The 69,171-nt window shown below is 48.1% G+C and overlaps 4 protein-coding genes across 7 annotated transcripts in view; 3 read left to right on the top strand and 1 right to left on the bottom strand.

Annotated features, from left to right (window-relative positions):
* The window catches only part of IMPDH1 (inosine monophosphate dehydrogenase 1), a 16,736-nt gene extending 13,802 nt beyond the window's left edge, over positions 1-2,934 (top strand). For both annotated transcript variants that reach the window (XM_037512798.2, XM_037512792.2), the window contains exons 11-15: positions 2-145; positions 257-401; positions 727-870; positions 988-1,071; positions 2,237-2,934. In XM_037512798.2, coding sequence (XP_037368695.1) covers positions 2-145; positions 257-401; positions 727-870; positions 988-1,071; positions 2,237-2,258 — 539 coding nt within the window. In that variant the 3' untranslated portion in view covers positions 2,259-2,934. The remainder of the gene's footprint in view (position 1; positions 146-256; positions 402-726; positions 871-987; positions 1,072-2,236) is intronic.
* On the bottom strand, positions 2,731-5,781 carry LOC119246446 (uncharacterized). 2 transcript variants are annotated; one of them, XM_054692639.1, is made up of 3 exons: positions 5,526-5,781; positions 5,099-5,210; positions 2,731-3,368 (listed from the first exon to the last, which is right to left on the bottom strand). In XM_054692639.1, the coding sequence occupies exons 1-3, from the start codon at positions 5,667-5,669 to the stop codon at positions 3,004-3,006; spliced, it is 621 nt and encodes a 206-aa protein (XP_054548614.1). In that variant the 5' UTR covers positions 5,670-5,781; the 3' UTR covers positions 2,731-3,003. The 2 variants fall into 2 exon arrangements, with proteins under 2 accessions (XP_054548614.1, XP_037368703.1); XM_037512806.1 differs by having other exon boundaries at positions 5,099-5,781.
* A 20,848-nt stretch (positions 5,782-26,629) lies between these two features.
* Positions 26,630-32,852, top strand: PRRT4 (proline rich transmembrane protein 4). 2 transcript variants are annotated; one of them, XM_037520164.1, is made up of 4 exons: positions 26,630-27,272; positions 27,358-27,468; positions 27,816-27,935; positions 30,971-32,852. In XM_037520164.1, exons 1-4 carry the CDS (start codon positions 26,630-26,632, stop codon positions 32,785-32,787), a joined length of 2,691 nt encoding a protein of 896 aa, XP_037376061.1. In that variant the 3' UTR covers positions 32,788-32,852. The 2 variants fall into 2 exon arrangements, with proteins under 2 accessions (XP_037376061.1, XP_054547880.1); XM_054691905.1 differs by having other exon boundaries at positions 32,229-32,780.
* Positions 32,853-38,190: 5,338 nt separating this feature from the next.
* Positions 38,191-67,504, top strand: RBM28 (RNA binding motif protein 28). Its single transcript, XM_037512783.2, has 19 exons — positions 38,191-38,686; positions 42,382-42,540; positions 42,834-42,928; positions 43,344-43,419; positions 43,821-43,913; positions 44,969-45,040; positions 45,788-45,977; positions 46,122-46,258; positions 48,380-48,452; positions 50,557-50,666; positions 53,435-53,508; positions 54,352-54,487; positions 55,458-55,522; positions 57,180-57,338; positions 59,077-59,226; positions 59,549-59,623; positions 62,175-62,425; positions 63,054-63,153; positions 66,091-67,504. Exons 1-19 carry the CDS (start codon positions 38,569-38,571, stop codon positions 66,223-66,225), a joined length of 2,268 nt encoding a protein of 755 aa, XP_037368680.1. The 5' UTR covers positions 38,191-38,568; the 3' UTR covers positions 66,226-67,504.
* Positions 67,505-69,171: the final 1,667 nt, after the last annotated feature.

The following is a 69,171-nucleotide window of genomic DNA, read 5'->3' as shown; positions in this document are numbered from 1 at the left end:
GTGATGGCCTGTGGTCGGCCCCAGGGTACTGCTGTATACAAGGTGGCTGAGTATGCCCGGCGCTTTGGGGTGCCGGTCATAGCAGATGGTGGCATCCAGACCGTGGGGCACGTGGTCAAGGCTCTGGCCCTTGGAGCCTCCACAGGTGAGGGGGGGTGGCTGGAAGGGGTCACTGGACTGGCTGGTGGAGCTGGGAGCTGGGCTCAGGCAGTAGGGGTCTCGGGACCAGAGGCATTGACCCCCTCAACCCCCACAGTGATGATGGGCTCCCTGCTGGCTGCCACCACGGAGGCCCCTGGCGAGTATTTCTTCTCGGATGGGGTGAGGCTCAAGAAGTACCGGGGCATGGGCTCGTTGGATGCTATGGAGAAGAGCAGCAGCAGCCAGAAGCGATACTTCAGGTGCCTTCCTGGGAACCCCAGCCCCAGGCACATCTGTCCTCAACCCTACAAGATCCACTCACACCACTGACTTATCCAGTTGGTGCCCAGTCTCCATATTAGAGTTCTGGAAACTGAGGCACAGGCCACAAGTGGCAGGCCTGGGCCAGTTCCTCGGCCACCGTACTCAGAATCTGCTTTTTTTATGCTGTAGCCTGGGGGGTGGCTGCTTTGAGAGTCCATCTGGGTGGTATCCTCTCTGCCAGTGTCCTTGAGAAGCAGGGTGGGGGGGCCCCCTGAACTGAGGGTGGCTTGGCTTGGCTCAGCGTCCCGGCTTTCCACACAGTGAGGGGGATAAAGTGAAGATTGCACAGGGTGTCTCAGGCTCCATCCAGGACAAAGGCTCCATTCAGAAGTTCGTGCCCTACCTCATTGCGGGCATCCAGCATGGCTGCCAGGATATCGGTGCCCGGAGCCTCTCTGTCCTGCGGTGAGTGCCATGACGTCAGGTGGGGACACCTGGGAGGCTCCTGGCTTCCCCCTGCTTCCTTTCTCTCCCCCTTCTCTGCCTTTGGTGCCCCTGACTGCTCTGCCTACCTGCCCGCAGGTCCATGATGTACTCAGGGGAGCTCAAGTTTGAGAAGCGGACCATGTCAGCTCAGATTGAGGGTGGTGTCCACGGCCTACACTCGTAAGTGTGGTGGCCTCCTTGCCCTGGCTGGCTGGCACTGGGTCAGGCAGAGGTGGCCATGATTCAGAGGCCAGGCTGAGGTTTCAGGGACCACCGCACAAGGATGGGTGCTGCTGCAGGGAGACCCCGTCACCCTGCCCTGAAGTGCCCAGCCTGCCCTTCAACCCTGGCAATTAGCCGCCCCGTGCAGGCAGGCCCCTCCCCTCCCCTCGGGCCTCTCCCCCGAGCAGGGCACGGGAGATGTGGCCACTGGCTTGCTCAGAAGCTTGGTGACTGGTGGCAGGGGCTGGTGGTGCTGGGATCTTGCTGGTGGCAACACCAGGCAGGCAGGTGGAGGCTGAGGGCTCGGGCCCTCTGGCGGGAGAAGGGCAGAGAGAGATGCCAGGGCCCGCGCTGGGTGACCGTGGGTGGGGGCAGTGCTCGTTGGCAGCAGTAGTTGCAGGCATGCGGCACCCCCTGGTCGAGAGGCCCATCTCCCCAGGCCTAGGTGGGCATCTAACCTGTGTCTCTTTCCGCCCCATCTCCCATAGCTATACCTTTCTGCCGTGTAAGTAACTGCGCTGCCCGGGCCAAGCGTAGAGTAGAGCAGGGGCAGTCTGGGTGGGATCTGGGCTGGGGTGGGGGCTACAGGGCTGGGGTTATAATCATGGGACTTGGACCCTGGCATCAGCACCATGGCGGGGACAGCCAGCCATGGCCCTTCCAGCAAAAACAAAGATCCCCTTCCGGGGTGCAGAGACTGCCCTGTCTGGGACTGGACTGATGGCCACCGGGGGCCTAGGCCACTGTGTGTGCAGGGGTGGAGTGGAGACACGGCTGTGCAGGTTCAGCTTCTTGACCTGAGCTTGCTCTGTGAGGCTGCGCCATGCCTTCCTGAGTTTCTTCACCCCGGGTGCTGATGACACTCTACCAGCTGCCGCAGTGGCCACAAGGGGCCTGGCTGTCCCTGGACCTGGCATGGGCCTTCCAGGAGTCTTGGCCTAAGGAGGGCAGGGGCACGGACTTGCTTCCATGCCCTCCTGCCCCCAGGGCCGAGGGCTCCAGCAGCTCGTTGTCTCTCCTGCTTCTGGAGCTGCTGCAGCCCAGGGGCCTGGGCAAGGGGCTCTGGGAAGGAATCAGGGTGCACACACCCACTCTCAGTTCCCCTCTTGCCTTGTCCCCACAGTTACGAGAAGCGGCTGTACTGAGGACACTGGTGGAGGCCGAGGCAGCGGAGGGGGCACCTCCCAGGCTCCCCCTTTGGGCACAACTCCCCTCCATAACTAAGCAGTCCAAGATTTGCACTACGGGTTCCCCAGTTCCCTTCCAGGGAGAGAGGAAAGGAGGCCCTCCCGGGGCATCCCCTGCGAGTCAGGACTGCTCCCTGGGCCCAGCTGCCCCGGGAGCCCCTGGGTGGCTCCTTCAGTTCCCCCGAGCCCAGCCAGCCTGGGCTCTCAGGCCCTGTGCCTGCCTCAGGTCTTTCTTGCTGCAGCCTGCTCGGGCCGGCTCCCACCCTGGGGCCCCTTCTGGCTTCTCCTGTAGGGCACCTCCCTACCCCCCACCCCGGAAATGGTGCTGTCCTGGCCCCGCCTCCGGCCCCTTCCTGGGCTGCTGCCCCCTCAGCCATGTGGCACCTCTGGGCTCCTGACCTAGGTCGGAGGGAGGCCTCTGCCCCCTTCCCCTGGCCCTGGGCACCTGGCCCTGTTCCTCAGGCCACTCCCCTGTCACCGTCCCTGCAGAGGAGGCTGCCATTCATTCCTGACACCGCTGCCCCCAGGTGTACCATTCCTGCCCTCTTCTCTCAGCTACAGTTGAAGGCTTTAATTACACACTTGGGGGGGTCACAGTTGCGTCATTGTATATTAAATAATCAGAATAAATCAAGAGATCTCAAGGCCTCTGCCATCCAGTTGATGTTGCTTGTCCTCTGGGCAGCTGGAGCCTACAGCCTTATCAGAGACGGGCAGTGGGGGCCACCAGGCCCAGCCTCCCCAGGAAGGTGATGAGGGCATGGCGGTATTCGAGGGGGTGCTGGCGCAGGTGGGCTGCATGGCGGGAGGTCTCCCAGGCCTGTGCCCACACGGGCATGCCCGCCTGCTGCCAGCTGGCTAACAGCTCCTGCAGGTGGGCAGTGTCACAGAGGGGGTCATCGTAGCTGTAGAAGACAAGCGTTGGGGGCTTCACGGGTGGCCGCCAGAAAGTGTCCAGGGCAGCCTCGTAATGCTGAACGGTGCATCGTGGGCACAGGTGGAAGTAGAGCATGGCCGTGGCCCTGATCACAGGGCCCAGGGCCTGCGGTCTCATCAGTTGAGACACACCTGTGGGTACCAGGCAGTGGGTTAGCGCCAAGCCTTCTGGTGCAACTCACGACCCACCTCCCAGCCTCCAGTCCCTCCTGACACTGGCTGCTGCGTGTCCTGAGCTGAGGGTCTTGGGACACTCCTGCACTTCTCATGTAGTTGGGCAGGGCAGACAGCTGTCCCACTGAGGTATAGATACCGTTGCGGGCACAAGAAGGTGCTGGGAATGCTCAGGGCCAGCAATGAGCAGAGGGAGAATGCCTAGTTTGTGGGCAATGAAGAACTGGGCACATTCCGTGACCTCCAGGGAGGGGCTGCCATAGCTCACTGTTGGCACAGCCTGCTGGTGCCTGCCCTCTCTCAGGCCCCTCTTGATGGGAGCCACTTGGTCTGGGGCCAGCCTTCATTGGGGCATTTTCCAGCCCTGTGGTATCTTCAGGGATGAGGAGGGAAGAGCGGCCTGTTGAGTGGGCTCATGGCTGGTCCAACAGTATACCCGCAGCTGTTGCAAGGTGTCCTTGAGAGTCCCCAAGGCATTGTACCCTGGAGTCTGTCGCCTTGGTGAGCACTTAGGAGTGTAAAGTCACCAGCTGGGTGGAAGGAGCATGCTCGGATTCCGAGGACGGGAAGAGATGAGGGGTGAACCACAACGAGGCCATATTTTATGGTTTGCCTTGCGCGTGGGTTTAAAAAACCATCAAGGAAGCAGCTTGACCAGCCGTGGAGATAGAGAAATCTAAGGGTTTTTAGACAAATGCATCAAGGTGGGAGTGGTTCAAAGAGGGATTTTCCTTTTGAACTAGATCTGATTAGGGCTGACCTTGTCACAGAGAACTTCCCATTAAGTGCAGTACATTGGGATTAGTCTGGCCCTTCTGAGGAAAGTTAAGAGTTCAGGGCCTCCCTGGTGGTATAAGGGGTTAAATCTTAGCACTATCAAGCTAGAGCCGGCTACTGCAGCGTGAGCTTGATCCCGGCCAGGGAGCTACCCACATGGTACAGCAGACTCTCCTGTCTTGCTCACTGCCCCCTCAGTAGTGTATTTCAGTGGATCCGCCTGTTCTGCTCCCCACTCTGTCTTTGGTGAATCCTCTCACACACACTCCCCCCACCACATGTATGGCCTACACCCCAGTTCTTGTGTGCATAAAGAAAAATAAATCTTTTTTAAAAAATAAGAAAGCTCAGCACTCCCCAAATTTTGGTGTGTATCAGAATCCCCTGGAGAGCTGAAAGTGAGCGCAGAGGCCCAGGGCACCCAGGCAGCAAGGGCCTGGGCCTCTGGTTGGGCACTCAGCCCATGGTGACTGACACATTCTGCAGTTTGAGAATCACTGTTGCAGAGGAAATCCATGCCTCCCGTCTCACGATTTCAGAGACTTTCCACAGCATGTGCCCCGAGAAAAGCATTTCTGATGATCCAGCACCCACTTGTGGCCTCATTGCAGGGACTGTGCTGGAGACTGTAAGTTAGGTTTTTAGGTGTTCAGTAAATGAGGTCTTATCTCCTCCCTTTCCCCAGAGCAATAGATGGGGACTAGGGGATAAACACAGGCCAGGCTGGACCCAGACAACAGCTCCTGCTGGGCTGTAAATGCAGTCACAGTGGGGGAGGCCCAGGTGGATGTTCAGAGGCAGTGAAGAGCCACATTTGGGATGCAGAGCCCAGACCCCTTGGTCAGCAGAACCATGTCCACCTGGAGTCCAGCCTGGTTTGTGGACCCAGGTGTCCCCCCACTCACACTCACCCAATGCCATGCGTTCTAGGCTCCCCACGACCAGACTGTCGAAGATGTGGCCCCACAGGCGCCGGGTCACGGTGCTGTAGCGCCCAGGGTCCCGGCTCATGAGCAGCAGCATCTGTGCAAAAGTATAGCCCCCCAGAGAGAGGGCATGCACCACCAGTGGCCGGCTGGCCAGCACCCCAGGTCCCCGTAGCAAGGCCAGCACGCGGGCTGCGCGCCTCAGGCCCAGGCGCGGGCACAGGAAGTGCCTCAGGGCGCTCTCCACAGCCAGCACATCGAAGCCACAGGCCAGGTAGAGTTGCAGGTACTTGGCTTGGGCAGCCAGACGAGCCCCTAGCCAGGGCAGAAGCAGGAGCAGCGGGCGCGGCCCAGGGGACCCTGGGAGGCCTGACTGGCAGTACAGATGAATGGAGTGTGAGAGTCGGGTCACCTTCACGTCAGAGGGCAGCAGCTGGGCCATTGCTGGTGAATTCTGGGGCGCAGAGTGGAGAGTGGTGGGTGGTCCTCCACTCGACTCTGGCCCCACCTTTCCCTCCACATCCGCATGCCCAGAACAGGGGCTCTCAGAAGGCATGATGGGGTAGTTCGGGAGGGCTGGACTAGCCCTCTGATGGCCCTTTCAGCTTCTGCAGTTCTGCAAATCAGGAAGTGGGCAGCCAGCCCGGAAAGGAGGGTCAGCAGCTGTGCATGACCAGCTTTGGCCGGTGAGGGGGCGGTGCAGAGGCAGCTCCTCCTACCAACCATCCGTGGGCTTTTTGTTCTTCCAGGATCCCTCCAGGCTTGAGAGGGTCAGACCCCAGCCCCAGCCTCTCTGGGATCCCCCTCCATTTCCTCTCCATTCCCTTTCCCCCCCACCCCAGCCCTGGGACTTTACACACTCAGCCCCCCACTTCTTAGGGGGTTGGGGGAGTAATTCTATCCACCATACCCCCCCCTCTCACAGGCCTGAAGCCTGCAGCTGAGCAGAGTTTGGAGGCAGGGAATCTGGTGAGAAGAGAGCAGGGCCAAAGTATGTCACCCCTGCTACATCCACCCCTAGCCCCAAACTCCACTTCTCAGACAGATCCTCAGGTAGGAGCCCTCACCTGCCGGGTATGCGGGTGTGGGTGTGCGTGTGCGAGCCACCTGCACCAGCTTCCTCCTTTATCTTCTTTCCACCTCAACTCAGGAGGGAAGATGGGCGGGGTCAGGGACCCAGGGGACCTTGGTCCCCAACCTCCCGCTCCACCCCCTTTAAGCCTGTTGACAACATCAGTTTCTGGGCTGAGAGCCAAGGTGTCTGGTTTCCAAGTCAGCTACACCCCCAACCCAGCAAGAGTTGGGGAGGAGGCCTGTGGATAACAAGGGGCAGGTAGAGACTTGTGAGACAGGTAGAGACCCCTTGCCATGTGCCTCAGTTTCTCTACTTGTGATCTTAACCCAAGAAAGAGGTCATACCTCCAAGGCGCAACAACAGCTTCCTGTCTTTTGACCTCAAGTATCAGCAGCTCCACTTCACCCTTCGCCTGATTTCAGTGCACAGGGGCTGCCTCAGACAGAAGCCCAACTCTGCATAGAGGGCTTTGTGCTTCTCCCTCTTCTGCCTGCTCCCCAGGGCTCCCTTTGAAGCAGAATGATCTGAGGCTCCCAGGGACTCTCAAGCTGACAAGGTGGGTGGAAATGTTCTCCCCAGAGAAGAGGAAAGTGGGGACTAGAGGCTCACTGGGGGCTGAGCAACTGGGAAGGAGGAGGGAGCAGGAGGGGGCTTATGTGAGGACCTCCCTGTGACCCCACACATCACTCTCCCACCCTCAACTTTAACCTCTTCCTCCTCACTGCTCCCTGCCTGTGGAAAGGGACTAGCTGGAAACAAAATGTGTGTCTGCGCTGTGGTCTCCAAGCTTCAGGAAATGAAGGGGCTTCCTTCGGACCTCACACGGGAAGGATGGTGCTCTCATCCCACCCCATGGTCCACAGTGACTCAAACTGCTTCTGGTCACTGGGAGAATCTAGGAACATAAAAGGAGAGTGGACCTTTCATAGCAGAGAAGTTGGGGACAGGAGGGGAGCTGGGGCAGAGGGTGTTCCTGTTGGGGCATGTAGGACTGAGTACTTTATTTTTTTTTAAAGATTTACTTATGTATGCAAGAGCTGGGGTATAGGCCAGCGGGAGGTGAGAGGATTCACCAGAGACAGAGTGGGGAGCAGAACAGGTAGATTGACTGAAATACACTGCTGAGGGGAGCAGCGGGCGAGTCAGGAGAGGTCTGCTGCGCCATGTGGGTTGCTCTCTGGCCGGCCAGGGATGGAACTTGTTCTGCAGAGGCTGTGGTTTGCTTCATAGTGAGGTGCTTAACACCATGTGCCACCAGGGAGGCCCAGGACTGAGTGCTTTAGTTGCAGTGTGACACTCATCCAGCAGGTGACACCAGACGCCATCTCCCGTGGCACCCCAGGGAACCTGGAGTGGGGCAGTTTCCTAGGCAACAGCAGCCTTTCTGAAAACTTGCCCTAGGCAACCATTTCCTGGTTGCCCTGGTCCATAGTAAAAAGTGACTTCAGAAGGACAGGAGGGGCACATGGGAGAAAAACCCAATCTCTCAGAAAGGAGAGAAGCTGGCTGCTGTGGGAAGAGGAGTCTAAAAGACTTGCTTTCTGCTGCCATTACTGTTAAGTCCCGGTCATTGTGGGAGATGCATCTCAGCCTCAGAACCCTTAGAAGGTTCTAAGACAGTAGCAGACACAGCTTTATTATGGATGGGAGGGGGAGGCTCAGGAAAACTGACTTGCCTAAGGCACCAGCTGATAAGAGGTGCCTCTGGTTAGGAGGCCTCCCTGCCTGAACTCCCCCTTCAGAGCCCCTTCCAGCCTGGGAGGGCCCCTTCCGCTCAACTCTTTTTTGGCCTTGCCAGGGGGCTCCCCAGAATCACGGGATTTATGGATCCAAGGACAGGAGGGTGCTCCAAGCAGGGCACAAGCTGAAGCCCAGGACAATTTTGGGGAGAAGCAGCAGGAAGGGATCCCGTTTCAGTGCAGAGAAAGCCAGCTTCAACTGGGTCAAGAGACAGATTTGGAGGATTCAAATTCAGTTCAGTGATCTAATCTGCTCTCACTCGTGATTTCATCTCGCCTGCTCCACATCTCTCCAGAGGATCCAGCAGGAGACCATGCTGGACACAACCAACATGGAGCTTCTTAACACTCAGCCTGGGTTCTCTAGTGAAAAAGAACCAATAGGAAATAAATATTGCATATTACATGGAATATATATAAAATACTATAGGCAACATGTAACAAGTATTAAGATAGAATATTTATTTACACCTGAGAACCAAGAGAATCCAAGTCTAAGTTCAAAAGCAGGAGAAGACCAATGTCCATCTCAGACAGGCAGGCAGAGAGAGCAAGTTTTGTCTCACTCAGTCTTTTTGTTCTATTTAAACCTTCTACAGATTGGGTGAGGCTCACCCACGCTGGGAAGGGCAATCTGCTTTACTCAGTCTACCAGTGCAGTGTCTCATCTAGAAACACCATCACAGAAATGCCCAGAATAATGCTTGACCAATAACTGGGTACCCCATGAGCCTGTCAAATTGACATATACAATTAACCATGTCATTGTCCCACCAGACCCTGGGCCTGGTCCTCTTTAAATCTACCTCTTCTCAAAAGACTGCGGTCTCATTCTGGTTGCTCAGATAAAGCTGACGAAACCAAAATCCTTGGAGCATTCTTCATTCCTTTCTCTTACACTCATTTTTTAAAAAAGATTTATTTATTTTGCATAGAAGAGCTAGGGTGCAGGCCAGAGGTGCAGGGGGTGAGAGGATGCACCAGAGACAGCAGGGAGCAGAACAGGCGGATCTACTGAAATACATTGCTGAGGGGAGCAGCGGGCAAGACAGGAGACTTCTGCTGTGTCATGTGTGTCGGCTCCCTGGCCAGGGATCGAACTTGTGCTGCAGTGGCTGCGATAGCTTCATAGTGCTGAGATTTAACCCCTTGCGCCTTCATGGAGGCCCTCACACTCATTTTTAATCCATCAGCTGACCCTATTGGCACTGCCTTCAGAATAGACGCTCCCAACCCCTTTCCCCTGGCTCTTCTACAGGCTTCTCTTGACCAGGTTACAGCAATGAGTGCCATTTTCCCACCCCCCCACTGTCACCTCCCTACAGAATCATCTCAACACTGCACCAGGGCAATTCTTTTAAAACATAAGGCAGAGCATGGCATGGCTTCCCTGCAGTCAAGGTAAAATCCACAGTGTTTATGTGGCCTACAAGGCCCTTCATGAGTAGGCCCCACTAGGTCAGAACTTGTTTTTCATCCTGTCCCCACATCCATTCTGTCCTCAACACACAGGACTTGCTGTCCTCCAGGGCTCCCACCAAGCCAGTCCCCTCCACTTGCCCCAGATAGCCCTGTTTTCCTTGTATGCCTTCATCATCAAACGGTGTCACTCATGAATACTTGAATGAATGAGTTCGTGAAACAGGTTCATCGCCTTGTACACCAGTGTGGTGATCTTGAGAATGTGAAGCAGACAGAAGGCGTATTCCCGGAGGAACTCAGCATCTATCAGGGGAGAGAAGCTGGGTGTATTACCCATCCATGGTAGAGCTTATACACAGCAATGGCACAAAAGCCAGCTGCCCTCCAAGGGCTGGCTCTCCACTGGGCATCCTACTTACATGAATTTTTTCATTTAACACAGCCCCGTGAAGTGAAGACAATTATCAGCCGCATTTCTAGAGGAGAAAACAGGTTCAGAGAGGCAAGTGATTGATCCGAGGTCACCCAGTTTCTCAGCCTCCAGATTGAGACCCATCACTGGCTCTCTAGCCCCAAAGTCCCTGCTCCTCCCACTCTCCCAGGGGAGCCTAGGAGACCCCAAAGTGGAAAGGGCAAAGGAAGAGAGGAAGGGGTGCTTCATGGCCAGCGATAGAGAGGGTGAGCAGTACTGAGCTGGCAGGGGACACTGGGGCACCTCGCCTGGCCCTTCGGCCTCCTCCCTCCACTTGTGGCCTCTGCCAACCTCGGGGCTGATTGGGCTCCTTCCCTGGCACCAGATTTCTTTGCCACACCCCCACCCATCCTTGGGCCTGGCTATACTGTGATCCCTTTCTGGCCCAGTGGGGCATATAACCTCGAGCGGACAGGCATCCGGATGCCAGTGCAGCTGTGGCTGGCCAAGGTTGAGGTCACAGGCTGAGTACTTGATGCCCTGGCCCACTTGTCTCATCACAGGCTCTCTCCTCATCTTGCCCTGCCAGGCTGCAAAAATCCCTCCTACCTCCCTCCTGTACCTTGGCTTGGTGCCAGCAGCCTCTTCTGGCAAGGACCAGTGTATTAGTTTGCTGTTGCTGCTGTAACAAATTATCTCAAACCTAGCAGCTTAAAAGGACACAGATTTATTATCTTATAGTTCTGGAGGTCAGAAGTCAAAAATAGATGCCCCAGGGGCCTCCCCGGTGGTGCAGCGGTTGAGCGCTGGGTTGCGAAGCTGCCCGCAGCCTCTGCAGCGCTGGTTCGATCCCCTGCTGCTCCCCTGCCTCTGGGTAAGGGTCCCACATGGCGCGCAGACCTCTCCTGCCGCCCGCTGCTCCCCTCAGCAGTGTACTTCGGTCCTTCTGCCTGCTCTGCTCCCCGCTCTGGCTCTGGTGAATTCTCTCACCCTCCCGCGCTTCTGACTGTACCCAGTGCTTGTATAAATAAATAAAATAAATAAATAAAAGTAAATCTTAAAAAAAAAAAATAGATGCCCCAGCTTGTGTTCTTTCCTGAGATTCTAGAGGAGATGCCACTGTCTTGACTTTTCCAGCTTCTAGAATCTCCTGAATTCTTTGGCTCGTGGTCCCTTCCTCCATTTTCAAGGTCAGCCATGCAGCATCTTCATCTGTTGTTCTGACCATGGCTGCCATTTTCACATCTGCTCTCACGCTGACCCCCCACCTCCCTTTTGAGACTCGTGCTCACTGGGCTCAGTTAGATAATCTACCATCATGTCTCTACCTCAAAACCCTTAACATAGTCACCTCTGCAAAGTCCCTTTTGCCATGTAAGGTAACCTATTCATGGGTTCCGGAGATGAGGACATGGGTATTTTGGGAGCGCCATTGTTCAACTTCCCACGCCTAGTTAGGATGCTGGTCTCCAGGATGAAAGGGAGTATTTATGGCATCTTTGCCATCGTCCTTGCTCCATGCTCAGCACCTACGGCCTCATGACCTTATCTCATACCATCCCCGGAGGCAGTCATGGAGCCCCATGGAATGGGCAAAGAGCCTGGCCAGCCCCTGTGCCTGTGGGTTTGCTGTGATCCCAAGGCTGAGCTCTCCCTCCTGGGAACTCACACGAGACCCCCTGCTTTGGCTTCGGTCCTTTGGCTTTGCATCTTGGTCTGGCCGGTCAGTTTCCAGAGGCCAGAGATGTGTCTTAGTCCCCAGGGCCTTGGGATGGATCATGGAGGATTGGGGACTTGGGTAAGGTTGGGAAGGAAGTTGGGGTTCATGGATGGGCTGGAGGACCTATGCCCCTGCCATGTGTGCAAGATGATGTGTCTGTCCATTTCTCTAGACAGAGGGAACAGCGCTTCCAGCAGATTCTTCCCTGAAAAGGCACTTGACGGCCAAGGATCAAGAAACCTTTGAGGGTATGCTCAGCACCAGGAGCCAGGGTGTACCCCACATAGCCCCCACTCTCCACTTTTTTTAAAAAATAGATTTATTTATTTATGCATACAAGAACTGGGAACTGGGCTATAGGCGAGAGATATGGGGCCGGTGGTGGGGGGTGTGTGCAAGGATTCACCAGAGAGAGTGGGGAGCAGAACAGGCAGATCTAATGAAATACACTGCTGAGGGGAGCAGCGGGCGAGACAGGAGAGGTCTGCTATGCCATGTGGGTCAGCTCCTTGGCCCCTGGCTGGATCTCTGACTGCAGTGGCTGGTGATAACTTGATACACTGAGACATTAACCCCTGCACCACCTGGAGCTCCCCCAACCCCACTCTCCGTTTATTATTTCACATTCCAGAAGGATACTTCCAGACTTGGCCACAGGCAGAGGAACTTGCAGGCCAGGTCACCTGGCCCATGAGAAGACACAATCGGGGTGGCCTTGCCCTGCTGCTCCCCTTCCCCCCCAAGCTCGCCCTGTAGATGCACTGCTCACACTGGGGCACCTGGGGATCTAGGGGGCCACAGGTTGCAGTTCAGTAGTTTTTGGGCTGGGGCCTGAGACTCGGTTTTTCTAGCAGGCTCGGGGCAATGCTGAGGCAGCAGGACCGTGGCCACACCTGCCATAGCTGCATCTAGAGCCTGTACCTGGGTCCTGGCTCCCCTGCTTTCCACTCAGTGGTTTTCTATTTTTTGGCTCTCATGGGGTATCCTGAGAGCTCATTCTGTCCCCCCCTTCCCATGTCGCCCAGGTGCTTTTCCTCCCCTGGCAGAGTCCAGGGCGCCTGGATGAAGGGAACTCTCCCAGGCTCCCCCCTGCCCGGAATCTCCTGATGGGTCCCACCTTCCGAGCTTTTCGTTCCTGGCCGTCTAGGTCATGAAGTCACCCTCTAGCAGGAGTGGCACAGCCCTGGGAGGGTGACAAGGGTTGGAGCCTCTTTCCCTAGGCAGGACTGGGACACGGTCCCGGTCAGACACATCATTGGGATTTCAGAACTGGGGATGAACACCTTGTTTCCCCTGGTACACAAGAAGTGTTTTAAGCGATTGATAGGCCCCAATACTATTTCTGGGTTGCCCCTGTTGCCCCCACCCTTCTTAGAAAGGTTTTACAAAGTTCCTTCAGCCTCCCTTCTATAGGCAATGATATTGGGGAGGGGGCACAGGGGCTACACCTACGGGGTGGGGGGAGGGGAGCAGGCCACAGAGTGAGAACTCTGGCTGCGTGGCCCCCCAGCCTACTTCCCAAGCCTGGGCAGGAGAGAGCACGAGGGGGTGTGAGGGAGAAAGGAACTGAGAGCATCCAAAAGCCTTCTCTCCACTACCCCTTCACCCTTAAGCGCCCCCCTCCCCAGCCCAGGCATGGAGCACACCCCCTCCCCGATTCTCAGCCACAACTCCCTGGCCCTCTCCAGGCACCCCTCTCCAGGCACCCTCTCCAGGTGAGTGCCAGCATCCATTTGCCATCTGCACTGAAGGCAGTAGAGCTCAGGAAAGCGGGGGCAGACAGACTAGAGATGCCAGGAGGTCCCTCCCCTCTTGGCTGGAGGGAGGAGGGAATGAGTTTGCCCACTGAGCTGGGGGGAGGGTGCCACCCCCTACCATCACCCTGACCTGGCCTCTGGGGGTGTCCTCCCTCAGCCCTGCAACCTCAGCTGCTCCTCTCCATCCTCCCAGCACCTGAGGGAGGGGGTCAAGCACAAGCAGCTCAGCTCAGGGGAAGGGGTCTCCTCTCCCCTGCTGAGGGAAGCAGCTGAGTCCTCTGGGCACTGCAGGGCTGGGGAGGGGGGTGTAGGGGGTGTGGAGCTGTCAGGCTATTAAAAGTCAAAACCCAGCTGAGGTTTGCTGCCTTTGTGTGGGGGAGGGGCTTGGTCAGATGCTGCAGTTGACCTATGGCTCCCCCCACACCTTGATCCTATGCCTGGGTGGGCCAGGGGGTCGGGCAGGGGCTGGAGTAGGGGATTGCTGCCCTAAGCAGGGCATGTGCCTTTCACAGGGATGTGAGAACCAGGACACTTTCCCCTGGGGCCTTCTCTGCCCTATAAAACTTACACAGATCAGCCTTGCAGATGGTATCACAGGCCCTAGCAGCCAGCACCTCGCCTCCTCCGTTATCTCTCCCTGCAGGTGAGAGGTGCCTTGCAGCCCAGGCCCTGCTAGCAAGCCTCCTCCCCTAGCCTTCTCTCACTGTCCCCACCCTCCACCCAGTTCTTCTGCCCACTGCCCACAACGTCTGTCATTATTCTCAAATGAGGACACTGACACCCCAGAAAACTAAGGCTGAGTTAAGTCTAAGGAGCTAGAGACCCACAAAGCAGACATTTGGGAACAGCTGTCCTTGTTGAGAGATGAAAGCACTGTTTTTTCATTTTTTTTTTTTAATTATAAAGTAATGTGTCCAGCAGGCCTCCCTGACCCTTGACCTCTCTACCCTCATCCCCAAGGGACAAGACACAAGAGATGAAACACTGGGACTCACTGGAGGGACCCTCTGCCACTCTGCCCCTCGCCTCTACCCCACCCCCACCTTGCCCTGGAGCCAGTGGCAGGAGGGAAAAGGGACAGGGGCCAGAGCAGGCCAAGGACACCTGTTCTCCTCTCTGTTCCTCAAGCCTCTTCCCCTTAGCACTCTGCTGCTCCTTCACCACCATCTCTGTTTCCCTTGGAGAGAGCAGGCAGCCACCTGTGGTCTCTGCCTTCTGGGTGCCTGGGACAGCTGACCTCCTGGGAGGGGGAAGCCCCACAGTGCTGGGCTGGGGAGCCCTCATTCCAGACCTGTCTCTTGTGGATTTCTGCCCTGTACCTTCCATCCTCTCAGCCCCTCTCTCTCCTGTCAGGACCAAGCCAGATGGCACTCTCAGGTGGCTAGTGCCTGAGTCTCATGACATTTCTGGGGTATCCCTGGAATGTGACCTTAACTTCTAACCTGTGAGAAAAGTCAGGTACCTCCGAACTAGAACTAACCGTGGTTGCAGAGGGAGTGAGAGAGAGCAGCCGCTGAGCCTGAAGGCTAGACAGGAGAGTGGTGGTAGGGAGGGGCAGTAGGGAGGTGCGGTAGGGAGGGAAGGTGTTTGCCAGGCCAAGGGGAAGAGGTGAGAGGGATCCTTCCTGGGGACCAGGGAGACCTCAGGAGCCTTAGAGGGTAGAGGTGTTCATGCTCTTGAGACACTCATCTGGGTGATATTTTGAATCTGAACAACACTTGTTTTGTTTTGTTTTGTTTCTGATTATAAAGTAACCCTGTGGACAAACCACACACAGGCCAAACATTTTTGCAAAAGACATATCTGTAAAGGACTGTTATCTAATATATACAAAGAGCTCTTAAAACTCAACAATAAGAAAATGAACAATCTGATTTAAAAATAGGCAGATCTGAAGCCTCACCAAAGAAGGTTTACAGATGGTAAATAAGCATTAAATAAGCATTTGAGAAGATGCTCTACTAGATGTTATTAGGGAACTGCAAATTAATACAACTATGAGCCACCAACACACACTTACTAGAATGGCAAATAGCCAAAACACTGACACCATGTAATGCTGGCGAGGCTGGGAAGCTATAGGCTCTCTCATTTACCTGCTGGTGGGAATGCAAAATGTCATAGCCACTTTGGAAGACAGTCTGGCAGTTTCTTACAAAACTAAACATATTCTTACCCTATGACCTGGCAATCATACTCCTTGGCATTTGACCAAATGAGCTGAAAATTTATGGCCACACAAAAACCTGCACACAGCTGCTTTATTCACAAAAGCCAAAACTGTGGAGCAACCAAGTTATCCTTTGGTAGGTGAATGGATAAATAGACTGTGGTTCATCCAGATAATGGAATATAATTCAGGCTTAAAAGAAATGATCAAGACATGGAAAGAATGTTATCACATCTCACTAAGTCAATCTGAAAATGCTACTTATTCTATAATTCCAGTCAAATAACATTCTGGAAAAGGCAAAACTATGGAGACAGTAAAAGGATCAATAATTAGTCAGGGTTTTGGGCCTCCCTGGTGGTGCAAGGGGTTAAGATGCAACCTATGAAGCTATCCGCAGCCACTGCAGCATGAGTTCAATCCCCAGCCAGGAAGATAGACACATGGTACAGCAGACCTCTCCAATCTCATCTGCTGCTCCCCTCAGCCATGTATTTCAGTAGATCCACCTATTGTGCTCCATCCTCTGCCTCTGGTGAATCCTCTCACCCCCCACACCTCTGGCCTGTACCCCAGTTCTTGTATGCATAAATAAATAACTCTTTTAAAAAAATAGTTGCCAGGGTTTGGGGGAGGAAGGGAAGAATAAGGAGAGAACAGAGGGTTTTTAGGTAGCAAAAACTATTGTGTGCGATACTATAATGGATATATGTCATCACACATTAGTAAAAATTCATAGAATATACAGCACCAAGAATGAGCCTAATGTAAACTATGAACTCTGGTGATTTATTGGTGGTAACAAATGTATCACTCAGGGCCTGCTATGTGGAAGCAGAGGTATATGGGAAATCATTCTACTTTCAGCCAAATATTTCTGTGAACCTAAAACTACTCCACAAAATAAAATCTTTAAATTCTTTTTTTTTAAAGTATTGATTGAAAAACAAGAGAAACAGAATGAGGCCAGTTGCCAAGTGCCATTTATGTAAATGAAAATTACAAATACAAATAAAGTAGCATTTCATGTCTTAAAATTTAAAAAAGGAATCTATGCTCACATCAGAAAATTAGGAATACATTGAAAAATGTAAAAAAAATAAAACCATCTGTGATCTTAGTAACCTCAAATAATCCTTAAAATATTGTTATTTCTTGGGCCTCCCTGGTGGCACAGTGGGTTGAGTGCAGTGCTGTGAAGCTGTCTGTAGCCTCTGCAGCGCCAGTTCGATTCCTGGCTGGCCAGGGAGATTCCCACATTGATTGGCAGACCTCTCCTGTCATGCCCGCTGCTCCCCTCAGCAGCAGTGTATTTCGGTCCTTCTGCCTGTTCTGCTCCCTGCTCTGCCTTTGGTGAATCCTCTCACCCTCCTGCGCCTCTGGCCTGTACCTCAGCTCTTGTATAAAAATAAATAAATCTTAAAAAAATAAATATTGTTATTTCTTTTCTGTCCTTTTCCAGGAATATAGGTCTAAAAAATGTAGAAATGTAACATCCTTGTGATGTTATTATTTATATGTGTTTATGTCCTGCTTTCCTTTCTTTTTTATTAATAGTTTACTTCCACCTAATTTGAAAAATTTAACATTGGAACATCAGTTTCTCTGTTTCTGTACAGTCTTTTAAACTTTATTGCACTATGAATGCATCATAACTTATTTGGCTATTTCTCAATTGTTAGACCATATGAAAGTGGCTGGTATTTGTGATGCTAAATAGTGGTATCATGAACATCTTTATCCATAAATTTACCTGAATATCTGATTTTTGACATGGGATTAATGTCTAGAAGAGGAATTATTACATCAAAAAATATGGACTTATTAAAGTTTTCTGGCGCCTGTTGTGAAATTGCATTCAAAACATTTGAACCATTTTAAACTACCAAGCCATATACAGAAAGGCTCATTTCATCATCCATTTGCTAGAATTGAGTACTGTTCAAGGGGAAAATATAACAGGGGAAATGGTGTCTAGTATAATGTCCCTCCTTTGACTACCAAGGAAGTTGTCTTTTCATTTATGTATCGGCCTCACAAGTCTCTAATATCCTCCCATGTCTACGACATCCTGAACTGCACTGCCTGGACTCTGCCAATTCCTAGCTATGAGACCTTGGACAAGTCACCTTATTCTTCAGCCTCAGTTTCCACATATAGTAGTGGAGCAGGGATGATGTTGTGAAGATTAAATGAGTTAATACATGGAAAGTACTTAAAACAGTGTTTGACATAGGCTGAGCACCTCTCCCCTGCACCTCTGGCCTACACTCCAGCTCTTACGTGCATAAATAATTTTTTAAAAAAAAGATGTCAATGTTTTAACTTGTCAGACCTTTTTATGTATTAAGGATGTGTCTTGGAGGACCTGTTGGTGGATTGGGTATGGGGTAAAGGAGAAGAGTCAAGGCTGACTCTAATTGACTGGTGTGGTAGGTGGATGGTGGCGCCACATACTTGAAAAGAACAGAAGGCAGGAGAGATGGAAACAAATAAATCCATCTCAGTGGGTCAGTTTGAGATGACTATTTGATCTCCACGTGGAGCTATAAGTAGGAAGATATAAGGAAGTGGGGGCCTCTGTGGTGGCATAGGCGTTAAGTCTAGGTACTGTCACTGAGTTTGATCCCTGGCCAGGGAGCTACCCACACAGGGCACAGCAGATCTCCCCTGTCTCACCTGCTGCCCCCCTCAGCAGTGTATTTCAGTAGATCCACCTGTTCTGCTCCCCACTCTGTCTCTGGTGAATCCTTTCACCCCTGCACCTCTAGCCTGCACCCCAGTTCTTGTATGCATAAATAAAAATAAATCTTTTAAAAATATAATATATAAAGGAGTCACTGAGAAATCTGGCTTCAGCCCATGGATTGCTCCTTGAGTGTCCAGAGCTGGTATTTTAAGTCGTGTTTCCAGATGAAATGATGGAGGCAGGGCCCTAAGTGGAAGAGGCAGTGTGCAGAGAGGGGGACCAGTCAGGTCAGGATCACAGGAGCCAAGAGGAGTGAACGTTCAAGGAGTGGGTGACCAACAGTGTCTACCATTTCAGGAAGATCAAGGAGAAGTTCAGGTCCACTGGACTTGGCAACGGAAAGTTCATTGTTACTTGACAAAAGTCTTTTCGGTAAAGCAGTGAGGTTGGAATAGAAGCTTGATGGGGAGGCAGACAACTCTAGAGAAATCCTGCCAGGGGCAGTAACTGCAGCTTCTTATCCCCTTGACTTTCTGTTGTTTCTTGTGCCAGAGTCACAGTTTTTAAAAATCATTGTTGCTATGTAATTATGATGTAATATTTATGTAAATGATTTTTTAAATTATTGTAGCTTTGTAATCTAGTTTAGGATGGATGTGAATTAATTTAGTAGTTTTGTAATGTAGTTTAAAATTTATGCAATTGATGGATGCTACCCCAAAGAGCACATTTTGTGCATGCGTCCTATTGTACTCTTTTTTTTTTTAAGATTTATTTTTTATTTATACAACAGCTGGGGTACAGGCCAGAACCGCAGGAGGGTGAGAGGATTTACCAGACACAGAGCGGGGAGCAGAACAGGCAGACTGACCGAAAGCACTGATGAGGGGAGCAGCAGACACGACAGGAGAGGTCTGTCGCATCATGTGGGAATCTCCCTGACTGGCCAGGAATCGAACCCGCGCTGCAGAGGCTGCAGAGAGCTTCACAGCACTGTGCTCAACCCGCTCCGCCACCAGGGAGGCCCTATTGCAGTTTTCTTTGCCTGTTATTCTTACTTGAGTTTAGAATAATTTATTTCAAATTTTAAAATATCTTAATAGTAATTGGAATAGCACACGACATGTAAATCAAGTTGCAAAGAATGAATAACCTTATTAAATATTGAGGGGTTCTTCCAGAAACAAGGTTTGTTTTGCCATTTGTCAAGGTCTCTTTCATTTTATTCTTTTTGGCTTTATTTTGGTATATTTGACAAAATTGTAAGATATATAAAATGGACAGCACAGCAATTTGTGTCCTGTAGAGGGACTTATCAGGCCTCTTTTCTATCTCTCAGTAAAGTTTTGTAATTTTCTTCACATTTCTTTGTCTTTCTTTAATGCATTTTTAAAAAAGATTTATTTATTTATGCATACAAGAATTGGGGTACAGGCCAGAGATGTGGGGGGTGAGAGGATTCACCAGACAGAGTAGGGAACAGAACAGGAGGATTGACTGAAATACACTGCTAAGGGGAGCAGAGGGTGAGTCAGGAGAGGTCTGCAATGCCATGTGGGTTAGCTCCGTGGCCGGCTGGGAATCAAACTTATGCTGCAGAGGTTGCAGACAGCTTCATAGGCTGTGTCTTAACCCCTTGCACCACCAGGGAGGCCCTCTTTAATGCATTTTACTTATATTGAGTGGGATTTTTCTCACGCTTCTTTTTTTTTTTTCTTGAATCCTGTATTTTCTCTATATTATATTAGCAAAAACAGAGCAGAGCAACCAAAAAACGAATAGACTTCAAACTCACAGACACATACACACCCACAGACACACTTCAGAATTATATGTGGAGGTTTTTAAAAATATTTTAGCCCAGGGCCTCCCTGGTGGCGCAAGGTGTTAAGCACAGCACTGTGAAGCTAGCTGCAGCACAAATTTGAATCCTTGGCTGGCCAGGGAGCTATTTATTTTTGTATACAAGAACTGGGGTACAGGCCAGAGGTGTGTGGGGGGGTGAGAAGATTCACCAGAGACAGAGTGGGGAGCAGAACAGGAAGATCTACTGAAATACACTGCTGAGGGGAGCAGTGGCGAGACAGGAGAGGTCTGCTGCGCCATGTGTGTTAGGCCATGGCAGTAGGTCTTTAATTTGGTTGCGCTGAGACTTAATCCCTAGGCCACCAGGGAAGCTCTATATTCTTTTTAAAAAACAGTAAATGAACACCCACGTGGTATCACAGGGTCAGTAGCCACCACTTTCTGTTTGCCGCCACTGCCCCAAGGAATCAGTCTCCTGGCCTTTAGGTGAATCCTGCCCTTTCGTCTGTTGATGGCTTCCCCACGCGGGCACACTCCCAAACACTGCTGCGAGCAACTGCAATCCTAACTGTGACAGGAAAGGACAGTTGTCCAAGACTTCAGGGAGCAGAGATGCAGCACAAAGACTTGGGTCTTGGGAAGCTTTGGCTTGGAGTCCCCATGAATCTTTTCTGAGGTTGTTGTGGGCACGGTCAGAAGGGAGTCCTAGAGAACAGCTCACTGCTGTGCGGGCTGTGATGTTGACCAGACATTGGGCATCTGGATGGGATGTGACCAGGGGCAGGGGGCTGCCCTGTGCTCTCTCTGCTTCTGAGCTCACTCCTGTCTTCTCTGTGGAGCAGAGAAGCACTGCCTGCCCAGGCAGCGGGGCACGAGGGGAGAATGATAGCCTCGGTAAACTCGTTGCACTTGCACTTGGTCAAGACAAGGCAAGCACAAATCAGAACTGGGATCGACTCACCCTGACTTTCTGAACTGAGGTTTCAAAGATGACTTAATGATCTTGGTGATGACAACATCCTAGTTAGTCACCACACTGCTCCAGTCTGAACTGTCATCCTTCTACTTGGGGTGCACAGACTTATATGGGATTCCCCCTTCACTGTCTTGCAAGGAGCTCCCTCTGTGGTGGATCTCTGTGTCCCCAGACCCCATTTTCTCCTCTCCTGGCTTGCTTTCTAGTTTTGGTGGCACACTTTCTCTAGTAGCTTTTCCAGAAAATGTGTATGCGAGGTAAAGCTTATATGTCTAAAAATGTATGTATTTTGTTTTACTTGATTGGTGACAGCTTGAACGAATATAAATACTTGGTTGAAAGTAAATTTTCTTTTTTTTTAAAGATTTATTTATGCATACAAGAACTGGGGTACAGTCCAGAGATGCAGGGGGTGAGAGGATTCACCAGAGGCAGAGTGGGGAGGAGAACAGGCAGACTGACCGAAGTACACTGCTGAGGGGGGCAGCAGGTGAGACAGGAGAGGTCTGCCTCGACATGTGGGTATCTCCCTGGCTGGCCTGGAATCAGATTTGTGCTGCAGTGGCTGTGGATTGCTTTTTAGGTTGCATCTTAACCCTTGCACCACCAGGGAGGCCCTGAAAGTAAATTTTCTTTAGAGTTTTAAAAGTATTGATTTTAACTTCTGTTGCTGTTGAGAAATCCCAAGCTTTTCTGTTATCTCATCCTTTGTACCTTACTTTTTTTTCCTTCTGGAAATTTCTACAATCTTTAAAAAATTTTTCTTTGGTGCTAAGGACTTGATAGACCCACCACCATGATCATGTCCTTCTGCTCTGGAAAAAGTCCTCAAATTAGTCTGTTGATTTCTTCCTTTTCATGTTCCTTTGTTTCCTTTTTTTTTTTTTTTTTAAGAACTTTTATTATTTTGATGTTTTATTCCTGGAATTGCTCTCTAATGTTCTTATCTTTTCTCATATTCTCTGTTACTATATTTGCTTCTTAGGAAGAGTTAATCAACTTTATCTTCTTATCTTTCTATTGGGAGATATTGTTTCTGCTGTCATGATTTTATTTTCTAAGACATGATTGTGCTGCTGCTGTTCTCTGGATGTTCCTTTGTATAACATCTTGTTCTTGTTTCATGGATACAGTATCTTCTCTGATCTCTCTGGTAGATTAACAATGGTCATCTTGACACTTTTTTTCCCCCTCTGATAATCTGGTTCCTACAAGTTACTTTGTCTTGTTTGTTCTGCATTAGAAAGTTTTCCCTGATGCCTAGTAATCATTGATCATGATTAAAGTTACAGGGGTGGGTGGGAAGGAGGCTAGTCAGAAACTTAGCTCACAGGTTGGATTTGTAGGGTGATCTGGCTGGGTTGTATTGGGGAAATCCAGTATCATTATTGTTAGCTCTTTCTTCTTGGGCTGGTGACTTCACCCCAGAGTAGAGTTTTCCAGTTCCTTGCCTACCAGGCAAGGGTCCTGCTGCCAGCCCTCATGATAGGAGAAGTCTCAAGGCTGCTGCATTTGGCATTCCATATGATATAGTCACTTGATTCCCTTTATTTTCAGAATGGTATCTTTGTGAATACCTGTGCTTGAAGTTTCTCCAATCTAGCTACCTGCTATCTTACTGTCTTCAGAGGAAAATCCTCCACTCTGGCTGGGTGAGGATAGGAATTGTGGCTTGGAGTTAGAAAGAGATAGAGGATCTGTTTCTCATCCTGACCCTATTTTAGCAAACTCCCTCCCCCCCAAAATCCCAGAGGTCCCTGTTTTGCCAATTTCTGTGCTTTCTGAAACTCTTGCAAAGTAAATCAAGTTGCCTCTCAGTTATCCCTACTACCAATTGGGGATTTTTTCCCCTCAGTAACCACTTGGCTGTCTGCCATATTGCTTTAAAAATTTTGTGCCTGTTGTCTTTTTTCTTGTTCACTCCATACTTCTAGGTTTATCTCCTGTTTTAAATTTTTTTATTGAAGTTTTAGTGGCATTTGGGGGTTGAATGAAATTAGATGTATATGTTCAATTATTATCTTAAATCAGAAAACTAGCTTCCCATCTTAATATATTTAAAAATATATAATTTTGGGAATAACCCTGCTTGGTCATGGGGGATTGCTAATTTTAATATACTGGGGTGTGTTTATTTCTGTCTTTCCTTTTAGAAGTATTTAAGTGAACATGATTAGCAGGAAATGAGCCTTTCTATGAGGAGAATTGAAGGAAAATGTCTCCAATGGGATAACCTTTATTAAGTATATGTGAGAAAACCAGAGGCTCATTCCAGAGGAAGCTTCCAAGCAGCCCCTAAAGGACTTGGGGGGGAGGGAAAATGGTTCAAGAGGAGGGTCCCTATAGTGATCCTTGGAGGTGTATCAGGGAATGCCCTTTGCAGTGTTTTGTTTAAGGCCCAGAAAAAATCCTAGACTTGATCAGTAGACATTCCTGAAAGAGGGGCTCAGGGGGGTGGCCTGATTTTATCCTACATCAATTGAGGGGGGGGGCTTCTGTAGTAAGGAGAGTCTGAGGTGACTTTCTGAAATGTAACCCCATTATGCATATGAGTCCTAGCATCATTCATTCGTTATTTACTTATCAAATATTCATGGAGCACCTTCCACAGGTAAAATGCTATGCTAGCTCTCTAGAACTGAGATAGAATCTGCCTTAGGTGACTCTTTAAGCATCCTCTCTCATCTTGCAGAGCACCAAAGAGATGGTAGATGGAAAGGGGGTGGGGGAGGTCAGGGTCACATCCAAGGCTGTAACTCAGTGAGTCATTTCTCTCTGTTCGGGGTGATGAAGTGAGGAGACTGAGACACACAGTTAAGTGTCCGGCACACAGTAGGATGTCTGACTTTTGAGGGGTAGTTTTATGTGGTCCAAGGAGCCTCTTGTGTTTCATGTTCTCCCAGGACTTGTGCATACTGTGCTATTTGGGGAAGAAGTCTCAAAGGAATCTAAAGGCTCAAAACGACATAAATGAGCTACTACTATTTAAATCAGTTGTTGAACAGCATAACAGGCTCCACCAAGGGTGCACAGTGACCCCAGTTCTTCAGTCATTGCCACACCTAGATAGGCTTGTTAGGACCCTCATCCTTTGACTTCACTCTTGTCTTCTTGGCTCTTAGTGGGAACAAGTTGCCATTCATCTCTTACAAGAGCTGGGCTCACCATTCTTTCTGGCAGAAAATCTTAAAAATTTTTTCAAGAGACCCGTTCTAGCAAAAAGAAATGTTACCCTCTGGCCTCCCTGGTGGCGCAAGGGGTTAAGACGCAACCTATGAAGCTATCTGCAACCTCTGCAGCATGAGTTCGATCCCTGGCCAGGGAGCAACCCACATGGCGATGCAGACCTCTCCTGACTTGCCCTCTGCTCCCCTCAGCAGTGTACTTCAGTCAACCTGCCTGTTCTGTTCCCCACTCTGTCCCTGGTGAATCCTCTCACTCCCCCATGCCTCTGGCCTGTACCCCAGCTCTTGTATGCATAAATAAATAAATCTTTTTTAAAAAAAGAAATGTTACCCTCACTTTGACAGTCGCAATTCACCTGCGAAGTGTGGGGGGCACTCCCGTGTAGCCGGGTAAGTGCTGAACGCCCTCTCACACGGCAGCCGAGGGACTGACAGACCCATTACTTCTCTGGGCCTCGAGGTACCTCTCTGCGCAGCGGGGACAACCGCAGGGTGCAGGTGAGGACCCATGAGAGGAGAGGCGCAGCGGCTCCTCTCCCACTTTTACACCCGGTGGTTCCTCGGGGCGGGTGGGGTGGCGTCCGGAGCCTGCGGTCGGGTGTGAGCTCGTGCGTGTGCGTGTGCGCACGAGTGCGCGCGCGGTGCCCGGCCCGCGGCGTGTGTCCCCGGGAAGGCGCGCGAGTGGCCGTGCGATGGGCCGCCCCGGGAGAGCGCGGCTGCCCGCGCCAGGCTGAGGACGAGGCGCCGGCGCTCGCCGAGGCCGACCGGCCGCGCGGGGTGAAGGAGCGCGCGTGGGGCGCGGGGCGCAGGGGCGGCTCTCGGGGCTGCGCGCGCGCCCGCCGGGCGGCCCGGGTGGGGGGCGGCCCGCGGCCCGGGGCGGGCGGGCGGGGGGTGGAGGGGGCGGGCGGGAGCGCGGGAGGAGGGCGGTCGAGCCGCTGCCGCGGAGCCGGGGTGCGGGCGCCTCTGCCGGGGAGCCGGGCTCGCGGGCGGGAGGCGGCGCCGCGGGGAGCGAGCGCCGAGCCCCCCGGGAACCGCGCTGCGGGCCGCCAGCCGCGCCGGGCAGACCCCCGGCGGCGCGTGCCCAGAACCGCGGGCGCGGGAGAGAACCCCGAGACGCCGCGGAGCGGGGCCCAGCTGGGCTCCGGGGCTGCCCCTCCTCGGGGACTTGGCAGCGGAGACCCGCCTGCGGGAGGGAGCGCGAGGAGCAGGTCGGCTGCCGGGGCAGGGGGAGCGTGTGTGTGTGTGTGTGTGTGTGTGTGTGTGTGCAAGGGCGCGCACGCGTGCCTGTGGGGATGGGTGGGTGTGTAGGGGGGTGATGGTGTGGGATGTGAGCCTGGATGTGGAGTGTGAATATGTGTGAATGTGTGTGTAAGGGTGTGTGTGCCTCTCTGTGACTGCATATACTATGTGTCTGTGAGGGTGTGTGTGTGTGTGTGAGTGAGTGAGAGAGAGAGAGAGAGAGAGAGAGCACGGGAGGGAGGGAGGGGCGGGCTGGGAGCTCACACCGAGCTTGGATCTGAACCCATGGAGGAAGGAAGGGGCTCCACAGGGCTGAATGTGATGTGTGTGTGTGTGTGTGTGTGTGCGCGCACACACACACACACACACGCAGGGGTGTGCGAAGGGTGAGTGGGTGAGTGTGTCATGAGTGCTAGGTGTGGCTGTGTGTGCATGATGTAAGGGTGTGGGGTGCACGTGTGTCCCTGACTCATCACCCCCTCCCCCCTCCAGATGTGTGTGCATGGAGGGGGCACTTCTGGGAGAGGTGGGAGAGCCCTGCAGCAGTCCCGGGCCAGCTTGCCTGCTCGCTGGTCTTCCCCAGGAAGGCAGAGGTGGCCAATCTGCCCCTCCCCCAATACTCCTAGGGCTTAAGGGAAGGGAGCAGGCTGAGCCCCTGGAAAAGCAAAGGGCTTATGCCAGACCAGGGCCCCCCCACCTGCTCCTCTGGCTGGGCCAGCCACCTCTGTCTCTGCCTATCACTCAGCCCTGGGCCTTACCCTGGCGGGTCTGTGCTCCCAGGTCTTAGTGAGTGAGAGGGCCAGCATCTTAGATTGTGGCTGGAGGTGGGGGTGGGATAAAACTCATCCCTGAGGGTTAGTGTGTGCACAGTTGTGTTGTCAGAAGAGTGTTTGGCACATAGTAGGCCTCAGGAAATATTGGAGGATAGAGAGAAGAGAGGGAGGAAAGGATCTGAATCTGGATGTCAAGTACACCCCCTCTCGCTATCAGTCACGGATGAGGGCAACTGGTTGTGGTCAGACCCCAGTCCCTGATGGGGCAGGTGGGGGAGGCAGGGCTTTAGGGAGAGGGAGCCTTTACTGGATGAGGAGACTACAGGGGAGATTGCTGTGCTGGCACCTGGATGGTGAAGGAATTGGACAGAACCCTTGGCGCCCTGGCCCTCCACCTTCTCTGTGATCAGATGCCTCCCTGGGGCGCCTGATCCCAGGACAGGACGAGGAAGGTGGCCAGGGCTCACAGTGCCTTTCCTCTTTCCAGGACCTTGGCGCTTAAAAGGTGCTGAAGAACCCAGTCCCCTGAGGCCTCCGCCGCCCAGGGTGGGCCATGGCAGGGCATGGCTGTCTGGGGCTGTTCTGCTGGGTCCTGCTTGCTGTTCCCGTGGGCCCCCAGCTTGCCTCCTCCGTCCCAGGTGCCCCTCTCACCACTTTGACTCCACCACCCCAGAGTGAGACCTCTATGCTGTCTCTCAACCTGGGACTTAACTTCAAATTGCACCTTCGTGGACCTGCCGCTGCCTGGGGGAACCCTGTCACAGAAACCCAGGTCTCTCCTGGGTCTAGTCAGGAGCCAGAGGAAGAGGTGGCCAGTGGACTAAGGACTGACCCCCTTTGGGAGCGGCTGGTGGGTTCCTTTGGCAACTCCCCTCCAGAATGGGGCTCTGCTGAAGGCAGCTCTACCCCCTGGGCCTCCTCCCTGCCTCTCCAGTCCACAGCCCCCCTCTCTGCACCCACTGACCAGCCCACTGCTCCCAATCAGCAAGGGATGAGCACTGTGACCTGGGACACTGCTCTGATGGCTACAGCACCCCCATCCAGTGCTCCTAGGCCCCCCCAAAGTGAGCTGGAGCTGAAGTTTGATGTTGCACTAAGAGCAGGCGCAGCCCCCACGCTTGGGCACCGAACACTTCCTCTGCTGCCCAGCCTGCGGGCCAGCCTGGCAGAGATTGCTGGGCGCCTGGGACCCTTTGGTGAGTAGCCACTGCATCTCTAACACAGCTCTTGCAAGGTAGTCCTGGCAGGTGGGAGGAAGCTTCAGACTGACTCCTTTTCCAGGGTTCTTTGGCACTACTCTGTCCCCACTGCGGAACTTCTCAGGCCTGAGCCCCTCAGGCCCAACCACATCGCTAGCCCCAAGCTCTGCCTCTGGAATTTCTGATGCTCCCGGTGAGTGTTTATTTCATTGCAACAAACATTTATGGAATACCTCACATGCCAGGCGCTGTGCTAGGGGCCTAACCAGCACTTCTCTTTCTTTGGTGACTCATGGGAGGCTCACATTGCTTCTCCCGGGCCCTGGGACATGGCCCACACTCCCATGGGGAATACCCTCTTTGCCATACTGAGTCTGGGTTGGTCCCTATAGCTTAGTTCATGGTATATTTGTGGCTACAACTCCTGGTGCTGTGGTTCCCTTAGGGCAAACTCTGGGGAAAGATAGGATTTCCTTCAAAGCCGCAGAGGCCAAGGTCAATGGTAGGGTGGCACTCGAGCCTCTTGTGCTCCCTTTGCAGGGTTCTTTGATACCACTCTGTCCCAGTCCCCAGCCCCTCTGGAGAGAAAGCTCCCAAGTCCAAGCCCACCGGACCCATCTGCTTCCCTAAGCCCTGTCTCACCTGTAACAGCACCACAAGGTACGTGTTCCATGCCTTTGAACATGACAGTTATTTACCGAGTGCTTAACTGCATGCTGCTACTCACTGGCATTCTGGGACCCTCTTCTTTCATTGTCATCCTCATCATAATCACCATACTCTTCATCTTCACCATGGAGATCTGTATTAATGGTCTGAGAACAAGTGCTACTGGGGACTTAAGTAATGGTCCTCAGGGAGAGGTGCAATCACAGACGGAGCAGGATGTAGACAGATGTATCGGGACACACAGAAACAGGAACTCCATGTTTCCATAGTCTCACCACTAACCCCACCCTCCCCTCCAGTCAGCCTGTCCTGCCCACCGTGCTCCCCCAACCTCAGGGTGCTCTCCCTTCCCTTCTGATCTGATCTGACATGTTGTCAGGCCTGGGCGGTGCAGGACCCCTCACTGGGAAGACACTGAGGTGGAGGCCTGGAGCCAGCAGGCACCATCCTTTTTTAAGGGAAACTTTTCAGACATATGTGTAGAGGAGCTGGGGTGCAGAGGAGCTCAGGTGCAGAGGAGCTCAGGGGCTTAGGAGTTGGAATCCCAAACCACTTAAATAGCTGGGTGACCCTGAGCAGGTTATTTAACCTTTCTAAGCCTAATTTTTTTCTCCCATATCTAGAGTTTAATATTTTGTTATTGTGAAGCGTCCAGATCATGTGAGCCCTGGCATGAGCCTGGGCACAAAGAGACTCTCATTAGATAGTAGCTGCTAACCTTGCCTCATTTCTTCCTGCATCCCCAAAGCACTTTCAGACCCTGCCTCTCAAACCCTGCCCCCAATACGTGATGGGAAAACATGTAACCCACAGGGCAGAGGGCACACTGCTCTGGGGTGGGTTCTGGGAGCTAGGGAGAGGGACCTCCAGGCCCAGTTATGCTCTGCAAAGGGTGTGCTATAGCTGTGAGCCCACTCAGCCACCCCACACTAGGAAAACATAAATCCCCCCACTTCCTCCAGCCCCAGGCTTAACATAGCACCTGACTCTCCCTCCCTCCTGAGTGGTCACTGCACTGCTAGGCATGTGGGCAAAAAGCCTGCCATCTCCTCCCTAACCAGCCCAGTAGCAGTAAGATGGGGCACAGGCTCTGTGGCTTCCGGGGAAGGATGCTGTCTGGTGGTCTGTCAGCCTTGGTGACAGCACTGGCCAGGCAGGTTTAATGAGTCTGGACAGTGTCAGAGGCAGCCCCGCTCAGCAGCTGGCAGCCCCGCCCTCCTTCCCCCTCCTCACTGAAGGCTGAGGGGATCCAGCCTTTTCTCAGCTGTTCCTCTTTGAGAAACCCAGGAAGCATACAGGCCTTCTGGAGAGAAGGCCAAGGGGACTTGCTGATGCCAGTGGCAGGTGTGGGAAGTTGTCAGGAAGTTAGGGGACAAAGGGAGTCTCCTTGTCTCCTTTAACCTAGATGTGGTTAACCTTGGACCCTAGGGCTTCTCTTCTATTAGGTCCCCTTCACCTTGGACAGAGCTTCTGTTCAGCCAGTACACCCGGGACAGTTGTGCAGGTTAACATAACATACCCCCTGAACTTAGAGCCGCCCCACACCTGCTCCGATTTGTGGGCACTTGTACCATTTCCAGTGGTTAAGTATTTCAAATGTCATCCTTACAAAGAGCAGCAAACCTCCAGGCTCCAGAGCGGGGAGTGGAGAGAGGGAGCCAGGCCACCAAACAGAGCTGCAGCTTCCGGCATCCAGGGTGGCGATTGATGCCACAGCCCTTTGATCTGGGCAGCTGGTGGATAATCAGGCCTGACTGCCATAAATCCAGCTGGCCCCTGCCTGACTCTTCCCCAGCCAGCTCTGCCCCACCAATCACTCAGGGTGACATCGCATCTGCTCCGCGCTCTGAGGTCAAGAAGGCCACAGGGCCAGTGTGAGAGTGGCCTGCTCAGGAGAGGGATGCTAGCAAGACACTATCTTCTGGGCTCTTCTGGAGCCTCAAGAGGAAGGCAGGCAATGAGGTCAGGGGGATTCCTCTAAGGCAGAAGCTGGGTCTCTTCCCTGGCTCAGTGCTGGGTATACCGGACGTGCCCTGCCCCCAGAAGCAGTACTTCAAGTTCAGAACTCCTGACTCCTGAGCTGTGCCTGTCTTTTGCCTATTTTCTGGCTTCTTGGGCATGTGGAGGTTTGTTCTAGCTGCTGTAGTGCTTCGGGACAGAGGTGAGGGAGGGGGTTTCCCCAGGCTCTCGGTGAGAAGCAGACCTGGAAGAGCAGAGCTGAGAGCTGCATGCGTCCCCCCAGTGAGCAGGAAGGGGGCCTGCGGGGACAGGCTGCTGCAGCCTGGAGCTCCCGGCCAGGGTCTCCCTGTCTCCCTGCAGAGTCCACCAAGGCCACACAAACTCATCCACTTTGCAGAAGTAGGTTGGACAGGGGCATCCAGAGAACAAAAAATGGGGGGCAAGGCACGGCAGGAGCTCCCGAGTGGGTCCTCATTTAACTTCGCTAGGTGTTCAGGGCTGGTCAGAACAAGAGACCGGCACATGACTGTTAGGAACAGGCTCCTGAACCTGGGAAAGGGGTCAGACGGGCACTCAGGTCTGGATTCTAGTTGCAGCTCTGACAGTTATGACCTTGGTCCCTTTGCCTCTCTGCAGCACCTCAGTAAATAAGCGGATGTACTTGATGAAAGGATATCTGCTGAGTGCTAGCTCTGGGCTGGCACCATCTTAGGCATGTAGATGCAGATGTGAGCAAAGCAAACAAATCCTTACTCGTGTAAGACTTTCTTTCTGGAGGGAACATTGAACTAGAGGGCTTCTACATTTCTTTCCAGGGGTAAAATTCTGTGATATCTTAAGAAAAACCCTTTTTTCAGTAGAATCAGAGTGATGAAAGGAATTGAAGCCAGGAGTTTGGGCTGGGTAGGTGGGGGCCAGGGGAATGGCAGCTGAAACTACTGCTTGAGGTTTTGGGTAGAAGGGCTGAGACAGGTGCATCCTGGATGCTGTAAGGACTCTGGCTACCTAGCCCGGTGTGCAGGGAGAGAACAGCGCAATTGCCTCAGACAAACTTTCCTCGCCTACAGATCCCGCCCTCCCCACTTCTGGCCTCGCTGACCCCTCTCCTGCCAGCCTCGGGAACCCTTCAGTGCCAGAGTGTGGGCCAGCGTCCTGCAGCATTGGAGAAATGCCAGGACAGGATGCGCAGCCGCCTGCAGCCCCGCTGCCTCTCTTCTTCCTGACCCTGGAGGCCGACTGGGCAGAAGCCAGGGCTCGCTGGGGGCTGGCTTGGGAAGCTCACGTGTACGGGGTGGGCGCGCTGTTCGGCCTGGTGGCCCTGCTGGCCCTGCTGGCTCTGGCCCTGCTGCCCTGGCGCTGCCCGCCCGGCGCCCCCTGCCTGGCGCTGCTGGACCTGCTCCTGCTCTCGGCTGGGACCACGCGCGCCTTCCCGCTCTTCTACGACGCCTACGGACACGGAGACCGGCTGCCCACGCTCGCCTGGCTGCTGCTGCAGGACCTCCCGCTGCCCTGCCTGGCCGCCGGCCTGGGGCTGGCCTGCCTGCTGCTGGCCCGGCCTCGCCCCCCGCGGTGTCCCGCCGGCCTGGCCGCGCTCTTGCTCCTGGGCCTGGGGCTGGCGGCCGCCGCGGCTCTGGGGAGCGCCGTCCACCGCCCGCTGCGGCCCCTGCGGCTCGCCTCCCGCGGGCTGCACGCCTTCCTCGCCGCCCTCCTTTCCGGGCTCCTGCTGGTGCTCTCTTGCTTGGGGGGTCGGCGACGGCGAGCAGGGGCGCCTCTGGGAGGGTCTGGCTTCAAGGGGGCCACCCCTCTCCCGCAGGCGCGCAGCCCTTTCGCCCCGCGGGAGTCCTGGCGGCGCGCGGCGCGCACGGCCCCGGTGGCGGGCACCTTCGGGCTGCTGAGCGGGGCCCTGCAGGGCTATGAGGTGCTGCACGCCCTCGGTTACGGCGGCCAGCCTGGCCTGGAGGGGCCCTGGCCCTGGTGGGCCTTCCAGCTGGGCCTGCGCCTGGGCGAGGTGGGCGTCGCGCTCCCTTTGGCGCTGCTGGGCCTCTATCCTGCGCTCTGCAGCCCCCGCGTCCCGCCCCGCTGCTGGGCCAAGCTCTTCCGTTTTTCCCCTGGACACGCAGCCCCACTGCTGCCCGGAGGTTGGGTCCCCGGGCCCCGGGCCAAGGAACCTCTGGGTAGCGCCATCGCGCGTGGGGACACGGAGCTGCTGCAGCTGTGCGCCCTGGCCGGGCCGGGCCCTGACCTCCTGCTTCAGGGAGGGGCCTGTCGGGGCTTGGATGGTGAGGCTGCCAACCTGGCCCCTTCTCCGGCCTCCTCCCCCTGCAGCGATGACACCGTGGACTTCCGCCCCCCCTCCCCAATCAACCTGCGGCGCAGCATCGAGGAAGCCCTTTGCAGCGAGGCTCTGCTGCCCGGCCTTTTCCAGGGTCCTGCCTTTGGGGAAGCCCTGCCTGGCCTCGGTCTCTACCGCACAGCCTCGCTGGGGGCCAAGGAGGCCAGCCCGAGTGGGAGGTCCGAGGAGGTGCCTGGTTCCTCCGCACTCCCTGAGCTTCCCTCTCCCGAGGCCTGGCCCGCGGGCAGCAGCGCTTCCTCTGGCTCGCTGTGCGGACTCTCCAGGGACAGCTCGTCCATGCTGCTGTGTTCCAGCCCAGACAGGCCTCCGCGCTGTCCCCTGGTCTGTGTCCTCAGCCCCCCTCGGCCCTCAGGAAGCAGCCCTAGCCTCCCGGCCTCTGGATCCTACCAGGCCCTGTCCCCACCCTCTCACGACTCCCCAGAGCCTGTTCCTGAGCTGCAGGCCGAAGAGGCCTTGCTGCAGGAGCAATTCTTGGACGCCTGCCGACAGATAGATGAGCTGAGCATGGGCAGCGACACCATAGACCTGTGAAGAGGTGGCCCTCTCTCGCTGCCCCGGCCACACACGTCCCTTCAGGCGCCTGCTCTGCCCGAGACCTGAACACTGTAAGCCTTCCCCAATCCTGCCTGGCTCAGATACCTCTCCAGGTTTCCTTCCCCATCCAGAGGGCCCTGGGCGGGTGGGGCAGGAGCCTGGCTCTGTTGATTGGGTAATAGCGCCACCTTCTCTGGAGCCCTGGGCACTGATTCCTGCAGCAACAGTTCGAGGCTGGCAGGGATCCCACCTCCCTTGGCATTCACCAGCAATAAAGCTCCAAGGTGCTCCACTCCGGACCACTCCCCACCTGGTGCTGAGTGAGAGGGGCTGTCCTCAGAAGAGCTTGACCTCAGTCCCTATACCCACCTCTGCCTTACCCAGGAACCCCAACCCCTCGGGAGTGAGACTCCCTGTCCTCCAAGGGACCCTTCCCCACGGAAGGGTTCATGCCCCATCTAGGAGACTTCACAGCAGTTGGGTGGGAGGTGAGCGCTTTCAGAGTTAATTTATCAATAAAATATTTTCGGAGGAGAAAGGTCTGACCTTCTTGGAAAAGCTTAGGCGAGGCAACAGCAGCCGTAATTCTGCCAGATCTGGAAAGGGAAGTAGCACTTGGATGAGGTGGGTCCCTCTCAGACCGCAGTGGGCAGGCTCCTGACTGCTAGGGATTTTTTTTTTTTTTTTTTTTTGTGATTGGGATGAGTGAGGGTACAGGGAGAAGCCCCTTGAAGCCCACTCCCTCTTTAGGGATGGAGCACAGTCCTGAGAATTGAGGCAGAAACTCCAATCTTTGGTAGAAATGTCTGTGTTCCCAGGAACCAGGTTTCAGGTCCGGGTGGACAGCTGACTAGGGACCAGTTAGTGGTAAAAAAACCTCATGGAAATTGCTGATACACACTTCCAGGGCTTGATCTCTTTGCACTGGGAGCCAAGCAACCCCCTGTCATGTCCCAATGGTTTGAAATTCACAGAGAAAGCTACCTTCTTCCTCCACCAGCAGAACCTCTTGAGGAGTAGGCTCTCATCCTCCTTGCCCTGCAGAACACTCGTCTCCCATAGGTGCGGAGCCTCCCTGGAGAGAGCTTGGCCCCAACCCCCATCCTACCTAGCAAAGCAGAACTCACAGTGCAGAGAGCGTGAGCACATCACCGCCAGGCTCTCTGTAATCCTGCCCTTGGCTCCGAGCTCTGAAGTCCGCATTTGTCATTTGACTAAAATGCAGTAAATGCATAGTAGCACTAAAGCGCAGTGTCTTAGATTAGGTTTGAGAATGAAACTCTGTATTGGCAGGTGTCCCACACGCCACAGGGACACACACACACACGCACACACACACACACAGAGCTTAAAGTGGAAAAACAGGAATTGGAGTGGTTCTTCTTCCAACTCTGCCCATCAGCTCACAGAGATTTGAGAAGGGAGGCCAGGGCACCAAGAGGGAAGTAGTTGGGAGGCCCGGAGGGGGTGGGATGGGGCCCTCAGCCAGAGCAGGGCCCTTGGTTTAGTGAGAGAGAGCACCACTGTTGTTGCACAGAAAGCTCTGTCATGGCTGAGAGGAGCATCCAGGGAAAGGAGTGGTGTAGGGAAGAGAAATGAGAGGGGGACAGTGCAGGCATGGCTGAGGGATGGGACTGGAGAGGTTCTGACTCTCTCCTCCATCACCTGGCACAGCTTGGCCAGAAATTCTTGATCCATTATTGCTCTGGGCTGAGGCCCAGAGAACTGCCAGCCTCCTAATTATGGGCATTTCTCACTGGTGTCCTAGTGGCTCGAGTGGTCCAGTGATCGGAGCCGCTTTGTGTCATGGAAGGAGAGCTTGCTGTCCGGAGAAATGGTTTCCTCTCTTCCTCACTTAGCCTTTCATCTGCCTCTCATCTGCTCCTGCTCCAACTAATCTCCTTTTTGCCATCTCTTCCTCACCCAAACCCTTGCTAGCTACTGTCACTCATTTCCCATCAAGGGTCTTGGGGACATGCATACATCTCCCCACAAGCAGCCCAAGCCCCACCTACCCTCAGCCCCCCCTCCTCCCACACCTTTTCTCTCTGGAACTCTGATGGGGCTGGTGATGATTTAGGGAGGAGGGCAGTCCTCACCAGCTCCAACCTTTCTTTGATTTTCCTAAGCAAGAATTCCCTCTGTTTTGACTTTATAAAGAGGCTTACAAGTTGTGAGACAATCCTGTTCTTTGTCTCAAGCCACCAGATCCTTCCCCAAAAGCAGTTTTCCCCAGAAGCCTTTGTAGAACCTAATGCACACACTCTTCAGTTCCAATTCTTTTTTATTTTTAAAGATTTATTTTTATTTATGCATACAAGAACTGGGGTGTAAGCCAGAGGTGTGGGGTATGTGTGTGAAATGATTCACCAGAGAAAGTGGGGAGCAGAACAGGCAGATCTACTGAAATACACTGCTGAGGGGAGCAGTGGGTGAGACAGGAGAGGTCTGCTGTGCCATGTGGGTCACCTCTCTGCCTGGGGGTCAAACTTGTGGTGCAGTGGCTGGGATAGCTTGACATTGTGATGCCTTTAACCCCTGTGCCACCAGGGAGGCCCCCTTTGGTTCCATTCTTAATACTGAAGGGGACAAGAGAACCTCTTTAACATATATTATTGAATATTTGCAATGTGCTAGGTGCTAGGGATAGAGAAGTGAACCAAGGCAGACACTAGCCTTGAACTAATGAAGTTGAAAGTTCTTCTGTGGAAGGCAGACATAAACACCTAATCATAAATAATCACAATAACAAAAGTAATTACTGTTGTAAGAATATCATGTATAAGGTATTATAAGAAGGTTTGGCTTGCAAGGGGTCATGGAATCAGGCAGAGGACTTGGGAGATGCTGTTTCTGGCTGAGCCTCGCCCAGGCCTCCTGTGCTTTCTTTTGGAGCTCTTGCACCATGATAGATGAGAACAGGCTGCCAGTTTATTTCCCCTGGAAGCTCTGTCTCTGGTGTGGTGCAGAGGATCATGACTCTTGCTATTTAATAAAGAACTCTGCGTGTGTCCGGGGTAGATGGATGAACAAATATTTCACATGGAAGAACCACATGGCCTTCCTGAGATAAACAGCTAGGAGGGGATGGGGCTGAGACTGGGGCTGAGGATGGGAGACTGAAAGGGGAAGTCAGATCTGCAATTGTTAATTGTAGAAAGGGTCAGCTGCCTTGTAATCCTCCCCCAGGGGCATAGAGCGCTTCCACATTGTGGGCAACTGCTGCCCCCTGATGGGCATTCAAACAGAGTTTTGTTTTGTCCTTTAAAAAAGCTTGAGGTCCAAAGTATTTAAAACTTAGTATTTGGAGGGGGCTCAAAAGAAAACCAACTCAGGGTTTCTTCCCCTGTGCACACTGCAGCCAAGACTGGGAAATCTTCCCTATAGCCCTGAAGTTTGCCACTTAGTCTTTGGGGATAGAGTTTTGATTAAAAAAAATTTTTTTTTTAAATTGAAGTATCCTTGGTTTACATCACTGTTAGTATTTTGTAAGTGTAGGATCTCCCCCTTCCCGTGTAGTCACCATAGGCACTCATCACCAAAACACCTTTAGTTCCCCACCGTAGTCCCTTGTGCTTTCTCCTGCCCCTGTTCTCCCTCTCCCTCCAGAATTTTGATTTCTAAGGTGGTGAGAGGACAAGCAAAGAAGAGGAAAAAGGGAGGAATGTGAAGTCCCAAACCAACTTTATTCGAATGACACGTCTCATTTACTTTGTCTATTTGTCTCTCTTTATTCTAGATGGGATTAACTCCATACCTTTCAAAATCTGTTTTGTATTTCGATACTTCTTCTACTGAAGCAGTTTAAAAATAACTGGTATTTTCTTTTAAGCATTTATTGCTCCCTTTGAACTAGGGCTTCATAAATCTGATGTTTGGCATTTTCCTTTTTCTCCTCATCACTTAACCAATCATCCACCATCCAAAATGTATTGAAAGTGGACGGAATTTGAGGAGAAAGGGAAACTTACATTTCATTGTACTCTTCGAATTTTCTACCTACCATGTGATCAGGTTACTATCATTAAAAAATATTTTAAAAATGCATGTGTATTTTTTTCCCAGCTGGATGTTCTGCAGGGTGCTGCAGTCTTTATTTTACCAGGTTTGGGAGCTCCTCAGTGCTAACTTCCAAGAGGGTTTTACTTATGACTCAAGCCAAAGGTATATAACTACAACATGAATTTATTGGGAGAAATCACATAATAATGTAAGCATACAATTAAATCAGCAGCCAGAAAAGAGGGGAAGATAATAAACTTCTTGGCAAAGTTAGGAGACTGGCAATGTAGAGTAGGTGGGACACAGACCAGACAGTTCCTGGAAGCTTTTCCTTTGAATGGAGGAGGGGGTGCCACTTCTCAGGGCCAGAGTCCCTAGGGGCTCTCATCAAACTCTGGAAAAGACTTCAGATCATGGTCATGGAGTCCATAAGCATCTCAGATTGCTTCAACTTTGGTGCCTATATATTTGCCACTTTTCAGAGGTATCTTATTATAACCACTTGTTAATTTTGACATAGGCAGGACTGTTCCACACAGCCAGGTTTTTAATCTGTCCTTGCCTTTTGCATGTCTATTTATTCAATATCTTCTTAAACAAATGGTTACTTTTTATTGATAACTTAAGTTGCTCTACTGCAATTACCCCCACCTTTGCATCGGTCACGTCCACATTGATGACACTGACATTACAATGTCAATACATATAACATCTTTATCAGTCAGGGTCATTACAATATCAGTACATATGCCAGTCTCACATACAGGTCAGTTCCTGTGCTCAACTGGGAAGGAAAACAGGAACATCCAGAGGCTGTTCTAGGTTTGTGGGTATAAGTGAAATGTTATGTTTGTTTTTAGTGTTGAGACACAGGGCAAGTTAGGGTTATTAGGCAGTTTCAGGGACAGTGCAGGTCTTAAGGAGGCTTCAGAGGTCCCCTCCTGCACTGTCCCTGAAACTGCCTAATAACCCTAACTTGCCCTGTGTCTCAGTGTGTTCTCATGTGATCTTGCTGTGTGCATCTGTGATTTATTTGTAAGATTTTCTTGGGATTAATGTTTGTCTACCTGCATTAGACTATATTCTCCAGGAGGGCAGGGCTCCTGTCTTTTCTTAGTTTGCCAATTTTATCTGTAGTGCTTGGCATATACCTCAGTAGGCACTAATCAAAACAAAGATTGTGTGCAATCTGTGCCTGTGTACGTTAGTAGCTATCATTTGTGAAGTGTTACAAGCACAATTACAGTTATCTGTTACAGTGTGACAGATGCCTCCTATTTTCTGCGAACACGAGAATTGTCCAATTGCTGCAGTGATGTCCTTGTGTCTACGCGCAGTCTGGCTACGTTTTAAGTACGTAATGGGGAGTCTAAGGTGGCACGTCAGAAAATACTTATTAAACATCCATTATATGTCAGATCCTGAGCAAGGCCCGGAGCGAAACCAGCTCCAGCCCGCCCTGATGAATTTGGGATCGGTCTCCTGGAGATGATATCTTAAGGGTGGGAACCAGCCATGCCCAGTCACCCTACAGGGGTGGGGGTCGTCACTTGGCTCTGCTCCCCTCACGAAGCTCCGCCCCCGGGAGTCACCGGGTTTTCATTCCGGAATGTTTTTTGTCTTCCTACCACGTTTCCCTCCGGACTCTTTTGAGTAACGACCACTTCCGGAGTCTCCCGGCAACTTGGTGTGTTCCGCCTGCCAAAGTCGGCGCTTTGACTCGCGTGCTCTGCTCTGAGTCGCTCGCGGCCTCACGCGCATCGGCTTCTCGGCCTCATGGCCGGGCTGACCCTGTTTGTGAGTCGCCTCCCTCCTTCGGCCCGCAGTGAGCAGCTGGAGGAACTGTTCAGTCAGGTGGGGCCGGTGAAGCAGTGCTTCGTGGTCACTGAGAAAGGTAGGGGGCGGGGCGATCGAGGTTAGGGTTGGGGTGTCCTGGGAGCGGGATGTGGGCCGGGACACCCAAGCATCAGGGAATCGTTTATAATTCTTTACCTGTCCCCAAGAGAAGGGAGTGGGACTTGAGTTTCTTTTCCACACTGGCTCTGCTTTCGATGAGCCCATAGGGATCTCTTTCTGAAAGTCAAGCATCCTCTTCAGTTTGCCTACGCGCTTTCCTTTATTATGCGCGCGCGCGAACACGAAGACTTTATTTGGTAATAATGAAAAATAACTAACTTTCAGAAAAACGTTAGTAACGCTATTGAGAGTCAACTCTTAAGTACGGTGCTGAGTTCCATATGTGTTTATCTCCACTCCTCGGGTGGAGAATCCTAACCCCATTTTATAGACGAGGAATCTTGGGGAAATTTGTAACTTTAAGTTTGTACAGCTACTAAGTAGTGGACCCAAAATTTGATCGCTAGATCCAGAGCTCTTAACCACTATGTTACTCATTCACCCAATTATTTATTTAGTAAACACTTACTGAATGCATACTCTGTGCCCAACACTGTTGTAGGTCCTGGGTGGGGTGGGGAGGAGAGGAATGAGATGAAGCAGTGCCCAAAACCAAACCAGAGGTCTTGCTCTTAGGTCTTCAAGATGGGGGAAACAGCCAGTAAACAAATAAGTAAAATATACAGTGACATTGGTGATAAATGCTAAGGAGAAAAGCAAGTAAGCAGAGGATAGGGATTGTGTGTGTGTGTGTGTGTGTGTGTGTGTGTATGTGTGTGTGTGTGTGTGGTGTAAAGGGGTGAGGAGTGGCAGTGTGGATGGAGTAGTTAGGGAAGGCCTGACTAAGTTGACACTGAACATGTCTCAGAAGTAGGAGCCGTCCAGACAAAGGAAACAGCAAGCTCAAGGATACTTTTAAAAAGTGTGTCTGGTATATTGGAGGAATAGCAAGGAGACCAGGATGACTGGAATGAGATGAGTGAAGGGAGGAGAAGTAGGAGATGAGATCTAGGGTACCAGATCATGTAGGACCTTATTGGCTATTGCAAGGAGTTTGACTTTCACTCTAAGAGGAGAAACCACTGGTTTTGAGCGAGGTAAGTACGATCTACCTTACATTTTAAAAGATTCTCTCTAGATGCTGTGTTGAGAATAGAGTGTAGGACAGAGTCTGGGCGATCATTTAGGAGGCTCTTGTAGTAATTCTGGTGAGAAATTCATGGAGTTGGACCAGGATGGAGGTGGTAAAAGTGATTGTAATATGAATATTTTTGAGGGTAGAGCTGAGAGAATCAGCTGTGGGGTGTGAGAAAAGAGGAGTCAATTCTGACTTTAAGGTTTTTGTCTTGAGCCACTGGAGAGATTACTGACTTGGGGAATACTGCTGTTGTTCATATCTTTGCTATGCATCACATCATCGTGAAGAGAGTTGGCATGTATTAGAGGACGGACTGTAAGGGTTATAGTTGTAGAAGCGTTCCTCCTTCTTACCTGGACTGTCAAGGCACACCGGAATTAGGCACCTGATATTACCCAGAACATACATTTAGCTCCCTGCCAAGTTATCAGGCTTCCTTGTAGGTGCCTGCCTTTCATCAGAACAAATGGTCGAAACTGGTATCTTTTCCCTCTCATGGTACCTGAGTATGTGAGTAGGAAGGCTTCCAGTGTACTAATAATCACTCCATGCTTAGTTTTTATTTGTTAGTAACAAAAGTTATGGTTAGGATTGTCACATAGCTCTGGTTGTTATACAAGTCATAGAACCTGACTGGTTCTTCATCATTGTAAGTACAGATACGGGTGAATGAGACAGCTACAATACTGTACAGCAGTGTTTCTTAAGCTGCAGAGCATTACCCATTAGTGGGTCCTGAGTGGGCCATGACTAGAATTTTCTTTTATTATAAATTTTATTTTTATATTCCCCATATAATTGCGACCCCCTTATTTTGACCCCAATCCCTCCCCTCCCCGCACCCCATCCCCCATCATGACGAGAATTTTTTAAAGATGAAATGGGAGAGAGAGAGTATGTGTGTGTCTGTGTGTGTGTGTGTATGGATAAATATTTGTAAAACTTATTCTATAAAGAATATGTGTGCTCGATTCCACTGTACATTACATTCTTTATTGTGAGTTTTCAAAAAACACATTAAGAAACATTGCCCCACGGTATAAGGTAGTTGTGTTCCGATGAAGCGCAGGCCATGGAATGAGAATTCTTGGGTCCTTGAACTTTTCCCTTGTACCTGTGTATGTGGTCTAAATTTTAAGCAAATGTGTGCTTTCCTGGTCAGCCACCCAGGAGATGGAAAGAGTGCCACCCTTCGTGGGCTGGGAGGGAGAGTGAGTCTTACTGGGAGGGCTGAGTGAGGCTGGGAGGGCAGAGAGAGTCTTACTCAGTAGTATCATTTAACATCTTGAAAATGGGAATGATTTCACAGGATTGTTGTGAGGATTAAAGTAAATGTATGAGAGTGCTGTGTGTAGGCATAAATCGATAGTATTTCTCTTCTTGGGTGCTGAGATCCTTCAGCATTTTAGCTGCTTTATTTTCGGCAGTGCTGAGTGGCACAGGCCCTGATTTTCCTTGTTTTTATTTTCTGAATGGGGAATGGGCAGGCTTTTGTGAGAAGGAATTCTAAGAGAAAAGAAACCCGTCTCCATATCACGGTATGTTTTCCTAGTGTCAGGTGTCATCTTTAGCCAGTTTAATGCTGATCAGTGTCCTGTGTCATGAGGCCTGCCCCCTGAAACAGTTTTGCATGTAGTTGAAAAAGCGGAGGGTAGTAGGTAGACTACTTGGTCCCTTTTCCTTATTCACGCAGTATATTAGTTAAAATTTACTATACCAGAAATATTAAACAGAAAAGAAAAAGCATACCTAAAAGAGCAAAGGTTGGTTACAGTTGATATTTGTAACTATTCTCCTGCTTCTTCCCAATATTTTGTTGTGGTCATTAGATTGATGGAGTCCCATGGAAAGCAGGGAGACTGGTAATGAATTAATGTAGCTACTAACATTCTGGGGGAAATTAACCAGTTTATTCACTTTTAATAACCTCAAATTATTCATTTGGAAAGAAGGGATGATAGTACCCTACCTACCTTGATGTGTTCTGAAGACACAAGATTTACAACTGCTTTGGAAAGGTGTAGTGTAATATTGATAAGGCTGGGTCGTAATAGTAGGATCTACAGGCTCCTGAAATGTTTGTTGTTTGAGTGTCATTCTTCAGAGCTTCCGACATTCATTGCTGATCTGTTGTGAGATCATTCTTACCATGCATTATTCCATTATAATTTTTGAAGCTACCAGACTTACATACTTTGCTGCCTTCTCTGGCAGAACAGTTCCATTTGATATTAAGTTCTTTGGAGGCCTAAAATATATCTTGGACTCTCTGTATTCTTGATATTATCAGGAAATGGGGAAGAAGAGGAGCTATGGGGGAGATGCCACATTGGAAGAGGAAGCCGAACAGTTCCTGAGCAGAGTAGGGTTGGGGCCGTTGATTTGCCCAACCTTGGCTCTTTCCCTCCTGACAGTTTTGGCAAACTGATAACAGAGTGGCCTGGCAGTATATCTGCTAGTTCAGGGCTTTGTGAATTTATTGGTTTGGGGCTCTTGGCTTACGATGATCTCTCTGTGCCCTCCCCCCCCCCCCCCCCCCCCCCATACCGTTCTAGGGAGTAAGGCATGTCGAGGTTTTGGCTATGTCACTTTCTCTATGCCGGAAGATGTCCAGAGGGCCCGCAAGGAGATTACTACCTTTGAAGGCTGCAAGATCAACGTGACTGTTGCCAAGAAAAAACTGAGGAGCAAGTCCAGGGAGAAGGGGGAAAATGGTAAGTTTCTAAATAACTGAAGGGCTTTTTCGCGAAGGGTGAGGAGGAGCCAGAGTGGCATGAGCGTAGCTTCTAGACTTTATGCTTCCTGAATTTCCTTTGATGTCCAAAGTCATCCAGTATGTTTTGTTACTCATTTTCGTCTTTTGTTTACTTGTAAGTCTGGAAAATCTGGTATTCCCATACTTAAAATGGTGGAAAATAACTTTTCTTGCTAGTTTGTGGTGTTCTAGGGCTAGAGGTGGGTGGTTTTGGAGCACAGATATATTCTCTCTTGCCTCTTCCTTTTTTAGAAAATTCAAAGTCCCCAAAGAAGGAACCAAAGCCTAAAAAAGCCAAAGTGGCAGATAAAAAAGCCAGATTAATTATTCGGAATCTGAGCTTTAAGGTAAGTGACAGAGAAAACTCTCACTGCACATTCTGAAGGCTGCTAGAGCTGAGTTGAGTTCCCTGGCGGAACTCCTCGCCAGGATATAATTGGGCTTAATTTCTTCTGGAAATGAACCTTAGCCTTGAATTCAGAAAGTGGGCCTGTATAAACAAGAACTTATTAAGGACAGTAAGTGTGAAGATGGCTCCCTTTGGGGGAAGACTGCTCTTGAGAAATGGAGGGGAGAAAAAGTTTCTGTTTGTCCTTTTTTGCCTCTTAGATATAAAGCAAGATGTCTTCTATTCAGAAATGATCCTAGTCTCAAAAGTAAAAGAGGAATAACAATACTCAAGCTCTTCTTAATGAATTAATTCAGTAGTTGGTGTTTTATGTGTCTTTGCTGTGATGTCTTTTTCTTTACTTTTCGCTTCAGTGTTCAGAAGATGACTTGAAGACAATATTTGCTCAATATGGAACTGTCCTGGAAGTAAACATTCCTAGGAAGCCAGGTACCAGTAAACCTTCATTTGCAGGGGATTCGATTAAGAGTATTCTTTTTCCACATTACCCTTGAACTAAACACCATTTGAAATAAAAATAAAAGTTCATGTCACACTCTTTGTGACATCTGATAGGATATTTATAAAATATCAGGCAAAGTGCTTGACTAGTAATAAAAGACTCAGATAATAGTCCATATTTCCCTCATGATATTTTTTTGCGTTGTTCTCCCCAAGGCTGAAGCATGGTGTACTCAGTAGGATACAGGCTATTTATTGATTTGGGCAGGAGACTGACTGGTTGGCAGGTGTTGGGTCATCTTGCCAGCCCAGGGTTGCTGTAATTTCCATCTTAGTGTCTTTTGCCTCCTTACCAGCTGCCTCTCACTTCTTTGTATGTTTGCACATAGATGGAAAGATGCGGGGATTTGCTTTTGTCCAGTTCAAAAACCTCCTGGAAGCAGGAAAAGCCCTCAAAGGCATGAACATGAAAGAGATAAAAGGTGAGTTTTCTCTAGCCTTACCTTTGACCGTATTTCCGGTGTTCGGGTAGATTAGCACAGTAACCCACTTTCTGTGTTTTCAAGTGTTTGCATTGTTGAAAGTCTTGCTGTTAATAGTGGTGCTGTTTTGGTGAAATAGTCTTAGTGCTTGAGTGTAGGGTTTAAACTTAAAAGAATCAATGCCCTTATTCTCTTTTCCTTATTTACTGATCCTTTTAAATCCCCAATGAAACATGTCCTTGACATGGCAATAGATGCTGATTGCTGTCGACGGGATGTGGGATTTGCAAGTTCCTCATTAGTTTTTTTTAAAGATTTATTTATTTATGCCTACAAGAGCTGGGGTGTAGGACCGAGGTGCAGGGGGGTGGGATGTGTGAGAGGATTCACCAGAGACAGAGTGGGGAGCAGAACAGGTGGACTGACTGAAATACACTGCTGAGGGGAGCAGCGGGCGAGACAGGAGAGGTCTGCTGTGTCATGTGGTAGGTAGCTCCCTGACCAGGGAACGAACTGTTGCTGCAGTGGCTGCCGATAGCTTAATAGTGCTGAGACTTAACCCCTTGTGCCACTAGGGAGGGGGCCCCTCTTCATTCTAAGTTTTGTTATCATTGTCACATCTATGGGCTATTAAACTGACAGTGATCCTACTCTGGGTATTGACTTACCTGGTACTGTGCCTAAAGAAAGCATTTAGAGACTTCCTAACTTCTGGGAAGGGTGCAGATCATAGGAGAATCATTTTGCCTCCTGCTACTCAAACTGGGAACTTGATCTAACTGGAAGCATTGTTCTAATTCTTTATTTTTTTTTACTTTATCACATCCCCAAGTGGTGGCTTTGCAGAAAGGGAAATTTTCTGTTCATTGATAGAGGTTCAGGGTTAAAAAGAGTAGGCAGCTTCTGGGAGCTTTATTTTAGAACCAACATTCTTTGAATTTGCAGTTTCAGTGTCTCCTTTGGTCCCATTACTGTCTTTGATGAATAGGAAGTCATGTATAGGCACTAGGAATGTTAAAAAGAGGATCTTTCTGATGTAATTTTCTGTCTGACAGGGCGGACAGTGGCTGTGGATTGGGCTGTAGCAAAGGATAAATATAAAAATACCCAGTCTGTCTCTGCTGCAGGTAAAATGTGTTTGTTAGAAGGGGCTTGTAGGTTGTGGGTGAGTGTGGAAATTACATTAAAAATAAGGGAGCCTGTTTGTCAGGGAGACGAGTGGGCTGGAGATATCAAAAGCTCAAGATTAACCAAAAGAATGAGACTGAGGGTAAGAAAACTGAGTTTCTGCTGCCTCAGAAATGAGCCTCCGGGGCTGTTTGTCAGTTCATATTGTATGGCCTGGTGACCTGGCCTCAAAACAGGATCTTTTAAGTCAAAGGCCTATCTTGGGAGTAGCCATGAGTGAAGAGTGGGGCCTGGGTTCATTGACCCACTGTCCTTCCCCAGTGTTTTATAATAAGAAGGGATCGAACATTAAGAATAGGGAAACTGAATTTTATTTGCAAAACAATTGGCTTTTAATTCACCAGGAGTTCAGAACTGACTGGGGTTCAAGTACAAGGGTGGGCTCCAGGGTGAGCTGTGGTGCCTCATGGTAAGCTGTTAGCAGAGGCTCAGTCACCATTTCTCTCATTTCAAGCAGACTAACCTTCAGGCTTCTGATGACTGGAACAGATTTCAAGGGAATGTCAGTGATGGGGTTTTTTTTTTGGTGGTTTCTTGACCCCCCCCACACATACTTTATTATGAGCAAAATCTGTGAGACTGTAAAACCAAAGAAACTAGGAACTTTGGGGTGTTATTACTCTTGTTAAAAGAACCTTGTTTTAGATATTAAATGAATGTCTTACTTTCTTTACCTCCCTGGGTAGGTGAGGAAAAGACGCCTAAACCTAAGCAGGAATTAGGTAAAAAGAATGGCAGGGGAAGAGAGGGTATGGAAGAGGAAGATGATGGTGATGATGATGGTGATGATACGGAAGAGGACCAGGAGGAGGAGGATGAAGAAGAGGAGGAGAAGAAAGAACCAAAGGTGGCCAGGCCTGTGTCAGTTCCAAAGAGGTGAGCAGCTCACCTTGTTCTGGGGATTGTCTGAAAGGAAAGCAGGGCCTTTCCCCACCCCCATCATGCAGTGCTGACGCGTGTGATTGGCCTGGTTTGGCCTCTCTGTACCCCTGTTCTTAGTTCTGAACTTTGTCACTGCAGAACAATCAAGAGGGCCTCTGTGCAAAGCAGCGAGGAGGACTCTGACGAGGACAGTGACCTGGAGGAGAAAGACAGTGTTGACAGCGGGGAGGAACTGACCGAGAGTGATTCCGACGCTGAAGAGCAGGAGGATGAAGGTTTGCTGGCACCTTCTTGGATGCCTTTAACACCTGAATAAGTGGATGAGGTGTGGGGATTAGCTCACCTTAGGCCTCTTTTGAAATAGGACCCTAAGTTGTTCTTTAAATGTCAGAGACGTTTGAATGATGAAAGCAAACCTTTATATTCTTTTTTTTTTTTTTTTTTGGAGAACAGAAAAGATGGATTTATTGAGTACACTGCTAAGAGAAGCAGTGGGCGGGACAGGAGGCCTGCTGCACCTATAATTATTTCTGAAAAATGAGCTTAGATTGGTGTTTCTGGATAAATAAGATACTGCATCTTAACACCAAGGTGGATTTTAAACAACTCTTTTTTTTTTAAAGGTTTATTTTTATTTATTTATATAATCACTGGGTACAGTCAGAAGCGCGGGAGGGTGAGAGAATTCACCAGAGCCAGAGCGGGGAGCAGAGCAGGCAGAAGGACCAAAGTACACTGCTGAGGGGAGCAGCAGGCGGCAGGAGAGGTCTGCGCGCCATGTGGGACCCTCCTCCGGTGGCCGGGGAGCAGCCGGGGATCGAACCAGCGCTGCAGAGGCTGTGGGCAGCTTCGCAACCCAGCGTTCAACCGCTGCCCCACCAGGGAGGCCCTTAAACAACTCTTTTGAGTTGAGATGGAGATAAACTGTAACCAAACTCTACTGCAAACTTTATCATGAACATTGGGGTCAACTCAGCTCATTTATGGAGGAAGCAGTCATTACAAATGAGAAATCGCCAATAACTGGTTCTTTAGTTTGTCTAGGTGGACGATTTTATTCGCTTACCAGGACATTCCCTTTTTCTTCCTTTTCTGCAAGCCTGGTATGTTCATTTGGCCATATAAGGAATACAAGGAAATAAGCTTTTTCCATGAAGAGAGAATGATAGACCCCTGAGAATCATTGAAGCTTTTATACCAAAGAAATTATGAAGCTTTCATTCTACCACTTAGATTAAGCTTTCTCTGCCCTTTCTTTCATTGGAGAAAATTGTAGGACTAATACATAATAATTAGAAATATAATAAAATAGGGCCTCCCCTGGTGGCGCAGCGGTTGAGCGCTGGGCTGTGAGGCTGCCCGCAGCCTCTGCAGCGCCGGTTTGTTCCCCAGCCGCCAGCGAGGGTCCCACCAAAAAAAAGAAATATAAAATATACAAGGCAGAGAAGTATATTATAAAAATTGAAAGTTCCTCACCAGCCCCTCAACAGGCATCCCCAGTAAACCGTTTCTTTTGCATCCTTCCAGGAATTTTCTGTGTAATATATGTAAGTATACCTGTTCCTGTTCTTAAAAACAGTGAGTCTCTCACATTACACAATTCCCAGAGGAATACCCACCGAGGATACGCAGATCCTTACCTAGTAAGGCCCCTTCCCAGAGACAACCAGTGTTCCATCTTCCTTGTGTGTCTAAAGATACTTACTACAGTTACAAGAAAACATACAAATACACACACAGACACACACAGTATAGTGTATGTATGTGTGCTTGAATGTATTTATATTTTTTTCTCCTCAGATATTCTCATATTTTATACTACCAGCAAATTTGCATTGTTATAATATACGGGAATCTCTTTCTCCCCGTACTTTTACCGCATTGAATTTCATCTATCTTGTTTTTGCCAGTCTGTTGGTGAAAAATGTTATCTCATTTTTTTATGCTATATTTCTTTAACTATAAGTGAGTTTGAGTATCTTTTCTTGTATTGCATATCCATTGCTCTTTTTTTTTTAAATTTATTTATTTATACAAGAACTGGGGTACAGGCCAGATGCGCGGGAGGGTGAGAGGATTCCCCAGAGACAGAGCGGGGAACAGAACAGGCAGACTGAAATACACTGCTGAGGGGAGCAGCGGGCGTGGCAGGAGAGGTCTGCACGCCATGTGGGACCCTCACCAGCCAGCCAGGAATTGAACTGGCGCTGCAGAGTCTGCAGACAGCTTCACAGCGTGGTGTTCAACTGCCTGTGCCACCAGGGGAGGCCCTCCATTGTTCATTTTTAATTGGATTTTTCTTAATGATTTATGCAAGATCATTGCATATTTAAGTAGTCCTTTGTCTTATAGCTCGCACTAGTCTTTTTCAGTTTGTTTTTCTTTTTTCACTTTAGATGTTCAAGCCTCAAAGAAAAAGAAAAGGAAGTTACCCTCTGATGTGAATGAAGGCAAAACTGTTTTTATCAGGTGTGCCTTTCTCCCTTGGAAACTGCCATTTGTGTTGTCTTCATGGGTTTCTTTGCTCCTCTTGTTTATTTTACACTAATTCTGCTAGTCAGGCCAGAAAGACCTGGCCTTCAAGACCATTAGCATATCTGATCCCAGGGACATAACATACAATGAGAAATGTAGGTGCCTCAGACTATACACAGAAGGTAGATAACAGGGGGTCTGGGGCTTCATTTAGATTTCATTCTTTGTAATTGGAGTAACATCTTCTGCAACAAGTTAGTTCTTCAATTGTTATAAGCATCTTGCTTCCAGACTTTTTATAAGGGGGGAGTGTTGGGGGAGGATGACACTGCTTGTCTCAATTTCTCTCATCAGTCTAACTTGTCCTCTAAAGTAGTGTCCAGAATAAAACAAGGCATTCTGTCTGTTCCCAGGAAAACTGGGGTGGAAGTCAGGTTAACGCTAGGTGTTATTTCATGTGGCCATTGCTGTCTTAGCCCTACGGACTACCATACGATGGTGTTTACATAGTGCATCTCCAGCCTGTCTTACCATTTCTTTAGTACCAGCATGCTAAGGCCTTTTGGGTCTTATTTAATTATGTGTATTTTATCTTCTTATACAGTCTTCATAAAATTGTTTTTATTATACTGATAATTTATGTTTATTCTTGGAAATTTAGGAAACACATAAGCAAAAAAGACAAATTAACCTTAATCACTACCTGGTGAACACCCACCCACACGCATGCATCATAAATAATAGTGAAGATGAGGTTAGCCTAATACATGTTGTGCTCAAGCCCATTTTCTTCCTTAATAGCATGGCTTTCCATACTATTTGCTGTGTTATTTGAAATTGTCATATAAATTATTTTGTATTGGTAGAGTATTCTGTCTAATAGGAAGGAAGAAATGTCACATTTAGAAGTCTGTGACCTCAGTATTAAGGATACCATTCCTTATACATCTTTTAATAAAAAAAAGAACTGGGAAAGTAAAGGGATGGAGGATAGAAAACTGTACATGATGAGGTAAATTAGAAGAAATAACGGAGGTAGGCTATGTCATACTGCAGAAAATTTTGATCTTGGTTACCCCATAAGAGAAAATCATTTATGGGGTGTTGTAACTGAGTACAAGAAAAGTGGAACTGTAGATAATTTATTTGGAACTGTTTTTCTGACCCTTGGAAGAATGTACATAGCTGGGAAAATGAGGAATCTACACTGTGTTGAAATTTAGAAGAACAAAATCTCCTTCCAACATATTTTAATTCCATTGAGGGAAATAGTTTTCTTCTTTTGCACTTAGCTAATAATCTTTATCATGTTTGCTTTTAAGTTATTATTTTGAAGGTTTTTGTGATTTTGTAAAATTTTAGCTGAAACCTGCATTTCATAAAAACACGAGGAAATGGCTAATTGAGAGATATGGGGAGAGAGAGGGAAGGGCAGGTATTTGGCTTTCTCATTAGCCTGCTGTGAATCTGGCATTCATTTATAGTAAAGGAAATTAACCAATTTGACCGATTTAAGTGGAAAAGCAGGTTTTTTGGTTGAACATGGGGGTGGCTCAAAGAATCAGTGTTGTCAAAAAGGGAATAAAAGTTGGGGCAGTTCTGCGACCCCAGCTGCAGGAGATATTAATTCCTAGTATCTGCTCTGTGAAGTACAGCTGAGTGAAATTTTTCATACATAATCACTTTATAGTTATATTTACATATGTGTATACCACCCCTCCCACACACAAATAAAATCTCTAGGTGAAAATATAAAACATTTTCAGCTCCCCAGAGGTTTCCTACAGCTGGGACACTACTGTTTTGAAATAAGTCTGCATCTACAACTTTTGTTCTTTGTGTATGTCTGTTTAGGTTTTAGATTTCTGGGAGAGAGAATCTGAATGCCATAGGAAGAAAGTCAATTGCGGCCAAGCAGCAGTGTCATTCATGCCTCAGAGACTGGCTACCCTGTGGATGGGTGCTAGTGCCGAACAAGAGAGGGTGGTCATGAGCAAAGGAACCACACTAGTTGAAGCCTTCGTTACGCATTTTGCACTGGAACTCAGGATAACACTTCTGTAATTGATCTTCCTTGTGATCTGGTTGTCTTCCATAGAAACCTGTCCTTTGACTCAGAGGAAGAAGAACTTGGGGAGCTCCTCCAGCAATTTGGTGATCTTAAATATGTCCGCATCGTCTTGCATCCAGACACAGAGCATTCTAAAGGTATTTGCCGTCAGCTGGGCAGTGGGAGACCACTGTGGTGGGCACTGACCAGGTTACATGAGAGCAAATGTGGGCCATCCTGAGGGCCCACAGTCCACACAGCTGAGGTTTCTGTGATTCATCCAAGCACAAGGACATTCAGAGGTGGTTTTCCATGATGTCAAATTCAGCATCTTTAATGCTATTGCCAGCCATAATTTTGTCTAAGCTTTTAAGCCCTTGCTTATTTATTTTAGGGTAATGAATTCCATTTGTTGTCCTCGTTTGAATTTCAAATGTGATAGCATCTCTTGGGTATTAATCATCTGACATTGCTTGAAATTACTGGTATCTTTTTCTGTTGCTTTTGTTAGAGATGGAAGCTGACAGAGAAACTTTGGTATAGTAGCTACAGTTGGAAGGGAAACTTATAGCGGGAGTGCTGCATTAGATTTGTTTTGTTTCCTGAAACTATTTGTTTTGAGTTTCAAGGGTTGATCACCCCTAATTATAGTACACTGTTGTGAGGGTAACCATCTTTTGAACTTATTCATAATCTTTGGTTTCACTAACTACATTCATTCTACTAAAGCACATTCTTAATTCATTTTGATTCTTGTAAGATCTAGCAGAAGCTGCAAACTTTCCAGAAAAATCCCATTTCTTTGAGTTTGTGGGTTCTTTGGAGCCTGTCCATGGATTAAGAACCTCCTTTTTAGGGCCCACCTGGTGGGGTTAAGTCTCAGCACTATCAACCCTGTGGCCTGAGTTCAATCCCTGGCCAGGGAGCTAACCCACATGGTGCAGCAGACCTCTCCTTTCTCACCCCGCTGCTCCCATTAGCAGTCTATTTCAGTAAATCTGACTGTTCTGCTCCCCACTCTGTCTCTGGTGACCACTCTTACCCCTGCACCTCTGGCCTACACCCCAATTCTACACAAAAACCAAAACCAAACAAAAAAAACTCTCCATTTTAAACCTAATTTTCCAAATTGATGAGTCTTGATTATTTTTACTCAGTTAAAAAAGGTGTAAATAAGGCAGTATGATGGAAAGAAAAATGAACTTCTTCCTAGAGATTAGGGTTCTAATCCTAGCTAAACCATAGATAGACCAGCTAGGTGATTTTTGGCAAATCATCCACCGTGGGCTTTAGTTTCTTATCTGTAAAATGAGAACATTCAACTAGCATAATCACTTAAGGTACCTTCAGCTCTCATATTCCTTGCACTTCTTGTACCTTCTCCATTTCTAGTATGTTTTTCTTAAAATGGGCAACTAAAATTGCATAGGATGTTTCATTTTCTGAAGGATATTTCTGTATTTTACTTTGAGGATACCTTTTGTGTCTTATTGAGTGCAGAAGTGTGTTGGGTTGATGCAATCTACAGTTGACTTGCTCAGTTTCTTTCTTGGTCTGTTAATTTTAGTTGAGAGTTAATGACTTTTATAAGAATAATTTTCATTACTTTTTATGCATTGTCTTTCCCTACCTCCTATTAAATTTTTCTGACACTCTGCCTACTCACACAACTTTGCCTCCTCCTACAGCTTATCCCTGTCAGTGTGCCATTTCACTTCCTGGAAGAGGTAAATCTTATCTGCAGACTTTCAGGGAAATGTTAAGACTGAACCCAGTACTGACCCTGGAAATTCCGATAAAAAATTCTTAACCCATTTAGAGAGAAGTACCTATTCATATTGGACAAATAGGATAATCTGTTTATTTTATTTTATCTATATAATTTCTTTATTATTTGCTTCTTCCTATTGAGTATCAATGCTAGATACTGTGGTTGGTGGTAGGAATATAGAAGCTGCCAAGAAACATGCCTCTTACTCCTGAGGTTTTCAGTCTGTCTGGGAAGAGGCTGCCTGACCAGTGCTGTCATAGAGATGAGAGTTGAGGTCTGGTTGTGGTGAGGATCTTGGCTCTGCCTGGCGGAGGCAGAGAAGCCCTCACTAGATGGCCTTTGGGTTGACCTGCCGCATTCATCCTTTCAGTTAGTCTGCTGCTGTTCTTACAAGAGACAAAAAGTCAGTGCTCTATTAACTCTAGGAAATACGGCATTGTATTCACATATGAGGGACTATTTAATGTTTAAAGGAAAACCAACAAAATATTATGAAACATATTTCTTATCTGGAGTATATTGTAAGGGATACTTGTTTCTTTGTCTATAAAGGTACTTTTTATCAATAGCTGAAGTTAGGATGGCTGGATTGGCTCTCCGTCTAACCGGTGAAAGGTTACTGTAGAAATTCTAGCACACGAGTCAAGAATTGAGTTCGCAGCTTTGATTTACTGCTCTATTCAGTGATATAAGTCAGGGACATTTACTCCCAGGGGACGCATCTGCCCTTACCTGGTGCCTCCCAGTGACTGTGATGACAGGGAGGGCTTTAATGAATTTCAGGGGTAAGTGGTTCCTGCCTCATTTTTCAGTCCTTTGATAGACACATAGTAAGTGATGCTAAATTAGATGTTAAACTGCAATTTCTTTACCATTTCTTGTGGATATTTTTTATTATGGTGAGATTGTGAGATGAAAGTTCGAAGTAGTATTGGAAAAGATAAAATAATAAAATTTGATTGTGAGCAGGTATGTTTTCTTTTCTGTCTTTGAACCTTCAGTGCCAGACACAGTGCCTGGCTCTTGTAGCACTTAGTGGAAGCATGCTACTCCCCTCCATTTTGTGTCAGGCTGCCACCATTTATAGTGTTGTCTTTGGCTTCCTGGTGGGCTATGGGGGTTTGGGATCTCATTTAATTTTGTCTTTTTATGTAGGTTGTGCATTTGCCCAGTTCACGACTCAAGAAGCAGCTCAGAAGTGCCTTGAGGCTGCTTCTCTAGAGACTGAGGTAAGGAATTTCCTTTACCCTATAAATTAGATAGTAGTGACTGCCAGGGCCAACATCTGATGTTTACGCAAAACTTTATTATTATCATTGTCAATAACGTAATAAAGTTCTCACTTAGTGAGCCTTACATACATTACCTTATTTAGTCCTCCTTACCATCAGCCCTATAGGGGTAGATAAGGGAAGTACAGTTTTTATTCCTGTTTTATAGATAAGGAAATAAGTACAATAATGTTTCTAATCTTTGCTGATCACTGTTGGCCTTTATCTGAAGCTGATGACATGAAAGGCTTGGACAAGAAGCCATTAAGTTCACCTATGAAGTGGGGAAAAGTTTCAGAGAAAAAGTGTGTAGATGAATTTTTCTGTGTATTTTATAACCAAGTATAAGTTGTTTTCAGCTGTTACACTGTGTTGTCTCATATTCCCTGGAGTAGCGCTCACAGTACCATTTCATCAGTCTTTTTAGTGCACTGAAAATTGACCTGTTTTCAGATCATTGTCCTTAATCTACTTTGGGATTAATCAGAGACCACAGAATAAATTACATTATGGCCGACTGTCCTATGTGCACACTTATGAGGGACAGAAGATCAGCACCCCCGTAGTTCTAGGAACTATTACATTATTTTCACATGAGACAATATTTAACGTTTAAAGGAATGCTAGCAAAATACAGCTTGTGCACTATGCTAAATACTGTCAGGCTCACGGTTCCACTTGTGGCCACCTGGGCTCCAACATCCTGGGGGTTGGCTTGCATAGCATAATTGGGGTGTTTCTTGCCAGGTGCTTAGTTTCTACTTGCTATGTGTTTTAAGAGAGCACTGCAATCTCTTACAGGGTGGCGGACTTAAACTGGATGGCAGGCAGCTCAAGGTGGACTTGGCAGTGACCCGTGATGAGGCTGCAAAGCTCCGGACAAAGAAAGTGAAGAAGCCAACTGGAACCCGGAACCTCTACCTGGCCCGAGAAGGCTGTGAGTGGGGGAGATGGGAAGACAGCTCCTGGGGAGCCGGCCTGTGCCAGGCGCTGACCCAGCAGTAGTGTATGTGAGGGCATGTTTCCAATTAAAAATCCAAATGTCCTCTTTAATAGTGTTATGTTACTGTTATTCCACTTTAGCAGGTGCGGTTTTGTGTTAGGAAACCTTCACCCAATTTTTGGATGAACTAATCCTATTCTCTTTTCTGCCTCCTTGCCTTTAGACCTTTTCAGAGGATGGCAGAGCAAAGAGGGAGGAAAAACTCAAAATACCTTTGCTTCTTGTCATTTCTAATAAGAGGTTTTCTGAAGGAGTAGAAAATTATGACTAAAATTACTCTTGGATTATTCATAGATTTCAAATGTACACTCAGTACCTTTCCCTTAATGTCAGAAAGATAATCAGAAATTAGCTTTAATTTAAAAGAAATTCCTTCTTCTTAGGTCATACAGTATTTTTCTGCCCACCTTCTGCACAGCTGCCCCAGCTAGGCTAGCAGTGTGAGTCCTTAGCCTTGGCTGCATGGCGTCAATGGCAGTGTGCCTGTATTCTAGGCTGCTTCTCTCACCGTTTAGTAATGTGTCCCCAGTACATGAAGAGCAGTGAAGTTCCAAGGGCAGGTTATAGGTTGGATGTTCCAAATGCCTAAAATGTGCTGTATTCAAAATTCCCTCTAGGCCTTTTCACTGGACTTTGGGGGATATTTATGAAGCTTCCTTGAGAAAAGGAAAGGAGAAGCAGAGCAAAATCACAAAATGTTCAGAGTTTTTGGTCCTTGAGAGTAGCTGAGCTGAGAATTTAGCCCTGTAGCCTATTTCTGCACCTACCCAAATGCCCCTGCGTCCTGGCCAGCATAGTCCTCTGGGCCCTGTACAAAGAACTTGCATCATTCAAATCACATTCCTGTTGTTGCTCAGTGAGAATTCCCTTGCTGATGTCTTGGCCTTTTTCCCTCTTTCTTCAGTGATTCGTGCTGGGACTAAAGCTGCAGAGGGTGTGAGTGCTGCCGATATGGCCAAAAGAGAACGGGTGAGTAGATTGGGCACCAGCAGGCTTCGGTTTCTGCACGGCCTGTTATAGATCAGTACATAATTATTATTGAATATTAGAGGTGTTCATCAGAGAGCCAAGTATTAGTCATAGGTCCTAGTTACACTCTTGTTAGGAGAAAAGCGCACAGGTGAAATGGCAGATCCCCAGCATTATGCATTTACATCAGCATTAAATGCCATTATACAAGCTGCATTTTATTGTTTGTCTTCCTGTGGCTCAGCAGTAAATATTGGCTGAACTGTATGCTTCTAGAGCATGCAGAAGATACGCTGGGGCTGTATATGAGGAAAAGTAAGTTACAAGAGTTAGGAGAGACAGAAGTGGATGTGGGTCTTAGAGGGTGGAGTAGCTAAGTATGTCCTTTTGGGGGGACATACTTTCTAGATTAAAACCATTGTAGAACAACTCCATATTATGGGAGTTGCCACTGATGACCGATACCATTAAATTCCTTTACTGTTTGGTAATGTTTGTTCCCGCTAATTTTTACGTTAGCTCTTGTAGCTTTCAAAAAACTAAGCCAGCCTAGATTGCAAAGGTGGCCTGGCTGACAATTGGCTGTGGGGCCTGAACATGCAGAGAGTGCCCTTTTTTGGTAATGAGCGTCTGGAATCATGCTGTCGGGGGACTTTAGATGCCCTTTTCTGACCACAGTGTCATAGGGACATGTTTACTTTCAATGAATTATATTAACAATTTATTCATTAACAGAGCGATTATTTTCTAGCAAAATGCTCCTTATGTTATTACACACAGTATAATTCACAGGAGGCACAGCCTTACCTGGGAGAAAAAACAGACTGGTGACCGTAGGCATGATGGGCTCTTCAGAGGTCCCTTTACTGTTCACCTCCAGTGTATTTGTTTAGTTTGTGTGGTTAGTACCCTTGCCAACAACGAGCAATAGAAAAGAGACAACTTGTTAGAAAGGAAAAAAAAATTAAGGTCTTTTTCTAGCTAGCCTGATTCTTAAAAACGAACCAGGAGAAGAAGGCCATCCTTCTATTTTAGAGACAGGCTGCCCTGGAACCAGTGATCTGTGCAGCATAGGTGAGGCTGTTGGTGGCTCTCGAAACAATCATTTCTGTGGTCATGGACATTCCTTTGCCTCAGGGTGGCAGAGTTGAGACAAGACAACATTCTTTCAAGTATTCTTTAAATTCCATTTCCTTTTGGAAAATAGTTTGAGTTGGTGAATAGATAAGGACTGAGTATAGATGCTAACCACGGTATTATTTATTGTTTGTTCTGGGGCAGGTTTTGAGCATGTGACTTTATGTAAATTACCTTTTTGGCCTCATGTTAGTATTGAGAGATTGCTATTATATTTGCTCTGTGGTTCCACTTTGCAGATGAGAAGAATTGAGGCTTTAAAAATTTTAGGAACTGCTGCAGTTAGGGATGGGTTTCCACTTCAGTCTGATTCCAGAGCCCATGGTCTTACCACAAGGCCCCTGTCTTGCCTGCTTGAACCTTTCCTTCCCCATGCTTAGCATCAAAAGTGTTTTGTCTTTTCTCTCCTTTTTTCTGTAGGTGTGATTATTGGATGAGGGTCATGTTTCCATTCTTTGGGAGAATTATGACCCTGCATTCTTAAAGGCTGGGTCGTATTAACGATATGTTGTTCTTGCAGTTTGAGCTATTGAAGCATCAGAAACTCAAGGACCAGAATATCTTTGTCTCCCGGACCAGGCTCTGCCTACATAATCTTCCAAAGGCGGTAGATGACAAACAACTCAGAAAACTGCTGCTAAATGCCACGAGCGGGGAGAAGAGGGTGCGCATCAAGGAGGTAAGAGCTGGCCCTCCCCATTCAATTTGGTATTTGCCCCGAGTTAGGTTGAGCATTTATTGCAGGAGTGGTGCTAGCAGAGCAACACGTTTGTTTTTTTTTTTTTTTTTTGACTCATTGTCAGTCAAAGACAAGGCTGTATTCATCAGTTTTCTTTCTCTTCTAAGAATTGTTCATACCTGACCAAATGGCACCAAAATGTAAGGAAGTCTTTGCTCTGATGAATTAATTTGGTGGCATTTATTGAGTGCCTGCTGTGTATTCAGCATTATACTAGGTGCTGTAATGTTCATTTTCTTACAGAAAACAATCTGTGCTTTGCTTTTTAGAAGAGGATTTTACTGTCATTTAGGCTCTGACCCTATAGTAAGAGTTTTCTGTGCCCCCCGGAGAGCACAAGGAGCTACTTGGATCCTTAGCATTTGTCAGACAAACACTGGATTCACACCAACACTTGGTTAGAACACTATGTGAGTCCAGAAATCTGTCCCCACAGCACCTTTGTATTTCTCTGTCTTAGCACTTACTATTGCAGTGTCCTGGCAGTAATTTCTCCTGACCAGACGAAGGTTTTGGGAGCAGGTATTACCTCATTGTTTCCAGCCCTCTGTACAGTACCCAGTATACAGCAGTCTGTCAGTATTTATTGAAAATGTTTCATCACCGTAAACTTTTCCTAATCCTTGAAGAGTCTCATCAGGGTGTATGGCGTTGATATTTAGGGAATTCCGTGAGAGGAAGTGAACATATCAGCACATACCTGACCCCACTGTTAGTAAAACTGTTCAGAGTGTCACTGACATAGGAGTCAGTTGTGTAATTTCTCATATCAGTATCCACAATACTTAGTAAATGTGTGCTCTCTTAAAACCTGTCATTGTTTAGCACAATTGATGTGTTTTGTAATATTTTCATATTGAATTTTCTCTTAATTCTTTCACATGTATACAAATATGTCTGAGCAAGTTTTTTTTTTTTAGTACAGGAACCCCCTTTTAACTTTCTTTGACTCCCCTACATACATGACACAGGTCTAGGCCATAGAGCAGGTGTTGGACATATACCAAATGCAGTGTTGAAGTGTCCCTAGTACCTAGACTTCCACTAAATGAAACTGTAGCATCCTGGAGTGCTATTTCTCCAAATATCATTGTACTTGGTGCCCCTGGATGCCTGTTAGATCTGGCATAAAGATTTAAGGAAGAGTCATGCCAGAGAGAATTTCAGCACCAAGCAAAGGCAGCTGAAGATTCTTCCTGCATTTCTGAGTTTGTATCCTGGATAGGCTCTTACTCATGCCTGAAATGTCTTTCTTATCTAAAGCCATCGGGCCTTCTTTCTTTCCTTCTTCAGTAATTTTTTCTGAGTGATTTCTGAAATGATGACATCTATGGACAGTACTTCTGCTGTGATAACTTAATGTACAACTTAAAGTACAAGCACCTCTCAGTCAGGATGTATTGTCAACAGTTTTCCTTGAGAAATATTTTTATGCATGCTTAGTTGTAGGTATGTGTTGATATCTATAAACTCTTAGAAAGCAAGGACACATCTGTTTAATTTGTTTTATGGTCTTTGTAAGTAAATGCTGGTAAGATACATTCCTAAGTGTTATTTTAGTTAATTCTTGTGATGGTGTTGCAGATGAAGAGTCTGTCCAAGTAACTTGATTTCTTACTGAATCTGTTAAGGCATATCATCCTGAAATTACTGATTCTTTGTCTTGTTCTGCTCACAGTGTAGGGTGATGCGAGACCTGAAAGGAGCTCATGGGAAAAATAAGGGTCAGTCCCTGGGCTACGCTTTTGCTGAGTTCCAGGAGCACGAACATGCGCTGACAGCCCTACGCCACATCAACAACAACCCCGAAGTCTTTGGGCCTCAGAAGGTGAGCCCCATCCTGTGAGGAGAGCTGCTCCAGGAGCACCATTTGCAGAAGACTCCCTTTCCTTCGTGGCCAGTGTCCTTTGACCTTAGCTGGTGGGAAAGCAAGTCAGTGGAGGGAATGAGCAGTGCTCCAGAGGATGGGATGGTTGGAAGGAAGTCTGAGCTGGGTAGACTGCTGGCAGAACTGGCTGCTGGCCTTTCAGTTGAGTGAGTGAGTAGCATCTCCCGACTTAAAGAATAAAGAGGGCACTGCTGGGGAACAGCTATTTATTGCGCTCATAGAGTAAGAAGTCTAATGAATGCCATTCTCTCTCCTGACACAGAGACCAATAGTGGAGTTCTCTTTGGAAGATCGAAGGAAACTTAGAATAAAGGAACTAAGGATACAACGCAGCCTGGTACAGAACTTAAGTTGTTTTTTTTTTTTTTTTAAGTGATGATGAAGTACACATAACCCCAAACTCACAATTTTGATGTGTACAGTTCTGCTAAAACAATTTATAAGTCATATTTATTTAAATTCCTGTTGTTCAGTTTGTCCTTTTGCTCCCTGCATAGGTCTCTCTACCTCATTTTTTGTTACCTTTTAACTCCTGGGTCCCTTGAACTCTCCAGGTCATCTTCTCTGTGGGCCTGTCTTGTGGTGGCTCCACAGAAGAGAAAGGGAAGAGAGTGGAGAATCAGACTGGTTATTACACCAGGCACTCTGGTGCAGTGTTTGGCATTGGGTGATGTCTGGTAGTAAAGTAGTATTGCTGTACCTGTAGGTTTTAGCCATCTGTCCATAGTTCTTTTTTCCTGAGATTTCTCCAGAAGTGTGATGTCTGATAGTTTAATACTTTTTAAAAAAAAAATATATATATATAGTGTGGCATGGAGGAAAAAGCAGGGACTTTGGGAATAAGGATACTCATGTTCAGACCCCGACTCTCCTTTTCGTGGCATGTTCCTTTTCAGGTTACTGTCTCTCTTACTCTGTTCCTAGTATTAAAATAGGGTCAACATCATCTGCCTTGCATGGTTGATGAGGATCAAGTGAGATAGTTCATGTCAGCTGTCTCACATGGTGTACATCAATGCACGTTTCGTACCTGTCTTCCCCAGGACATACTTAATACATGACACCATGATCTTACAGCTCTCATGATATAATACTTTAACTTGTACGTATACCAAGCAGGTGCAGTCTTTGGGTGTAACCGTGAGTATGACCAATAGAGGAGCAGTGTAGTGGTTACTACAGTGGCCCTGGCTTGGAAAACTTGAGCTCTGGCTACTATGCAAGGCAAGTTAGTTATCCTAGGTTTAGAATTATTAACTTCCTTAAGCCATTGGCTTCAGAAGTGATTCTGAAGCCATTGGCTTAAGAAAAAAGTTCAGATGGCTTTATTTGTTGCCTACATTGAGTATGTACCCACTGCTGTATCAGAGTGCCCTTTCCCTACCCCAGGGTTCTTGTAGCTCAGTTTCCATATTCAGATCAAATGTACTTAAGTAGCATTTCCCACCAATATCAAAAGAGAGAAGACTGCAATGAGTATTTTTATGAACTTTCTTAAACTCTGGGTTTTTTCCTTTGCTTTATATGTATTTCTTACCTCGTTAAGCTGTGAGTCTTGAAAGGTGGACGCTTTATTCTGTGTCCTTACCATTTGCTTAGTAACAGACGGTCACAGAACAGGCACATCTGCTGGTCTTTGTTGTATCAGTATGCCTGTCTAGATTCTGAAGGTGAAAATGACCAGATGACACTAATTTCACTTGAATCTTCTTTGTCGTCTTTCAACTCCAGGCAACATAAATCTAACAACCTTTGTGCCTTCTTTCCCACAGCATCTCCCCATGTCTTTTTCTCTTCATATATTCCTTCTCTAAATCTCTTCTTTATGTACATTCAGGTTTCTGATCTAGATCATTTCACTTTTCTGAAGACATTCATTCAAGTATTTTTTTTTTCTGAAGATTTATTTATTTATGCATACAAGAACTGGAGTACAGGCCAGAGGTGTGGGGGAGTGAGAGGATTCACCAGAGATAGAGTGAGTTGCAGAACAGGCAGATCTACTGAAATACACTGCTTAAGGGAGCAGCGGGCAAGTCAGGAGACGACTGCTGCTCCATGTGGATCAGCTCCCTGGCCAGGGATCGAACTCGTGCTTTAGTGGCTAAGGATAGCTTCGTAGATTGCGTCTTAACACCTTGCACCACCAGGGAGGCCCACAAGTATTTTTCACAAATAAGGTTTACCAGTGACAGCATTGCCTCAATTTTTATTTATCTGAGAAAATCCTTATTTCTCCTTCACTTTTGAAAAATAATTTTGCTGAAATCAGAATTCTAGGTTTGTGACAAAATTTTCTTTCAAAAACTGTAAATATCTTGTGCCACGCCCCTACTTACATGATTTCTGAAGACAAATCCAGTGTTCTCTTTGTTCCTGTGAGTAAGGTATTTCTCCCCTCTGGCTTCAAGATTTTCCTCTATCATTCATTTTCTGCAGTTTGATTATGGGGTGTGTGTATGTGTGTGTAGACTGTGTTGTATTTACCTTACTTGGTATTCTCTGATCTATGGTTAGCATGTCTTTAATTTTGGAAAAATCTCAGTCATTGTTACTCCAGATATTCCTTTTGGCATGTCCATTACATGCTTGTTACACCTTTAGCAATTACCCCATGCCCCTGGCATTTATTTTTTGGCTCTGACTTTTGAGTCTTGGGCATGCATGGGCTTTCCTCTATTTCTGCTTATGGAAAGGGAAGTGGTGGTTTTGGGTCCCCCAGTTAGTAACCATCTGTGCTGTATTAGGGCCTGTGAGCTACTTTTATTTACTTTTTGGTAGTTAACTATTTGGGAGAAGAAGTTCCATTCGCTCATCAAGCTCACATAAAGTTCTTCTGCAAATAAATCTTATCCGGAAACCAGATGACAGTCTCTTGTTTTGTGCAGCAAAAAGTGAAACCTAAGTCCTCAGCTGAGCCCCAGCAGGCGCAACGAGAGCTTGGAAAAGACAAGCAGAAGAAAGTAGGCCGAAACCATGGCCAGAAGCAAAGCAAGGCCCCAGAGCAGAGCGGGAAGGCAGGTGCCATCTCCTGGACTGGGTTCCAGACCAAGGCCGAAGTGGAGCAGGTAGAGCTGCCAGATGGAAAGAAGAGAAGAAAGGTTCTGGTGCTCCCCTCTCACCGAGGCCCCAAAATTAGGTGAGCTGCAGAATGGTGTCATAGAATGGGTGTGATGCTAAGAGGGTTTATTTTTGCTCAGCCCTTTTTCTTTGTGGCTTTTGTTTGGGTGGAAGAAACATAAATGCTTCGCCAGTCCACACAGAGGGTCAATGCACAGGTCTCTCTGCACCAGCAGGGATGTCACACTTGGACCAAATGGAGGTGGGAACAGGAAACAGGACCAGCTGAGGGGGCCTGTGGGAGCCCTCCAGGGGAGCCGTCATGTCACATTCCTTTTCTGAGGGATTGCCTTCTGCTCAGATGGCTGTCTTTTTCAGCTGAGGGCCAGCTACCTGAGCTGAACCTGTAGTTTGTTTGGGGCAGCAGATTAGTGCTATGAACAAAAGTAAATCTTTACTTTGAATATTTGTTCAATAAATGAAAGTTGAGATTCTCCTGATGCTTTAAAACCCCAAAATAAAAAGCAAGTATACAACTGTTGAGCTATAGAATATTCTGTTTCAGTGTCCCATTTTACAATGGCTTACCGTGGGTTTAGAAAGAGCCAGTGTAAGGAAAGGAAATTCTCTTCCAGGCTGAGAGAACCCCAGGAGTCCTAATTAGAGAGAGAACTCAGGATGATACCTACTTGACCATTTTATTTCAGGTTGCGGGACAAAGGCAAAGTGAAGTCTCTCCCTCCCAAAAAGCCAAAGCCCCAGATGAACCAGTGGAAGCAAGAGAAGCAGAAATCATCTTCTAATCAGGTAAGTTCTGTAGGGCAGCTGTGCTGGGACTGGCAGCCCCTTTTGTGCCTTGATTATTAAGCACAAAGATAGGGCTTTTGGGGGGTGCGGCACTGTAGCTTTTTAGAGGATGTTGAGGTATGCAGTCCTAACAGTGGGTAGAATAGTAAAATGAACCCCCATCTATTGGGTTACTTTGCTTTAACAACGATGCTGTTTTACCTATTCCCCATACACACACCCCTATCCTCCCCAGCATATGAAAGCAAACTATGTGATGTGTAATGTACTTTGTGAAAATGAGGTGTACAGCTCAGAAAAACACCTCCAAATGCATCTCCAACTGATCAGTTCTCTCTCTGTCTCTCTCTCTTTCTCACACACACACACACACACACACACACAATGTGTTATATTTAATGAAATTAACAAGAAGCCTTTAATGTCATCTAATAGGCAGCCCTTATTAAAATGGTCCCAGTGGCCTCACAGGCCTTATACCTAGTTAGTATGAATCGGGATCCAGGCAAAGTCCACAAATTACATTTGGTTTTTATATCTCAAATCTTTTCCCCCCTATATTGTCCACTCTTCCTCATGTAGCCCTCTCCCCCACATCATTAATTTTTTTGGAGAAGCTAGATCATTTGCCTCTTAGAATGTATTTATTACATTTTGAATTTAGCTACTTGCTTCCTTGTGGTGTCACTTAACCTGCTCCCATATTATCCCATGTTGCCGGTGAACTGGTACTCAGATCTAGAGGCTTAGTTAGATTCAAGTTCTGTTTTCTTGGCCAGAGTATTTTACAGGCGGTGCTGTGTGCTTTCCGTCACGTTGCAGCATAAGGCACAGAATGTCTGGTGGCCTCATTTTTAGTGATGCTCAGTTCCATCTGGACTCAGGGATGTCTGCCTTCCTTCCTTAGTAACTTCCTGTCCGCCTCTCGCTTGATGGTTTTAGTGCCCACTGATGGTGGCTGTCTGGATCCATAATTTCTTTATGAGTTGCAGGATGGAGATCTTCTAATTTTATTGATCATTTTGCATTCTTTATAATTCTAGAAAAAAATCTTAACTATTTGGTTACCATGAAATAACACGTGGGGAGGAAAATCAGAATAATGCCTGATGTTTTTCTCTTATGTCTCCAGAGGAATGAGTTGGTGCTTACCAACCTCTGGTGGCGACCAGTGAGATTTTTTTTTTGGTATTATGAATTCCTGAGTTTTGTGTGCTTGATATATTTCAATGAAATGCAGTGTTGTTCCCTTTTAGGTCAGCAAATGCCCCTGCAGGTCTTCATACATCCAGGTCCTGGCGACACGACCCTTTAGTAGTGTCCTTGCACCTGGGTGCAGCCAGATGGCCTGGCTCGTCTAGGATATTCTTCCCTGGTCCTGGCATTAGCTTTCCCGAAGCTCTAGTTTCTCATTAGAAAAAGTTCAGTTTCTTAATAAATATAATTTCTAAAGTGTAGAGTTACAGTTATGAATAAGCTCTACCTCATGGTTTTTTTTTTTTTTTAAAGATTTTATTTATTTATTTATACAAGCACTAGGTACAGTCAGAAGTGCGGGAGGGTGAGAAAATTCACCAGAGCCAGAGGAGAGAGCAGAACAGGCAGACAGACAAAGTACACTGCTGAGGGGAACAGCGGGCGGCAGGAAAGGTCTGCGCGCCATGTGGGACCCTCGCCCTGCGGCCGGGGATCAAACCGGCGCTGCAGAGGCTGTGGGCAACTTCGCAACCCAGAGCTCAACCGCTGCACCACCGGGGAGGCCCTACCTCATGGTTTTCATGTCATTAGAATAATTGTAATTTAAACATTGCTCTCTTTATAAAGTGGAAAGTAAATGACTTCAAGCAAAACTCATTCAGTTTATGCTTAATATTTTGTTATTTTATCTTTCTAAACTGTTGATAATGTGAAAAATGTGCAACTACTAGTCATCCTCTCATGAAGTATTTGTCAATTCAGTTTATAAACTGGAGAAGACATTTTCCAAAGTTTATTTACAGAACTTTTCTAGTTTTCACATATACTATGGGAATTTTCATGCAATTTTTTTTAATTGTATTATTCCTGAGAAATTTATGGTGGATTTAGATCTGTGTGTTATTTGTCTCAGTAACGTTTATTGAAAAAAAGGAAATGGTGGTCCTGTATTCTGCAGCGTTTGAGGTCAAGCTTTCCTTTCTCTTCTTGAGTTTTTTTTTAAATATTTTATTTTATATATTTTTCAATGAGTTTTTTTTTTTTTTAAGATTTATTTATACAAGACCTGGGGTATAGGACAGAGGTGTGGGGGATGAGAGGATTCACCAGAGACAGAGTGGGGAGCAGAACAGGCGGATCTACTGAAATACACTGCTGAGGGGAGCAGTGGGTGAGATAGGAGAGGTCTGCTGTGCCATGTGGGTCAGTTCCTTGCCAGGCTGGGGATCGTACTTGTGCAGCAGAGCTGCGGACAGCTTCACAGTGCTGTGCTTAACCCCTTGCGCCACTGGGAAGGCCCTTGAGTTACTTTTTGTAAGGGTAAAAGAAACATTATCTCTCCATCCTCAGTCTCTGGGAAGTCTCGGCCCCATCACACGCGTGCGCTGCGCTCAGCTCTGGTCCAGAGGCAGTATTCTTGGTGGGGGAAAGAGCAAGTGCTAATGTCCAAACTCTGGCTACTCACTTGTGAGAGGGTCATGTGAGCATTTGAACATTGGGAGCTGGCGAGGGGGTCTCTGAAACACTGGGCAGTGTGTCATGTTAGGTCCTAGGCTCTTCTCACAGGCGTTGCGGGTATAGTTCCTTATCAGCGGTTAACTCTGAGGGTTTTTCTCTCTAAGGGCCACTCTGGAAGCCCCCCTCTTGTGGACAAGATCTCTGTATCTACTTATTTTCTTTCTTTGGTGTCCTGAGGGTAATGCTTAAAATTGATTATTTTATGTTTCTTTTTATGAATAGGTACCTAGGAAAAAAGCAAAGGGAAATAAGACAGAAGTTCGCTTCAATCAACTGGTCGAACAATATAAGCAAAAATTATTGGGACCTTCTAAAGGAGCGCCTCTTGCAAAGAGGAGCAAATGGTTTGACAGTTGATGCCAGCAGCCTTGGTGAGAAGCTGGACTGTATGCTTCTTGGTAAAGCTCCCTTCTCCCCACCAGTATGATAAGAAACCCAAGTGCATGCCACACGGCGGGTGGCCCCCTGTACTGTGCACATCTGAACTTTGATCCCTCCCTGGTGTGTGGTTAATTAACCACAAAGAGAAACATCAAAACAATGTCATTGCTTCTTGCATATTATCCAGATTATTTGTGAACTTGTGTCTTTAATTATTTCCCATTTTTAACTCTATTTCCCAAATGGAACCCATTGTAAAAAGCATCCTGAGTGCCAAATTTTTAAGATGTACATTTTGTTGTGTCTTCTGTATATGAGATATTTTGTGGCTTTTTGATTAACAGACTGTATCTCATTTCTAATATATATAGATCTTTTATTTATGGACATTTTTTATATCCCTAATATGAATTCTGTTAGGTACTCCTTCATACTGCAGAATTATTAAGAGCAGAGAAAAATGATTTCCAGTGTAATCTGAGGTTAAGAGAAACTGGAAAGTAACTGAGGGCCATGGGGCCGTGGGGCCTGCAGAGAGTGACACTTGATCATTGTTTGCTGAACAAGTGGGTGATTGTGGGTATTTGACTGGGATCAGTTTGCAGCGGCCTGTGCCAACCTGGCTGGTGAGAACCTGCACTTCCTCTTATTGAGGGTCCCGTCTCGAGAACTTAGAGGGAATGGGTGATACTGAGAGAGCATGAGGCCTGGCCTTTACTTGGTGGGTAGCCTGGAAGCAGACACAGATTCTCTGGACCTTAGTGTCCTCATGTGTAGAATAAGGAATTTAAGTTTTCTGATTGTTCCAGCTCTTTTTCTAACTCATCTATATTGATATTTTTTCTTTTTTAATCTTAGAGTAGATGGGTTTAATTACTTTTTAAAAGTTTAAAGGTGTCACGGAAGCTGGGAGGAATGATGAATATTAGAGTGTCAAGGGCCAAAAATCATGGCAGCCTGAAGGCCTAGACTGAACCTGGTAAGATGTGAATTATTGGGAACAAATGTTGAAAACCCTCCTGCACAAGTTCTGGTGGGAGAGCTTGAGTCAAATTTATATTGCGAAGCAATAAATGGCCACCCCAAGGGTGACAGGACTGTTGGGTTGTGTTCATAGAGGTGGGGTGTCTTGAGTTGGCCAGGCCACCCCTGTGAGACTGTGTCATGACCAAGTTGGTGAAGGAAATTAAAAATGTCAGATGGAAACAAAACTGATCATGAGTTGACTTGTTGAAGCTGGTCCTGGGTAAGTGGAGATGCTTTGGTGGATGTCTGAAGTTTTCCAATAATAAAAGTTAGTCAGTTGAGTAACTGAAGGAAATGGGTACTGATCTGCCTAAGAAGGGAGTTCTTGGGTATTTGGAGACAGATGAGTAGACGTCACAGGGAATCAGTTTCTCTCAGAACAAGGAACTTCACTGTAACGGTCAGAGGGTCATTGCTGGCGCAGTCTAAGTGAAGATCAGCAAGCCTGTGATACCATCCAGGGGGTTCTAGACCAAGGGATTGGGCGAGGGAAACCACTAAGTACTGTTAGCTGGTTGATGTTTGACCCCAGGGTGATCTGCAGACGTGCTTCATGTCTCACCTTAGGAGCTGAAGCCCCTGTCTGGAAAAAACATCCTTCTCCATAGTGTCCTTCACACACTTGGTCCTGCGCCTGCCCTGCGGATGACATGGCTTCAATTCTGCTTTAAACCTTCCTGTGGTTTGTCTCTTCGACTGAAATTTTAACTCCTTACCACTGCATTCTCTAGGTTCTCCAAGCCCCGGCACCCCTCCTGCCTGTACTTTATCCCCTCCCCCTCCGTTTCCTTTACTTTGGGCCGCCTGGGCCTGCCTCACCCTCTAAATTTCCTTCACTTTGGTCTGGTGAAGGCCTGGCCTGCCTTCAGTTCTTTGCACTTTTTACCACCTGCAGATTTTTGCCCTCAGATCTTTTGCTTGTCACTCATATCTCCATCGAACTGTCACCCCTTCTGGAGCTCTTCCTTGACTAAAGTAGGACTTTTCCTCCCCTCTATCCTACCCCTGAATTCTGTCACCCTTTTCTTTGTAGCTCTCATTTGTTCCTGAAATTGTCTGTTTCCCTTAAAATGTATGCTTTATGAGAGGAACTTAGTTTCACTTATTCATTCTTGTAGATACAGCACCTAGCATTGAACCTGGCACATAGTAGATATCAAGTAAATATATTTTTTCAAAGATTTATTTATGCATACAAGAGCTGGGGTACAGGCCAGAGGTGTGGGGGGTGAGAGGATTCACCAGAGACACAGTGGGGAACAGAACAGGCAGACTGACTGAAATACACTGCTGAGGGGAGCTGTGGGTGAGTTAGGAGAGGTCTTCTGTGCCATGTGGGTAGCTCCCTGGCCGGGGATCGAACTTGTGCTGCAGTGGCTGCGGACAGCTTTATAGGTTGCGTCTTAACCCCTTGCGCCATCAGGGAGGCCCTCGAGTAAATATTTTTTTAATGAAAAAAAAAACAAGGGGCAACAGAAGAAACAGTACTCAGTAGGCCAGAGAAAGAGTTGGAAATAGAACCCAAAGTTCTTGTTCCCTGCCAGCAGTCTGGTGCTAACATAAATGATACTTCCATCAGGATCATTGCCAACCTCAGGTTGTCACTAGTTCATGGCGGTGTCTTGAAAAATGAATGCACACTCAGAAATGCCCTTAATGAGGAATAAAGGGGAGACCATGAAAATATTTAAACCTTCTGTTGGAGAGAAGTAAAGGACGTAAAGGACGGAGGCTGTATCCCCAGAGGTACCTTGAGACAGTGACTGGGGAGTTTGAATTGTCCTTTCACTAGCTTGGCAACACATTGGCCTCAGATGGTGTAACCACTGGGGAGAGAGGAAGATCCTCGTTAAGGGCATACACAGAAAGTCCACAACCTGCCTGCCAGCCCATCTG

The sequence above is a fragment of the Talpa occidentalis genome, unplaced genomic scaffold (genome assembly GCF_014898055.3).
Source record: "Talpa occidentalis isolate TD23 unplaced genomic scaffold, MPIMG_talOcc4v2.1, whole genome shotgun sequence".
NCBI lineage: Eukaryota > Metazoa > Chordata > Mammalia > Eulipotyphla > Talpidae > Talpa > Talpa occidentalis.
Note: the sequence above shows the minus strand (reverse complement) of the source record. Positions and strands in the feature narration are given on the sequence as shown.

Bases quoted from the DNA above. Each gene is read 5' to 3' on its own strand.
- LOC119246446 (XM_037512806.1), bottom strand. From the start codon at position 5,669: ATGCCTTCTGAGAGCCCCTGTTCTGGGCATGCGGATGTGGAGGGAAAG. The intron at 3,369-5,098 runs GTGAGTGTGAGT...TGGTACCCACAG, and splicing joins CCTAGAACGCATGGCATTGG to GTGTGTCTCAACTGATGAGA.
- RBM28 (XM_037512783.2), top strand. From the start codon at position 38,569: ATGGCCGGGCTGACCCTGTTTGTGAGTCGCCTCCCTCCTTCGGCCCGC. The intron at 38,687-42,381 runs GTAGGGGGCGGG...ATACCGTTCTAG, and splicing joins CTTCGTGGTCACTGAGAAAG to GGAGTAAGGCATGTCGAGGT. The intron at 46,259-48,379 runs GTTTGCTGGCAC...TTTTCACTTTAG, and splicing joins TGAAGAGCAGGAGGATGAAG to ATGTTCAAGCCTCAAAGAAA.
- PRRT4 (XM_037520164.1), top strand. From the start codon at position 26,630: ATGGCAGGGCATGGCTGTCTGGGGCTGTTCTGCTGGGTCCTGCTTGCT. The intron at 27,273-27,357 runs GTGAGTAGCCAC...CTCCTTTTCCAG, and splicing joins TGGGCGCCTGGGACCCTTTG to GGTTCTTTGGCACTACTCTG. The intron at 27,469-27,815 runs GTGAGTGTTTAT...CTCCCTTTGCAG, and splicing joins TGGAATTTCTGATGCTCCCG to GGTTCTTTGATACCACTCTG.